The sequence below is a fragment of the Triticum urartu genome, chromosome 2A (genome assembly GCF_056163025.1).
Source record: "Triticum urartu cultivar PI428250 chromosome 2A, HENAU_Tu73, whole genome shotgun sequence".
Taxonomy (NCBI): domain Eukaryota; kingdom Viridiplantae; phylum Streptophyta; class Magnoliopsida; order Poales; family Poaceae; genus Triticum; species Triticum urartu.
In genome coordinates, this window is record NC_141874.1 from 744,720,888 (window position 1) to 744,791,018 (window position 70,131).

The 70,131-nt window shown below is 47.4% G+C and overlaps 7 protein-coding genes and 1 long non-coding RNA gene across 8 annotated transcripts; 5 read left to right on the forward strand and 3 right to left on the reverse strand.

Moving 5' to 3' along the window:
• Window positions 1-6,479: 6,479 nt before the first annotated feature.
• Window positions 6,480-8,627, reverse strand: LOC125540288 (2-methylpropanoate--CoA ligase CCL4). Its single transcript, XM_048703893.2, has 2 exons — window positions 8,312-8,627; window positions 6,480-8,189 (listed from the first exon to the last, which is right to left on the reverse strand). Exons 1-2 carry the CDS (start codon window positions 8,507-8,509, stop codon window positions 6,711-6,713), a joined length of 1,677 nt encoding a protein of 558 aa, XP_048559850.1. The 5' UTR covers window positions 8,510-8,627; the 3' UTR covers window positions 6,480-6,710.
• A 1,742-nt stretch (window positions 8,628-10,369) lies between these two features.
• LOC125534487 (uncharacterized) lies at window positions 10,370-10,838 on the reverse strand. The gene has a single exon (XM_048697699.2). The coding sequence runs from the start codon at window positions 10,779-10,781 to the stop codon at window positions 10,440-10,442; it is 342 nt and encodes a 113-aa protein (XP_048553656.2). The 5' UTR covers window positions 10,782-10,838; the 3' UTR covers window positions 10,370-10,439.
• Window positions 10,839-11,677: 839 nt separating this feature from the next.
• On the forward strand, window positions 11,678-15,988 carry LOC147987584 (uncharacterized). Its single transcript, XR_015615301.1, has 3 exons — window positions 11,678-12,379; window positions 12,559-12,604; window positions 15,574-15,988. It is a non-coding gene; the product is annotated as an uncharacterized LOC147987584 (long non-coding RNA).
• Window positions 15,989-20,643: 4,655 nt separating this feature from the next.
• Window positions 20,644-21,950, forward strand: LOC147987585 (uncharacterized). The gene is made up of 3 exons (XM_087542439.1): window positions 20,644-20,797; window positions 20,897-21,111; window positions 21,258-21,950. Exons 1-3 carry the CDS (start codon window positions 20,644-20,646, stop codon window positions 21,948-21,950), a joined length of 1,062 nt encoding a protein of 353 aa, XP_087398565.1.
• Window positions 21,951-24,418: 2,468 nt separating this feature from the next.
• Window positions 24,419-25,926, reverse strand: LOC147987586 (uncharacterized). Its single transcript, XM_087540378.1, has 3 exons — window positions 25,846-25,926; window positions 25,596-25,742; window positions 24,419-25,099 (listed from the first exon to the last, which is right to left on the reverse strand). The coding sequence occupies exons 1-3, from the start codon at window positions 25,924-25,926 to the stop codon at window positions 24,419-24,421; spliced, it is 909 nt and encodes a 302-aa protein (XP_087396504.1).
• A 2,175-nt stretch (window positions 25,927-28,101) lies between these two features.
• Window positions 28,102-30,164, forward strand: LOC125534488 (palmitoyl-acyl carrier protein thioesterase, chloroplastic). Its single transcript, XM_048697700.2, has 4 exons — window positions 28,102-28,573; window positions 28,672-29,088; window positions 29,273-29,341; window positions 29,779-30,164. Exons 1-4 carry the CDS (start codon window positions 28,151-28,153, stop codon window positions 30,085-30,087), a joined length of 1,218 nt encoding a protein of 405 aa, XP_048553657.1. The 5' UTR covers window positions 28,102-28,150; the 3' UTR covers window positions 30,088-30,164.
• Window positions 30,165-46,761: 16,597 nt separating this feature from the next.
• Window positions 46,762-47,774, forward strand: LOC147987587 (uncharacterized). Its single transcript, XM_087542440.1, has 4 exons — window positions 46,762-47,151; window positions 47,239-47,334; window positions 47,422-47,547; window positions 47,643-47,774. The coding sequence occupies exons 1-4, from the start codon at window positions 46,762-46,764 to the stop codon at window positions 47,772-47,774; spliced, it is 744 nt and encodes a 247-aa protein (XP_087398566.1).
• Window positions 47,775-52,951: 5,177 nt separating this feature from the next.
• On the forward strand, window positions 52,952-55,736 carry LOC147987588 (uncharacterized). The gene has a single exon (XM_087540380.1). It carries the CDS (start codon window positions 53,047-53,049, stop codon window positions 55,603-55,605), a length of 2,559 nt encoding a protein of 852 aa, XP_087396506.1. The 5' UTR covers window positions 52,952-53,046; the 3' UTR covers window positions 55,606-55,736.
• Window positions 55,737-70,131: the final 14,395 nt, after the last annotated feature.

Sequence of the window (70,131 nt, forward strand, 5' to 3'; positions counted from 1 at the left end):
CCACGCGCATCGTCACCTCGTCCTTTGCCAGTGCCCGCTTATTCCGTAGTCCCTGTTTCGAGTTGCAAATATTAGCAATAGAACCAGTATCAAATACCCAGGTGCTACTGCGAGCTCTAGTAAGGTACACATCAATAACATGTATATCACATATACCTTTGTTCACCTTGCCATCCTTCTTATCCGCCAAATACTTGGGGCAGTTCCGCTTCCAGTGACCAGTCTTCTTGCAGTAGAAGCACTCAGTTTCAGGCTTAGGTCCAGACTTGGGTTTCTTCTCCTGAGCAGCAACTTGTTTGCTGTTCTTCTTGAAGTTCCCCTTCTTCTTCCCTTTGCCCTTTTTCTTGAAACTAGTAGTCTTGTTGACCATCAACACTTGATGCTCCTTCTTGATTTCTACCTCCGCAGCTTTCAGCATTGCGAAGAGCTCGGGAATAGTCTTGTTCATCCCTTGCATATTATAGTTCATCACGAAGCTCTTGTAGCTTGGTGGCAGTGATTGGAGAATTCTGTCAATGACGCAATCATCCGGAAGATTAACTCCCAATTGGATCAAGTGATTATTATACCCAGACATTTTGAGTATATGCTCACTGACAGAACTGTTCTCCTCCATATTGTAGCTATAGAACTTATTGGAGACTTCATATCTCTCAATCCGGGCATTTGCTTGAAATATTAACTTCAACTCCTGGAACATCTCATATGCTCCATGACGTTCAAAACGTCGCTGAAGTCCCGATTCTAAGCCGTAAAGCATGGCACACTGAACTATCGAGTAGTCATCAGCTTTGCTCTGTCAGACGTTCATAACATCTGGTGTTGCTCCAGCAGCAGGCCTGGCACCCAGCGGTGCTTCCAGGACGTAATTTTTCTGAGCAGCAATGAGGATAATCCTCAAGTTACGGACCCAGTCCGTGTAATTGCTACCATCATATTTCAACTTTGCTTTCTCAAGGAACGCATTAAAATTCAACGGAACAACAGCACAAGCCATCTATCTACAATCAACAGAAACAAAGCAAGATACTATCAGGGACTAAGTTCATGATAACTTTAAGTTCGATTAATCATATTACTTAAGAACTCCCACTTAGATAGACATCCCTCTAATCTTCTAAGTGATTACGTGATCCAAATCAACTAAACCATAACCGATCATCACGTGAGATGGAGTAGTTTTCAATGGTAAACATCGTTATGTTGATCATATCTACTATATGATTCATGCTCGACCTTTCGGTCTCCGTGTTCCGAGGCCATATCTGCATATGCTAGGCTCGTCAAGTTTAACCTGAGTATTCTGCATGTGCAAAACTGGCTTGCACCCGTTGTAGATGGACGTAGAGCTTATCACACCCGATCATCACGTGGTGTCTGGGCACGACGAACTTTGGCAACGGTGCATACTCAGGGAGAACACTTCTTGATAATTTAGTGAGAGATCATCTTATAATGCTACCGTCAATCAAAGCAAGATAAGATGCATAAAAGGATAAACATCACATGCAATCAATATAAGTGATATGATATGGCCATCATCATCTTGTGCTTGTGATCTCCATCTCCGAAGCACCGTCGTGACCACCATCGTCACCGGCGTGACACCTTGATCTCCATCGTAGCATCGTTGTCGTCTCGCCAAGTTTATGCTTCCACGACTATCACTACCGCTTAGTAATAAAGTAAAGCATTACATCGCGATTTCATTTCATACAATAAAACGACAACCATAAGGCTCCTGCCAGTTGCCGATAACTCGGTTACAAAACATGATCATCTCATAAATAAAATTCAGCATCATGTCTTGACCATATCACATCACAACATGCCCTGCAAAAACAAGTTAGACGTCCTCTAATTTGTTGTTGCAAGTTTTACGTGGCTGCTACGGGCTTAAGCAAGAACCAATCTCACCTACGCATCAAAACCACAACGATAGTTTGTCAAATAGACTCCGTTTTAACCTTCGCAAGGACCGGGCGTAGCCATACTTGGTTCAACTAAAGTTGGAGAGACAGTCGCCCGCAAGCCACCTGTGTGCAAAGCACGTCGGGGGAACCGGTCTCGCGTAAGCGTACGCGTAAGGTTGGTCCGGGTCGTCTCGTCCAACAATGCCGCCGAACCAAAGTATGACATGCTGGTAGGCAGTATGACTTATATCGCCCACAACTCACTTGTGTTCTACTCGTGCATATAACATCAATATAAATAACCTAGGCTCGGATGCCACTGTTGGGTTTCGTAGTAATTTCAAAAAAATTCCTACGCACACGCAAGATCATGGTGATGCATAGCAACGAGAGGGGAGAGTGTTGTCTATGTACCCATAGCAGACCGACTGCGGAAGCGTTGACACAACATAGAGGAAGTAGTCGTACGTCTTCGCGATCCAACCGATCAAGCACCGAAACTACGGCACCTCCGAGTTCGAGCACACGTTCAGCTCGATGACGATCCCCGGACTCTGATCCAGCAAAGTGTCGGGGAAGAGTTCCGTCAGCACGATGGCGTGGTGACGATCTTGATGCACTACAGCAGCAGGGCTTCGCCTAAACTCCGCTACAGTATTATCGAGGAATATGGTGGCTGGGGGCACCGCACACGGCTAAGGAATAGATCACGTGGATCAACTTGTGTGTTCTAGGGTGCCTCTACCTCAGTATATAAAGGACTAGAGGAGGGAGGGCTGGCCGGCCATAGGAGGCGCGCCAGGAGAGTCCTACTCCCTCTGGGAGTAGGATTCCCCCCCCCCATCCTAGTTGGAATAGGATTCGCGGAGGGGGAAAAGAGGAGGAGGGGGCCGACCACCTCTCCTAGTCCTAATAGGACTAGGGGAAGGGGGAGGCGTGCAGCCCATCTAGGGCAGCCCCTTCTCTTTTCCACTAAGGCCCACTATGGCCCATATAGCTCCCGGGGGGTTCCGGTAACCCTCCCGGTACTCCGGTAAAATCCCGATTTCACCCGGAACACTTCCGATATCCAAACATAGGCTTCCAATATGTCAATCTTTACGTCTCGACCATTTCGAGACTCCTAGTTATGTCTGTGATCACATCCGGGACTCCGAACAACCTTCGGTACATCAAAATGCATAAACTCATAATATAACTGTCATCGTAACCTTAAGCGTGCGGACCCTACGGGTTCGAGAACAATGTAGACATGACCGAGACACGTCTCCGGTTAATAACCAATAGCGGGACCTGGATGCCCATATTGGCTCCTACATATTCTACGAAGATCTTAATCGGTCAGACCGCATAACAACATACGTTGTTCCCTTTGTCATCGGTATGTTACTTGCCCGAGATTCGATCATCGGTATCCAATACCTAGTTCAATCTCGTTACCGGCAAGTCTCTTTACTCGTTCTGTAATACATCATCTCGCAACTAACTCATTAGTTGCAATGCTTGCAAGGCTTATGTGATGTGCATTACCGAGAGGGCCCAGAGATACCTCTCCGACAATCGGAGTGACAAATCCTAATCTCGAAATACGCCAACCCAACATCTACCTTTGGAGACACCTGTAATGCTCCTTTATAATCACCCAGTTACGTTGTGACGTTTGGTAGCACCCAAAGTGTTCCTCTGGCAAACGGGAGTTGCATAATCTCATAGTTATAAGAACATGTATAAGTCATGAAGAAAGCAATAGCAACATACTAAACGATCGGGTGCTAAGCTAATGGAATGGGTCATGTCAATCAGATCATTCAACTAATGATGTGACCTCGTTAATCAAATAACAACTCATTGTTCATGGTTAGGAAACATAACCATCTTTGATTAACGAGCTAGTCAAGTAGAGGCATACTAGTGACACTTTGTTTGTCTATGTATTCACACATGTATTATGTTTCCGGTTAATACAATTCTAGCATGAATAATAAACATTTATCATGATTATAAGGAAATAAATAATAACTTTATTATTGCCTCTAGGGCATATTTCCTTCATATTAGCCCTATGATAAATGTGTCATGTGTGCATATCTAAATTTTCAATTGGCTACTAGTGATGGATGAAATTGTATATTCAGGAGGAGGGTGGTTGGGGGGGAGAGGAAGTTGGCCGACTACGGCCCGTACGAGGGGGCGTTTAGTGACGATTCTGAATATAAGGTAAGCCTATCCCTTGTTCATTTAGTTCCTTTGACATGGTGTATATGAATCTATAATGTATTAATGCAATTCATTCATGTGTGCAGTATGATTCTGGAGATGATGTGTACAAGGGCAACGTCGCGTGCTTCACAGTCATGGAGGAGGAGAAGATCAAGGCCAAGGGAGTTGCCTCCTTCTACAACCGCAAGTTCAAGAAGTGGCACTGCCCCTACTGCACCACCAAGCCAAAGCCAAGGGCTGGCCGCTTGGACCACCCTTTGTCTCATGCTGAGAATGTAGCGATTCGCGGGGAGGACTACGTGATCAGGGGGCAGCATGCCGCCCTCGCGAAGGCCCTGACTCCGGCATGATGTGATCGATGATGTGATGCTGTGAACTGAATCTTTAAGTTTAAGTTTATCTGTTGGGTTACTTTTGGTTTGTTGAACCGAATCTCGTTAGTTATGGTTTGTTGAACTGAATCTCGTTGGTTATGCTAGTAATCTGGTTGCTATCTTTATTTGTCTGTCCTTAAATTTGCCTGTGGTATATTTGTCTATCCTGAATCTATGGTTAGTTATGTTTGGATGTTGTGAACTATGATTTTAGATGCTGCAATGATCACACATGTTGTGTAGGAAATCAAATGCATGCTCCAAATGAGATCATGTAAACCTTGGCAAACATGTACAGTACAAATTCAAGAAAATGCAAAAACAAGTAAAACCTTGGCAAACTATCTATGTTTGTAGGAGATCATGTTTGCAAAATGTGCTCCAAATGAGCTCCAGGGCTAGGGTAAACAACCCATTTGTAATCAAGTTTTTTTGGACCTACTCTAAATGAGCCAAATGTTTTTTTATTAACACATATTCACTTCCCATAGTGTAGATTCGAAGTCTCACTATTTTTTGAATTCATCTTCATATTTTTACATTTCTTTTGAAAACATGTGCTTTAATATAAGAACTATTAAAGCATATGTTTACATGCAAAAAGGAAGAAAAAAGAAATATTTACATTCATAAGAAATGACACAAGTTTCGAACAAAAATGAATAAACAGAGTGCACGGAACGGTTCAACAACTATTCAATCGGTTCATTTGCAATGCATTCGCATTCACCAGTCTGTTCCATCGATTCTGATGATTCCTATTCCGCGCCTGAGTCGCTGGATAGCACACATGCGCACACCCTCTTGTACGCTCGTGCCACTTATATGTGTCGACCCATTGGTGGTTTGGCTCCCATTGCTTTTACATTTCAATTAAAAGAAAGATTCTCATGATTTTGTTAAGGTTATAGATTTTTTTTGTTTTTTCTTCCATTTTATGTTTTTAATAGTTATCTTATGGCTTCTTGTTTTTTATTTTAACTTTGTGTATCATTTTTTCAAATTTACGGTTAATTTTTTAACTCAAGAACAATTTTCAATTTGTGAACATTTGAAAATCCACAAGAAATTTTTGAATTCATGAACATTTTTTGAGGTCACCAACATTTATGAATTTGCCAAAAGTTTTGCAAATATGCAACCATTTTTCATATTCGTGATAAAAGTGTGCACCCAAGTCTCTTGACCATTTTGAAAATTCACACATTTTTAGAATTTGCAGACATTTATTTTTTTACTTTTGTGAACATTTATAAAATTTGTGAATATTTTTGAATTGTAAACCTTTTCAAATTGCGAAGAAAAATTCATATTTTCAATTTTTTTGAACACAAAATCATTTTTTCAAAATTCACGAACTTTGTTTTCATTTCAACAAAAAAAATAATTCATAAGTTATTTTTTGAATTCGTGAATATTTTCCTAAAATCATGAACATTTCAAATATAAGTGGCTGAGAGAATGTAAATCTGAATATGAAAAGCGGAAGGATGCAAGCAGACATCGCCGCGTTGGGGTCTCTGACGTCATTCAATAACTTTTGGTTTTTACTTTGCAACACGAGATGGAATCATACAGAACACTGGGAGGATTATATTTTTATCATCTAAATAAAAATTAGATAGCAGCTCATGTTCAATGCTTGCAGATGATATTTTTTTTACTTTTCGAGACGGAGTCAAAATTTTCAGGCTCGGTGACATGAGCAAATTAGAAAGACACGATGAAAGTATAGCATAAGCGAAATCCAACTGAACCCCAAGCAGAGATGAAGAGAAAGGCGCACAAGCACAGATTCACCTTTCTCCCCGTTTCTTCCACTCAAGTCTCTAACCAATGATGATTTCAGCGTAAGAAATCACTTTTCCACGGCACAACCACAACGAATTTGCCGAAAGATTACCGAAACGACGGCGGCCTACCCTGGAATGAATTCTCGGTCCAGTGCCTATCAGCTGATTGATTAAACAAGTTTATCACAAGGGTGCCCTCATTTCACACATAACCAGCAGGGAGACATGCATCATGCACATAATAGAATCTTGCGGCTGCAGCAGACAGGCTTGCTGAATGCTGATCAGGCCGCTGCAGATCAAGCGAAGCAAGACGACACATCCCTGAATTTCTACAGCAATTTAAAAGGGCACCCGATCCAGGCCAAGGAGTAGCATGACCACGACACTATCTAGGAGTAGTTATACTTCTACATCTTGCTGGTGGTGGTGCTGACGCCCCTGCGGGTCGGGCCCATCTCCTTGGCGAGGTTCCGGAGCACGTACTTCTGGATCTTGCCGGTGGACGTCTTGGGCAGCTCGGCGCGGAACACCACGGTCTTGGGCACCATGTACCCGGGCATGCGCTCCCGGCTCCACGCGATCACCTCCGCCGCGGTCACCGCGTCGGCCGCGCCCTCCTTGAGGCTCACGAACGCGCACGGCGTCTCCCCCCAGAACTCGTCCGGCCGCGCCACCACCGCCGCCTCGTTCACCGCCGGGTGGCCGTAGAGCAAGGATTCGACCTCCACGCTGCTGATGTTCTCGCCGCCGCTGATGATCACGTCCTTGGACCGGTCGCGGATCTCCAGGTACCCGTCCGGGTGCATCACGCCCACGTCCCCCGTGTAGAACCACCCGTCGTCCCGGATCGCCGCCCGGGTGGCGTCCTCGTCCTTGAAGTAGCCCATGGTGACGCACCCGCCGCGGAGCACGATCTCGCCCATCGTGGACCCGTCCCGGGGCACGCTGCGGCCGGTCTCGCCGTCCACGATGTCCACCTCGGCCATGCCGGGCGTGCGCACGCCCTGCCTCGCCTTGAGCCGCGCGCGCTCCGACGCGGGAAGCTTGTTCCACTCGCCCTTCCACGCGCACAGCAGCACCAGCCCCGCCGTCTCGGTCAGCCCGTACCCGTGGCTGACGTCGAACCCGATGGCCTCCGTGCGGCCCAGCACCGCGGCCGGCGGAGGCGCGCCGGCCGTGAGGATCTGCACCTTCCCCGGCAGCGGCCTCCGCACGCCCTCGGGCGCGTTGGCCAGCATGTTGAGCACGACGGGTGCCCCGCAGAGGTGCGTGACCCCGCGGCGGGCGATGGTGTCGTAGACCTCGGCGGCGTCCACGCGTCGGAGGCACACGTTGGTGCCACCAACGACGGCCATCCCCCACGGGAAGCTCCAGCCGTTGGCGTGGAACATGGGCAGCGTCCACAGGTACGTCGGCTGCTCCGGCACGGACCAGGAGACGAGCGAGTCCACGGTGACCACGAAGATGCCGCGGTGGCAGTGCACGACCCCCTTGGGCGCCGACGTGGTGCCGGAGGTGTAGTTGAGGATCATCGGGTCCCACTCGCTGGCCGGCCAGACCCACTTGAACTCCGGGTCGCCCATCTCGAGCAGCCTCTCGTACGTCAGGGCCGCGGCGGGCGCGGGAGAGAAGTCCTTCTCCTGGGGGTCCTCGACGAGCACGACCCGCGGGGCCGGGTGGCCCGGCGGGAGGAGCCGGAGCGCCTCGTCGAGCACGGGCAGCAGCGCCGGGTCGACGAGGATGAGCCTGGACCCCGAGTGACGGAGCAGGACCGACACGGTGCGCGCGTCGAGGCGCGTGTTGATGCTGTTGAGCACGGCGCCGCTCATGGGCACGCCGAAGTGCGCCTCGTACATCGCCGGCACGTTCGGAAGCAGCACGGACACCTGCCAAATCAATTCGCACGATCCATCGATCAGAAGACAGAAACCCAAATCAATTCGCAATCGACGACGGAGGCGATCAAGATTCAAGAATTAAGTTAGGGGACGGACGGATGGGTGCTTACGACGTCGCGGCGGGAGACGCCGAGGGAGGCGAGCGCGGAGGCGAGGCGGAGGCAGCGGCGGTGGGTCTGCGACCAGGTGAAGACGGTGCCGCCGTAGACGACGGAGGGGCAGTCGCCGTACACGGTGGCGGCGCGCTCCAGGAAGCCGAGCGGCGTGAGCGGGCACGAGTTGGCCGGGTTCGCGCCGAGCTTCTCCATGGCGGCCGGATCGGGGAGGCTAGCCTAGCTTCAGTGGCCTGCGACCGCGGGCGCCTATCTCGTGGTTGTTGGGGAGGCAGGACAGAGCAGAGCAAGTGACACGAGGCTTGGCCTCTGCCACGGCATAAGAAGGGGAGGCAGCGCGCTACAGGAGCCGCCCGATGGGGAACCGACGGCCGTGCTGGGGTCAAGAGGCGCCGGTCATTTCCAGCGGGGCCATGATATCTAGAACAGTATGACTTTTTTGAGAAACGTGGCTTGGTCAACGTGCATACGGTCGCGATAGGATAGTTGGAGGTGAGAGCTGAGTGACAGGCAGTTTGATTGGTGGTTGGGTTATCAAAAAAAAAGTTTTTGATTAGTGGTTGGTTGCTTGGATAATCCAACTTGGATTCCACTTGCTTGGTCGTCTCATTTCGGCCGAGATGCCAAACCGGGCTTGCCTTGTTTTTTCTCCCCTCCCGGCAGACATTTCAACATTTCATATGGGCTTGAAATCTCTATTGACTCACTGCCCATTCTGACTTCGATATGTTTAGTGACCATTCCATGATAGTCTATCCGTTTCACAATGTAGTTTGCCCGCAATTCCCGAGATTCAACTTTGATCGTAAATTTAACCAACGAGACCTGCTGCGGCAGGGACAAAAATTATATCACTAAATTCATATCAAAAATACGAATCCTGTGGTATAATTTTTGCTCCCGCCGCAGTCGGTCTCGATAGTTCAATTTATAGACAAAATTAAATCCCGGAAAGCGCGGACGCACTACATTGTGAAATGAAGGGGTTAGTTTGTATTGGTAGATCTTTGTAGGTGTAACATTTATTGATAGATTTATGATAGCGTGGGCTTAAGATGGGGAGCCGGAAATATTTGGCATTCTTTTTCCACATAAAGAGAGATTTAGGAGCACCTCCCTTTTGGAAAATTCCATGTAATGTGTTCATGGAAAGCAGGACCCAATTAGGTCTTTTTCTCTTGCTCTGTTTGACATGACGATAATAATGATGACAACCATGATCAACCCAAACTATGCCCCCACTCCCCACCCACCTTGCATGCGTCGTAAGGCGCCATGAGGCGAGGGGAGCCAGCTAGATGCGACGATGACACTTACACGAAAACCGTACCCATCTCTTTGTTCCGACGACAATGCCAACAAGCTCATCAAGCTTCTCGACAAAGGCGTTGACTGTAAATTGTAATGTTACTGGTATTTCAATCTTTCTTTTTTTGCGGGGGACATTTAATTTCAATCTATTTGCTATGAGAGGAATAAAAAAGATAAGTCACATACAAACAAAAGATGGTGGTGCACCTATAAAGTGTGTTTCGTGCAAGACGCGATCTGTTGCAAACGAGGTACTCCCTCCCATCCGAATTAATTGACGCAACCTCTATACAACATTATATAGAGCTTGTACAGAGGCCGCGTCAATTAATTTAGAGGGAGTGGTGTTTTTTTTCTTAGCTCGGTAATATGACACTTGACATCTTTCCATTGAAAAAGTTTTGATCGACGAATCAACCTGTGATTGAATGGTTAGAGGAATTGTGGTATCCCCAGCTCACTAGGGTTTAAGTCCTGGTGCTCACATTTATTACTGAATTTATTTCAGGATTCCAGCGTCATTCAGAGGTGCTTAGAGCATCTCCAATAAATGGTCCAAAATTTGACGGTCTAAAACCGGAGATGTAAAATTTGGACCGTCAAAAAAATGCGTTTTGGAGCTCCGAAAAAAGCTCAACTCCAACAGATGGTCCAAATTGATGGTCCAAAAGAGCAACTCCAATAGATGGTCTAAAATAAAGATGTAAATTTTTTAAAACGACAAACTACTAGTCCATTCAACAGTTCAAACATCAAATTCAACATAGTTTCATACATGAACTTCAACTACTACTTATTCAAACTACTAGATAAACTACTCCTCACCGTCGGAGTTGCGGAACTGCGCCCAGAACTCCTCCTTCTCCGGGTTGTCGCACCCCTCCTCCTCCTCTTCCGAGAAGTCTGCCCAGTCCTCCTCGGAAGAGGACTCGATGGGGATCACCGTCGAGGGACCGACCTCGTCCTCCTTCTTCTGCTCCGCCTCACGCTTCCAGTAGTACTCCAGCTCGGCCTGGACGTACTCCGGATGCTCCTGAGCAAACCTCGCCATCGCCTCCTCGTCGGTCTCGCCGGCACTGACGACAACCGACGGCTTCTTCGTCATCTTGTTCTTCGTCGGGATCTCCTTCATCTTGATGCCCTGCGGCACAAGCATCTCCACTTCCGCCCGACTCTCGATCTCTGGGGAGTTGGGGGTGCTTCCGAGGCCTCTCGGCACGCCACACCGCCACGTCGTAGGTACGCACGGCCTCGTGGGCGGAGGGGTACGTGCCGATCCACCAATGCCTCCCGGCGTCGGAGAACTCCACTCTGAAGTTACCAGAGGGGTTCCGCCTCACGCCGAAGAAGCCCGACTTGCCCTTCGACGTCTTCTTCGACGCCATCGGAGAGCGGTGAGAGCGGTGGAGCGGCGGTGGCGTGCGGCCGGGGCGGTGGCGGCCGGAGCTGGGCGGGGCGGAGCTGCGGGGCGGCGGCAGATGGGCGGGAGGTCGCGGGCGGGCGGACGGAAAGGAAAGAAACTGGCGGTTGGGCGTTCGCGGGCGGCGGCAGACGGGCGGGAGGTCGCGGGCGGGCGGAAAGGAAAGGAAAGGAACTGGCGGTTGGGCGTTCGCGGGCGGTGGCTGGTTTTGGACCAGATGCACCTCGTGATGTAAATTTGCACCGTGAGGTGTTGTATTTTACATCACGAGGAGGCCGCGATCTTTTTTTTTAATATGAATCGTCTGTTAAATCTGCGTTTTTGGCCTCAGACGGTCCAGAAGTTAGTACTTTTACATTTGGACCATATATTGGAGATGCTAGGGATAGGGTGTGCGTGTACGCGTTCTTGTGTCTGCTCTGTGTTAAAAAAAATTAGAAAAAGTTGTGATCGTGTGCATGTGATGCTGCGGAGCCCCCCAAAGATTTGCCTTTCTTCTTGCCCGTAAAAGGAGATTTAGAAGCACCTTCCTCTAGCTAAATGCTCAATCCCATGTGCTGCTACGTTCATGGAAAGTAGACCCCAACTAAAGTCTGTTTCTCTCGCTCCTTTTCGACAGATGAGATGACGATGATGATTCTGGTGCCAGTCAGCTCTACTCATCCACTTAGCATCAACGAAACACGTACTAGTGGCCACGATCGACGTGCCATGCCTATCGGGATTAAGGGACCGCTGGATGCGACGCCATCCCGAGTGCCGCTTTCACAGTTCCGTGTAGTCTCTCTTTCTCAAAAGAAGAAACGACAACGACAAATGTACATACATACGTACTGTACATACATGCATAGCTCGTGCTAATCTCGGCTCGTTTCACCTCCCGTGCTTATCTGCCGTCTCTACAGATAACGGCCGGAGGAGAAGCTCGATCGCGTCCAACTTCCGGCCACACGCACGTCGTCCCAGCTGATATCACCTGTGTAGGCCGGAGGCGTAGATAAAATCCACGGGGTCAGCATCGCGCCGTATATATCATCGCGCAGCCAGCGCGAGCGTCCTGGTCCTCGCGGTTCAGACTGACAGCGATCGGGAGCTGTATGTGTTCTCGGCCGTCCGATGTGAGTTGTACCACGTTCAGCCCGGACAGCGATATTCACCTACTATTCAGCCTCTACCGCTACACCACAGACAGCAGCATGTCTGCAAATTGGCCTCTGCGTCTGTAGCTTGCAACGGAGCTCTCTCACGGGCCAGGTGTATGTGACCGGAACATCTCTCTGGTCGTTATCCGGTCATGTTCTACAGGACACAAGCTTTTCGCCGCAATTTGCAAGGTCGGAAGAATTAAATTTTTGAGGCATAGCTTTGTCAACGCATATCTAAGTCTTCCAGCAAAAAAACAAACAAACGAATATCTAGAAGCTTGATGAATAATTGGATTCCACTTCCTTGATCGTGCCATTTCCGTTGAGATGCCAAGCTGAACTTGCTTTTTTCCTTCCTTCCCTGGCAGACGTTTTGACATTTGAAGATGGACTGGCATTTCACTCGGACGACTGGTATGTAAATAGCCAGCATGATTTGTTATTAGTACAAATAGTTTGATATAATATGAATTGGTGTAACTCTACAGTACCATATACGTAGGAAATGACTTGGTATGTATTATGTTTGACACGTTTTCTGCTACGTAGTATATGGTACAGTAGAGTTATAAACACCAATTTATATTATCAAATAGCGGGTATTTTGTGAGTAGAGCGTTTTGGAGCTCGGCCTCCATGGAGGCCGAATTTTGGAAAATTCAAATTTGAACTTCTCACGTTTAAAAAATCTGAAAAAAGTACAAGTATACAAGGATGTGATGTGTATGCGTGTAAAATTTCAGGATGAAATACCTTGAAATGCATGCAATCTGTGCAAGAAAAAAAACAAATACATTAATAGTACATCTACTAAAAAAATCACCGATTTGTTTTTGTGTAGCACTCGTTGTTATGCCTAAAAATTTACACACTTGTGCATTATGTCTCAATTATATGTGTATTTTGTTAAAACAAATTGAAACGTGTAAATATGAATTTTGATCATTTCAAATTCGTCCTTGATAGAGGCCGAGCTCCATTCAACAATTTCGGTATTTTGTTTGTTTTTATGCATCCTGTTAGGTTCTAAAAAAAAAGGTCTTCAAAATAATTTGTTAGTATCGAGTAGCCCCAGATATTCATACTGAACTTTAGTTTGGCCCAACGAGGATGAAACAATTGGCTATCAATATGATTAGTAGTGCATTAGTTGAACCATATTCGCAATTTATTTACATAGTAGAACAAATCAAAGAACTAATTGGATCATGTATGGTATGACACAATACTTGAAATTGGCCGTTCAACTATATTCTAGACTTGGGAGGGGATATTTTCCAATAAAGTACTTGGGTGTGCCTATGGATGAGAAGAGGTTAAAGAACAGTGACTGGGATCCATCTATTTGTAAGATGGAAAATATAATGCGGTGATGGCTTGGTAGATTCCTAAATATTGATGGTAGAACTACTCTGGTGAATACATATTTCTCTAGTTTGCCCCTGCTCATACTTTCCTTTCTATGATCTCCTTAAAGGGATAAAAAATATGATAGGCCTAGAGCTAGATTTTATGGTGTGGAGAGAAAGAAAAGCATAAGTATTATCTGGTTGCTTGGCCTACGGTGTGCCAACCAAAGGAATTAGGAGGTTCGGGGGAGCTGGATTTAGAATCAATGAATATTGCTTTGTTGGCTAATTGGCTTTGGAAGCTGTTCAGTGAGCAGGGAGTGTGGCAAAAACTTTTGTGGGACAAATATATTCATGGATCAACGTTGGGTTAGGTGCAAGTAAAGTAAAGCATGGACATTCTCATTTTTGGCAAGAGTTGCTTAAAATAAAAGAACTCTTCTTGTCTTGTTGCAAATTTTGTGTTGGAAATGGGGGAAAATTGTATTCTAGGAAGATAGAGGACCTTTCCTAGATTGTATAATATATCATTAGATCAAAACATCACAGTCCATGATGCTCTAGCCGATAAAGTCTCATAGAATTCAGAAGAGCCTTGGTGGGAGAAAAAGCAGAGCAATGGTCTAAGCTGGCTGATCTATGTGTGCATGCCTCTCTGTCTGACACTGAAGATAAACTTTTCCGGCTACTTGCTAGTTCAGGTGCTTATAGTGTTAAATCCTTTTATTTGACTATGCAGGTGGGGAGCAAAGCTCCCAACAGATTCCTCTGGGAAGTCAAAATTCCACTTAGAATTAGAACCTTTATCTGGTTAGTATTGAAATAAAACATTTTGACTAGAGATGTGTTGTTGCATGGAGGGGGGAGATGTGAACCTGAATGTCTTTTCTATGGTAAAATTGAAGCTATTAATCATCTCTTTTTCCCAGTGTCCCTTAGTTAGATACGTTTGGAACATACTACCTCCGTTCCTAAATATTTGTCTTTTTAGAGATTTTAAATGAACTATCACTTACGGATGTATATAGATATATTTTGAGAGAAGTGCACATTTCAACCCCGAACTCTTGTCCTGGTCTAATTTACAACCCCGAACTCCAATACCGTCTAAATTACAACCCCTAACTCTCAAAACCGGCTAGGATTCAACCCTCCCCTCTTTGTTGACCGGTTTTGACCGGTCAACGGGTCCCGTCAGCATGGCACATCAGCATTATTTTTAAAAAGCTGTAAAATAAAAAAATCCAGGAAAAGAAATAAAAAAAAAAATCAAATTTCCGGGAAAAAATCAGGGAAAATAAATAAAATCGAATTTCTGAAAAACAAAAATATCGATATTTCCATGAAAAATCGAAAAATAGTTAAAATAAAAAAATCCAAGGAAAAAAATTCAAATTCCCAAGAAAATTATATAAAAACTGTAAAATAGAAAAAAATCTAGAAAAAGTAATTTCCAAAAAAGTTCAATTTTTTGATTTTTTCCCCCGAAAATCACGGAAAAAGTTTCCGAATTTTTTTCGCAAACTTTTTTTTCGGAAATTTGGTTTTTTTCCTGATTTTTTCTCGATCTTACAGATTTTTATTTATATTTTTCTTGAAATTTTGAATTTTTTTCCGACGTGGCATGCTGATTGGACCTGTTGACTGGTCAAAACTGGTCAGCCCTGGTCAAAACCGGTGAACAAGGAGGGGAGGGTTGAATTCTGACCTGTTTTGAGAGTTGAGGGTTGTAATTTAGATGGTATTGAAGTTCGGGGTTGTAAATTAGACTAGGGCAAGAGTTTGGGGATGAAAAATGCACTTCTCTCATATATTTTAGAGTGTAGATTCACTCGTTTTGCTTCGTATGTAGTCATTTATTAAAATCTCTAGAAAAACAAATATTTAGAAATGGAGGCTAAAGAATATGGGTTCTATGAAAAAGGAACTCTTTTCGGTAGGAATTGCTACTATTATCTGGAGTATTTGAAAAGCTCGCACTTTGGCTTGTTTTCAAAAAAGGTGGCCCTCTGAGCAAGTTACTATTCTTTTCAGGTTTCGAACTGGATTAACGATTGGAATATCTTGTACGGGAAGTAGGACGCAAAATTAGACCTGCAGCGGTGCGCAAAGCTCCTGCAACAAGTCGCGGTTGAAAACTTTGAAGCAAAACGTAGCTAGGCTTCATGAATCCCCAGACAAGAAGATTGCTGATCGAGAGAAAGTCTTCTAGAAGAGAAAATGTTTGCTTTGTTGCTTTTGGAGTGGGTGCAGAATACTAGTATTTTCTCTTCTTTCGAACTTCGAAGAGTTGTTTAGCTGAGCTGGTGGTAGCTAGGTTGTGAGCGTTTCTTAGTATCGAGTCTATGCGGTCCTTGGTGGTGGTGTGTTTTTCCAAACACAGTACAAATGTAAGCGCTTATATTAAGCACATACACTCGTTGTTATAAACACACACATGCACACTTTACCTCTATGAGCACCTTCGAAAGACTAAGCTGCCATGTCATTTTAAGATATTACTAAGTCAAATGCGACACCAGCATTTGAACCCTGGTGGGTTGGGATACCACTGTCCTCCTAACCATCCAACTACAGGTTGGTTCACTGATGGTGGTGTGTTTTGGTTGTATACCGCTAGTTTCGTTAATGAAATCGTGCGAGTCACCCTTTTATTAAAAAATCCTATATTCTAGATCTCCCATTAAAAAAGTTATATTCGAGGTGTTGCGTGTGGGTTCTAGAAATATGTAAGGAATAATTGTGTCTGTATTTGTTTTCTTTATGGGGGAAATACTTGTATTACTCAATAATCAGGTCCTTACAATCATTTTCAACTATTTCCAGAACTTCTGGAGGACCAGAGCCAATCCACGTCAAGGTTCGACCCTCGACTCTACCAAAAGTAGCCAAACTATCACTAGCCTTATTCTGCAAACGCGAAACATGAGTAATACAAGTATGTCAAAGACTCAAGAGATATCTAATCTCATTAGCGAGAGAAGCATAAACCGAGCGGTCAGGATTTGAACAAGTGATGATAGATACCGCCGTGAGAGAATCCATCTCAATAGCAATTGGAAGAGCTGTCCGTTGAAGGGCCGAAGATAGTCCCTCCATACAAGCACATAGCTCCGCTTCTAACGTATCCCTGCAAGAATACAAAGCTCTGCACGACGAAAAGATAATATCTCCATTTGAATTCCGCAAGATCATGCCTGCACCAGCCATATCACTTGAGATAAAAGACCCATCTGTGTTAAGTTTCAGCCATCCTTGCTCCGGTTTCAGCCACCTGAGCGCCGGCCCAGTCTCTTTAACAGGACTTATGACAGATTCAGGTGAGATCGCCACCTTCCCTTTACCTGGGTCCATGTGTGTGTTCAGCTTGATGGCTATTAAAGACTCCAAATAACTCTGCAAAAAAGGGATGGAAGCTTCCATAGGCGGAGCAGGTTTGAAGTGAATAATCTCATTCCGAACGCACCAACTCCTCGAGAACGTTATCAATACCATGCAACGTTCAAGTTCGCTTAGTGGCGCTAGGACATGCAATAGCCATTCTTTGCCATTGTGTATCATCAAATCAGCACATGGCAAATGCCAGATTTTGGCCATAGCAAGATATAAGTCTCGGCCAAATTGACAGCGCATAAAGGGATGAAGCTGTCTTCCTCCTCCACACCGCAGACAGGACATCTACTTGTTAACAGATGGACTGCCAACCTGGAGAAATAAGCATAAAATGCGTCTGTATGTCTTGTGAAGTTTTTCACACCGGTTTTTAACTTAAATAAAAAAAAGAAATACCATTCCAAGAGAAGAAATGAGTACGTACTCCCCTCGTGGAGTACAAAAATATAGGGATCTAACCGGTCTTATATTTCTTTACATATTGACTACTTTTTTTGAGGTTACCAAGGAAGTACTTAGGATCAATCAAACACACTTACACACATGTGGCATGTCCATCGAAAGCGTGTACGTGCATGACGCTCGAGCTGCTACTTTCAGGGTTCCTTGTAGTTACCGTGCACTAAACACGCGTGTCTCGACATCAGTTTTGCTCTATTCCGTTGACAAATATAAAATATTGTAAATATTTTAATATAAACTACAAACAAACGGAGAAGAGTGAAGAAATATAGAAAAACATGTCTACATATGCCTGATTCACCAGCAGGCAGGATTTTTTTCACGCCCCCACCCCGCTCCTGGGACGCGCTCCGCGCACGTGTCCGGAAGCCTTAAATCCACCACCACCGCAAGGGCCCCCCTCGGCTCCTCCTTCCCCTTGTCGCCGCCGGTGGGCGGTCGCGGGGCATCTCCCTTCCTCCTCTGTTCGAGATTCCGGTAGCGCAGGTGACACTGCTCCTCCTCCTCCCATTCCCCGTCCGTTTGTGTGCGGCGGCAGCTCCGGCGTAGTTCAAGGCGGGACGTGGGTTGCGGTTGCGCCGGTCATGGGTGTCTCCTCGGACCAAAGCTGGTCACTTTCACTGCTCTTGGGGATGTTTGTATGTCGGGCGGCGTCCTGGGTGGCGGGAGGTGCGGTGTTCTTGGGCGGAACATACGTCTCAGGTGCGGGCGAGCAGCCATGGCCAAGCGAGTGCTCCTAAATGGAGTTAATTGCACAGAAGTACCACAATTCGGGCATCACATGCAGATTGGTACCATGATTACTAATTTTTGCGTGTCAGTACCAACATTGGTCTAAGTTTTTTCAAATTAGGCTAAAACGCGTATTTATACGTATTGACGCCCGATCCGATAGCTCGGGCCCACCCGTCAGGTGCCACGCTGGCCAATCGGCGTGTGCCCTCGCGCTGACTAGGACGAGCTGGTGCGCTGCTGCTCTCCAACCTGGTCCGGTCGCACCAGCTCCAGCCCGGCCGCACCATTCCCCTCCCCTCCTCCTCCTCGCTCGTTTCCTCCGTCGCCGCCGCCCGCGTCCCGACTGCCGGCCGCTGCACCGCCCCGCCGACGCCATGGTTTTGGAGGACGAAAGCAGCGACGAATGCGAGGGCGTCCACGGCGGCGGTGAGATGCCGTTCTGGCCTCCTAGCGGAACGGCTGGTGTCGACTGGGATGGCGGCGACGACTCCAGCTCCGCGTACTCGACCGACGACGAGGAGTCGATGTTACTCACCATGGAGCAGCGGTTGTGGTTGGCGCATCAGTGGGTGGCGAACCCTAGCAGCAGCCATGAGTTGACGCATGGACTTGGCGGCGTGCTGTAAGTACCCTTGTCCTCTTCCTCCTCTGATTTATCCAATTGGGCATTTTTAGGGTTTGTTCATCTTCTGCTTTATCCAGTTGGGGATTAGGTTTTATCCAATTGAAGTGACTAGTATAGGACAATTAAACTAACCTAGTAACATAGTGTATTGCACTCTCAAATTAGTTCAATGACAGTAAAAATTTGGGATTATTGTGGCTCTCCAAATTGTTCTGTACTGTCTGGTACTGTTACTTTAAATTGTTTTGTACTGTACTGTTGCTCTCCAAATTTTGCTATTGTGCTCAATTAGTAAATAATAGACTTACAGGTTACTTTAAATTGCACTGTACTGTACTGTTGCTCTGCAAATTAAGAGTAATTATAATGAATACATGAAATTTAATTTGTTCTGTAGTTTGGATGAAGACATTTGGGAAGTAAGGATCCATTTTGATGCAAGAGAGCCATTGGAGATGAAGCTGTGTGGTTCAGATATTACTTATCTGAATTTGGTTGCAGTGATGGAAACCCAAGGATTTAATGCATATGATTGTTTGTTTCACATTGAAAATCCATCTTTAGGAGAGAAAGGGCTGGATTTGGTAGACAGTCATGCAGAATTACAGATGATAAAGAGGAAGATCTAGGACAAATTGGTGCTTAATTTGCTAGTCAGGGCTTGTCCACCCCCTGATACTGATTTTGAGAGGCAGCATTTAGAAAAGCCAGACTTGTCCACTGTGGTGTACCAAGAGCCTATTGTTTATGATCTTAGTGAGCCTCCTATCTTAGTTGTTGATAAGGAAGGAGTAGTCTTTGACAGTCAATGTATCACACATCACCCTGCTGGTCCTGCTGGTGTTTGCACACAAGAAAGCAAAAATGCAACAGACAAGTTAAAAGCAGTTTTGGAAGAAGAAGAAGAGGGATATCAAGGATTTGAGGCTTATGAGGACAGTGATGCCTCTGATGAGGATGGTCAAATTGGAAGTGACCCTAATTACATGGTTGATGATGAAGATGTAGAGGTGGAAGAGGGAAAGAGACAGAGAGAGCTAGAAGCACAAGAGGAAGAATCATATGATGATCAATCAGAAGAGGAAGAAATGCTGCATTATGAGGGTGACACTGAAGTTGAGGACCCATTTGAGGTAGAACAAGATAGGACTTTTGAACAAGAAGAAGAAACTATAGTTGAACCTGTAAAGAAGAAGCAGAAGCTGCTAGTTAGAAGAGGCCCAACCACTAGGTCACATTGTAGTGAGCTACCAGAGGTTGAACCTGATTTCAGACCATCATCAGATGAAGAAGAGAAGGGGTTGTTGAGGGAGAGTGATGATGATGGTTTTGAGCCACTCTCTTTTGTCCTACCAAATAAAAGGAAGAGTAGGGCAAAGAAAAGGCCTGCTAGGAAGTGGTATAATGAGAAATTGGAGCAACCACATGAGCAACTGTGTATGAAGTTATGTTTTAGGGATCAGCATCAATTCAGAGATGCTTTGTTGAATTTGCACATCACCCAGGCCAGGAATTTCAGGTATCACAGGAATTCAGATCAGAGGATAATTGTTGAGTGTACAGATAAACAATGCCACTTCTTAATGGTGGCATCAGTTATAAAAGGGGAGAAAACCTTTGTAATTAAGAAGATGAGACTAGAACACACTTGCCCTAGTACCACAGAGACCACCAGGGTTAGTGCTAAGTGGCTAGCATAGAAATATGAGCATCTCTTTAGATCTGATATAACTACTGGTATTCAGACTATAATTGATGCATGCAATGAAAAATATGGTGTAGATGTGCCCAAGTGCATGGCATATAGGGCAAAGAACATAGCTATTGAAGCTGTGTTAGGAGATCACAAGAAGCAATATCCTAGGCTTAAAGACTATGCTCAGACTGTCATGGACACAAACCCTGGGAGCAGAGTAATAGTCACTACTGTTACTCCAACACCAACTGCAAGAATACCCCACCCAGACCCAAGATTCCATGCCATGTTCTTTTGCATGAATGGAGCAAGGGAGGGGTTTCTCAATGGGTGTAGGCCATTCATTGGTTAGTTCCTAAACCTTGTGCACCATTTACATATTGTAGAGCATTACATTTTGTTTCTCACTTGAATGTATTTAATGTTTGGAAATGTTGATTATGCAGGTGTTGATGGGTGCTTCATTAAGCTCACTACAGGTGCTCAACTCCTTGCTGCCACTGGTAGAGATGGCAACAACAACATATATCCACTGGCATTTTGCATAGTTGGACAAGAGGACAAAGCTAGTTGGTGTTGGTTTCTACACCAACTGAAAATTTGCCTAGGGGGAGAAGTGGGCAAGTTTGGACCTTATACTATAATGTCAGATAGACAAAAGGTATGTGTTTTGCAGAAGTGTTTACATTAGCTTAGAGTTTCATTATGTTTTGCACAAGTGTTTATAGTAGATTAGAATGCATATTTAATTCATTGGTGCATATTTCTTTAGGATGTAGCTTAGACTTGTTATATTGTTTGTGTCAGGGGTTACTGTATGCAGTGAATGCTGTGTTTCCAAATTGCAACCAAAGGTTCTGCCTTAGACATATATATGCAAATTTCCAAAATGCTGGGTTTAGGGGTGAAGATCTTAAGAAGTGCATGGATAATGCTAGCTATGCCTACAATGAACACAAATTTAATATTGCAATGAATGATCTTAGAGCTGAAAGTGAGGAAGCTTGGGAGTGGCTTACTGCAATACCAAAAAAGACATGGGCAAGGCATGCATTTGACACAAACTGCAAGACTGACTTGGTAGTGAACAACTTGTCTGAGGTGTTCAACAAGTACATTCTAGATGTTAGGAGAAAACCTATAAGAACAATGTGTGATGGGATAAAAGATAAGCAGATGGTGAGGTGGCACATGAAGAGAGAGAGTGTTAAGGAAGCAAGATGGGAGATAACACCTCATTACAGTGAGAAGCTAGAGGCTGAGAAGGAGAGGGCCAGATACTGCAAGCCAATACAGGCAGGGGTCAACTTATGGCAAGTTACAAGTGGGCAACAAAGACATGCTGTCAACCTGGAACTTCAGACATGTGGATGCAGGAAGTGGGACCTTAGTGGCATACCTTGCAACCATGCCATCTCTGCAATAAACAAGGCTAAAAGGAAACCAGAGGATTATGTCAGCAAATTCTTCAAGAAAGATTTTTATGCTGCAGCTTATTAACCAATGATCTTTCCTGTGCCTGGTGAGCATGATTGGACAAGGACCCCTGGTCCAGACATAGAACCACCTGCATTCAAAATCAAGAGAGGAAGAAGGAAAGAAAAGAGGATCAAGGGCAAATTTGAAGTACCAAAGCCAAAAGAAACTTCAAGAATGGGGACCATAACATGTGGCAATTGTGGTCTCCAAGGGCATAGGTACGCAAACTGTCTTAAACAGTTGACGCCTGAGCTAGCTTTGAGGAAGAATAAGCATGTGGTAATAATTTTTCACCTTGAAATATACTAATGTTTTCTTTCTTGTACATTTCTTTCTAGCATTACTAATTGTTTCCTTTTCTTTGCAAGGCTACTCCAAGTACCTCACAGCCAAGAGCTGCTGGTCCTTCTACTGCACCAACAGCAAGACAGCCAAGACCTGCTGCTTCTGCTCCTACACCACCATCATCTGGAAGAAGAGGAGCTGGCAGAGGAGCTGGTGTTACTTCTACTACAACACCACCATCTGGAAGAGGAAGGGGAGCTGGCAGAGGAGCTGGTGCTACTTCTACTACACCACCACCATCTGGAAGAGGAGCTGGCAGAGGCAGAGGAAGAGCTGGAAGAGGTGCTCCCAGGCAATATGCTGGCATTCCTACTGATGGCACACACACTGGATGGATGTCCTACTTCAATGCTAGCATGGGAGGAGGAGGAGCCATGTAATGTGAAATACTGTGGTGTTATTTTGGTTGAACTTGATGCTTGAGGTGGAGTACTGGTGGAGTACTCTAGTAATGTTGAACTTGATGCTTGTAATGTTGAACTTGAGGTGGAGTACTGGATATGTAGAACTTGCTACTGGATATGTGGTTGAACTTTAGGTGATTATCTGAATGTTGAACTTTAGGTGGTTATCTGAATGTTCACCTTTAGGTGGTTTTCTGAATGTTGAACTTTAGGTGGTTTTCTGAATGTTGAACTTTAGGCAGTTACTTGTGACAAATTAGTACCAATACTGCTGCTATCTGTTGCATGTCAGCATGGTGAAATTGCCCACATTCTGGAGTGAGCTCATTGGGGATCTGCGTGATGAAGTATGGAGGCTTAATGAAGCACGGTGACTCGGGGTCGACGGAGCCACCTAAGCCTAACCATTAGGGTTTACGGTGATTCGGGGTCGACGGAGCCACCTAAGCCTAACCATTAGGGTTTACGGTGACTCGGGGTCGACGGAGCCACTAAGCCTAACCATTAGGGTTTACGGTGATTCGGGGTCGACGGAGCCACCTAAGCCTAACCATTAGGGTTTACGGTGACTCGGGGTCGAGGAAGCCACCTAAGCCTAACCATTAGGGTTTACGGTGACTCGGGGTCGAGGAAGCCACCTAAGCCTAACCATTAGGGTTTACGGTGACTCGGGGTCGAGGAAGCCACCTAAGCCTAACCATTAGGGTTTACGGTGACTCGGGGTCGAGGAAGCCACCTAAGCCTAACCATTAGGGTTTACGGTGACTCGGGGTCGACGGAGCCACCTAAGCCTAACCATTAGGGTTTACGGTGATTCGGGGTCGACGGAGCCACCTAAGCCTAACCATTAGGGTTTACGGTGACTCGGGGACGGAGCCACCTAAGCCTAACCATTAGGGTTTACGGTGACTCAGGGTCGACGGAGCCACCTAAGCCTAACCATTAGGGTTTACGGTGACTCGGGGTCGATGAAGCCACCTAAGCCTAACCATTAGGGTTTACGGTGACTCGGGGTCGACGGAGCCACCTAAGACTAACCATTAGGGTTTACGGTGACTCGGGGTCGACAGAGCCACCTAAACCTAACCATTAGGGTTTACGGTGACTCAGGGTCGACGGAGCCACCTAAACCTAAACATTAGGGTTTACGGTGACTCGGGGTCGATGGAGCCACCTAAACCTAACCATTAGGGTTTATGGTGACTCGGGGTCGACGGAGCCACCTAAACCTAACCATTAGGGTTTATGGTGACTCGGGGTCGACGGAGCCACCTAAGCCTAACCATTAGGGTTTACGGTGACTCGGGGTCGACAGAGCCACCTAAACATAGGCTTCCAATGCATGATATAACATAACCATCTAATAATCCAGTGCTAACATAACCATCAAATAGTCTTCCAATGCTAACATAATCATCAAAACCTAGTGCATGAGAAATCATAATCTGAAGTCTAGCAAACATAACATAGAATATCTGATCCAGCAAACATAACACACATAACACACAATACTTACTACAGTTCAACATATTATAAAGTACACAACCATTGTTCACAATACATAGTGGAGTTTAGATGCATAGTTCATCCTTTTCTCACAAAAGGATGAAAAGCATATCTACTACATACATACACAACCATAGTTCATCTTAGAGAAGTTCACATTTAGTAGAGCCATACACTACACAACCATCATGCCCAAAAGGTCAGCATTGCCCACTACTCTCGTATTCATTTTCTTCACTTCTCTAAGATGGCCTGGATCCCCTTGATCTTCTCCTTCAGCTTCTCCTCTGCCTTAATCAACCCAGCAATCTGAAGCTCTAGCTTCCCCTTCTCTTCACCATGCTTTTCCTTTCCCTTAAGCAAATCAGCAACCTGAAACTTCAACTCTAGCTTATCTTGGGTGAGCTTCTCCTCAGACTTTGTGAGCTCTGCATTCTTCAACTCCAAGTTCATCTTAGCTTCAGTAAGCAATTGCTTATCAGTAATATGCTTCAACTTCAGGTTCTGGATGACTGTAGCTTGAGCTCTTGTCAGGTTCAGTAGCACATCATAATTCTGCTTAAACTTCTCAAACTCTGCATCTTTCTTTGCCATCTTTGCATTCATATCAGCCACCAGTTCACTTCTGCATTCATGCTGATATGTAATGGCAGACTGCAGATGTCTGAAATCCACCACCCTATCCTCCTGGAAGCTCATAAGCTGATGCACATCTTGGACTAGCTTGTCATAGTTGGCCTCCAGGTTGTTCTTCTCTTCTGTCAGATGGTGGATAGTGAAAGAACTTTCAAGATTGTCATTCACCCTAGCACTTTTTGCATCTTCAACCATTGCCCATAGCTTCAACAATGCATTCTGCATTGTTGGGGGCCACTGGTGATCAACCCATTCAACAAAGCCACAATTGCTACCTTGCTGCAAAAACAACAACAACAACAAAACAGTTCATACATCAAGTAATTACACAAAATCACTGCAGTTGCCAAAAAGAATGTCTAAATTTAGCATCAGACCACTACATTTAACAAGAGGAGCAGCCACTTGAGTAGCTGACTGACTAGTTTAGTTACTGTACTATTCATATCAAGGAGTGTTCAAATATTTGTAAGCTACTCTACTACCACTATTAACATAAATTACTATGTTAGCACCAGACCACTACATTTAACAAGAGGAGCAGCCACTTGAGTAAGAAAAAATGTACTCATGCTTGACCTAAATTTCTATTAACATAAATTACTATGCCATTGTACTCCAGCAAAATATACTCATGCTTGACCTAAATAAGCTACTCTAACCACTATGAACCAAAATGTTGATAGCAAGCAGAGTACTCCAGCAAACAGAGTTCAATATGGCACTGACCAAGTAAGAAAAAAAATCAGTATGCCTACAATCTTACAATCCATACCGGCTGTGCACATGCTAAAAACCTCCTGCCTGTGTCTGTTCCTTCAAAGGCAACAAGCCTCTCAGATGCCATGCCGTGCTTCTCACATGGAGACATCACATCCAGCTCAAGCCCCTTGTAATCTGGATCTTCAATGCTGAAAGGGACCTGCAGAAGCTCGCAGAAAGACAATGGCCAAATCAAAACCTAGCGATATCAACCAAATCAAGAAATCCCAAATCTGAAACCCTAACCCTAACCCTGTACTGACCTCGCTGAGACTGTCTGTGGAGAAAGACTGCATGTACGGGAGGCTAGAATGGTCGTCGCTGCTTTCGTCCTCCAAAACCATGGCGTCGGCGGGGCGGTGCGGCGGCCGGCAGTCGGGACGCGGGCGACGACGACGGAGGAAACGAGCGAGGAGGAAGAGGGGAGGGGAATGGTGCGGCCGGGCTGGAGCTGGTGCGACCGGACCAGGTTGGAGAGCAGCAGCGCACCGGCTCGTCCTAGTCAGCGCGCGGGCACACGCCGATTGGCCAGCGTGGCACCTGACGGGTGGGCCCGAGCTGTCGGATCGGGCGTCAATACGTATAAATACGCGTTTTAGCCTAATTTGCAAAAACTTAGACCAATGTTGGTACTGACACGCAAAAATTAGCAATCATGGTACCAATCTGCATGTGATGCCCGAATTGTGGTACTTCTGTGCAATTAACTCTCCTAAATGGCGCCTTATGCGCCAGATGTAGAAGGAGTGCTCACGCGCCGCTCACTCGTGAGCCTGCCCAATAAACAGGGCAAGCAACTCGCTCGGTTCCCTACTTCGCTTGGTTCACTCGTTCCTTGGTTCGCTTAGGGCCCGTTCGGAACTCCTCTGGCTTCCAGACTCTAGAGAATCGCGTGAGAAGCCAGCCGAACAGCTCAGCTCCTGGAATCCAGCTTCTGGAGAACGATCAGACCTGCATGCAAATTTGTGGAGCTGCTATCGCCCAGCTTCGTGAAAAGGAGAAGCGGGAGTTGCTCCAAATTACGTGTGAATGCCCTTCTGAAGTGCCATCGAACCGTTTTTCTCTCGCTACAGCTGGGCACGAACCGTTTTCTCTCGCTACAGCGGACCAAGTAGCTACCGAACGCTCGCTAGCTCCCCCGAGAAGCCAGCTAGCACTAGCTCCGCGAGAAGCTGGCTCGTTCGGGAAGCTGGAGAGCTTCCGAACGGGCCCTTAGTTCTCAGTTGACCAGTCAACGTTGACCAATGGCATGGTTGACTGATGACTTTGTAGAAACAAAAAAACAAAAAAGGAAAATTTTCATGAGTTTTAAGAATACATAAAAATAGAAAAGTTCATGAATTTGAAAAAAGTTAATAAAAATTTAAAAACATTCATGAATACGAAATTTTTCATAAATCTGGAAAAAAGTTTAAGCATTTGTAAAAGTTCACCATTTTCTTAAAAAAAGTTTCACAAAATTTGATGAATTTTTGCTATTTTTTAAATCACGCATTTGAAAAAAAAGAAATACACACAAAACTGGAAATAAAAAACCCGCACAAAACATAACAAAAACCGGTCCAGAAACCAATAAAATGACCTGAAGCTTCCCAAAACCGAAAACCGGGACGAGCTTCGCCTACAACTGCCTTAGACCAGCCCATTGAGATCGGCTTCAGGCGTCACGTATAGTGCGATAAAAAAGAGTTCAATGAGGCGAGCCCAAGGTTGAACAGGGGTTTGTGCCAGGTTGCGAGAACACTTGTAACTGGTGGTTAAGGCGCTGAATATGATTTGGCACAACCGTGATATGACAAAACGGCGTGATGACGCACACGCACACGCTAACAAAACAAAACTTCTTCTTGCATGAACCTTCTAGGCTAGAAGGTTCATGCAAGAAGAAGTTCTAGCCCTGATTGTGTGGTGGACAATCTCACATATAGATGATGATTAGTAAAACCGTGAAAGTTTATGCAAGCTACAAAGAGTGAAGCCTAATACACGATTCTAAGAGTGAAGCGCGGTGTGGTATCAGTAATAAGATTTTTCTTTAACATAGCCAGTAGGACTTTCTAGACCAATGAATATACGTGAGCCTTCCCACGCATGATTTAATTGTTCATACCATTGGATTGTATTCTATTGTAAAAGAATCTAAGGTGTCCCTTTATACTCTTGTGATGGAAAAATCAAGGCACCTTGCAACAACACGGAGGCGTCAAAGTATATGAGCGCCGTACCAAAACTTTAGTTTTTACAACTCCAAAAACAAGTGCAACAGGAGGGAATGAGCACGCCATTCTTGTCCGGATTAATTTCGCTTCAATATATAATTCCTGTCGTCAGCGAAGTATGCGGAGTTTGCAGCATTGCTTGTAGCGAAGCAGGTACAAGAGGACAGTTTAGTTTCTTGTTCCTTGTCCTCGGGAGCGAATACTACCAAACCCACTGTGAGATCCGCCGTTGCGCCACTATAAGAAACCCACTGCTGCAATGATCGATCTCCATGTTCAATTAACTATTTACACCATCACACGAACAAGGAAGGAGGTTAGTGAGGTGCAACTCTCTGCTCACATCTGCATGGCTAACACAAGCTTGTCGTCGGGTGCTATCTACTCCTCGCGCGTGCTCAGATACTACCACTCGCGCATGCTCGTCAGATGCTCCTCGTCGGAGAGGGGAGGGCAGCAGCGGAGCAACGCGGCCGTGAGGGTCAACGGGGCTGCGCACCGCGCCACGCTGCAGGTCGGGGCGGCGCTGGAGACGTCCATCAACGAAACGCTGGCGGAGCTCAGCGCCCCGCTGCTGGCGCCGGCACCGGCGACGGACGGACGGGAGCGCAGCCGGCAGAACATCCCGACGGAGAAGCAGGCCGAGGATCCCTTCCGGCAGGCGCAGATCGTGGAGGGCGGCGTGCGGTACCAGCAGACGGTGGTGGTGCGCTCCTACGAGGTCGGCCCTGACAGAACGGCCACACTCGAGACCATACTCAATCTTCTCCAGGTACGGACGTGCTCTATCTATCTTGTTTAGCTAGGCTCATTTCTGACTCACGTCGTCGAGGGCACATAACTTATGCATGCATGCACGTACACAAGCAGGAGACAGCATTGAACCACGTGTGGATGTCGGGTCTGCTTGGCGACGGCTTTGGCGCGACGCACGGCATGATCAAGAGCAACCTCATCTGGGTCGTGTCCAGGATGCACGTCCAAGTCGATCACTACCCATTATGGGGTGATGTGCTGGAGATTGACACGTGGGTTGGCTCGTCGGGGAAGAACGGGATGCGGCGGGACTGGCTCATCCGCGGCCGCGGCTCCGGCAACATCTACGTCCGGGCAACCAGTACATGGGTGATGATGAACAAGAACACCAGGAGGCTGTCCAAGATGCCCGAGGAGGTCAGGGGTGAGATCTCGCCGTGGTTCATCGACCGCCACGCCATCCGCGAGGAGGCCACCGAGAAGATCATCAAGCTCGACAGCAACGCCAAGCACGTCGACTCTGACTTGAAGGTAATAAGCTTCATTCGTTTGATTTGATGCACACCTTTCCTGACGTTCCTAGGCTTAATTAACTTGTTTATTCGGTTAACTTGTCTGACGTTCCTAGGCACTTTTTTAAGATCGTTCTGTCTGCAGTTGTCCTGCTTTGTTGCCTTGTTTCTCACATCTATCTACGACTGGATATTTTTTGCAGCCGAAACGAAGCGATCTGGACATGAACCAGCACGTCAATAATGTCAAATATGTACGCTGGATGCTTGAGGTAATAATAATATACGTACCGCGCAACTTTTCTCCAGCAGGGAGCATATATAACCCTTGTATTCATCGTTGTACAACTTTCAGTCCTAACTATTACCCACTTCGTCCGAATAAGTTTGTCCCTCAAATGGATGTATCTAACACGAAGTTAGTGATAGATACATCCAAAATTGAGACAAGCTTTTTCGGACAGAGGGAGTACTGAATTATTTAACATTTATTAGTCAAATTTATATGCAAGTTTGACCCTAAATTTATAGTCAAATTTAATATTTTATTATTTAATAAACTCAGATAGACGGAGTAGTTGGGTTGGGAGAGCTCCTGGCGGAAGAATAAAAAAACACAACTAAACACAACTCTCTGAACTTTGTATTAAATCAGCGATAATTAATATGGATCAGAGAGAATGGTAATTTATTTGTTGATCGTGTGCAGACTATCCCCGATCAGTTCCTGCAGCATCACCAGCTTAGCAGCATCATACTGGAGTACAGGAAGGAGTGTGGGAGCTCGGATGTGGTGCAGTCTATTTGCCAGCCAGACGAGGACTCGGTCTCTCCAAGCGAGAACGTTAGCATGGTGAGGGGACCCTCACTCTTGCCAGAAGTCATCAATGGCCACCACAGCTTGGCTGGTGCACTACAGCAATGGCCAACAAAGTACACGCACCTTCTGCAACTGAAAGCAGGTGATGTGCATGAGGAGATTGTTAGGGGTAGAACCACATGGAAGAAGAAGTTATAACAATCTCCAAGACAATGATATTGATTATTTTCCATTTGGAGACAAATGATTGTCGGCGACAGCGATGGGGATGGTTTGTTTCCAACCGTCGGATGTTCGTAGTAGTGCTGGTACCATGTTGAACCGAACAATAAGGTTAGTAGTGTCGTGTTAGACGATACAATGAGGTTCAGTTTGTACAATGCATCATTATTTATGTGTGTTTGCTAAATCTCAGCAGTGTGTGTGTGTGATGAAAGTTCTGTGCATGTTGTAAATCTCTATGATCACTGCAATCCTAGCTGTGGAAGTCACGTGGGGATCCGAACCACGTCTGCCTTAAGCTTCAACACTAATTTCTTTTAGCAATTTTCAGCGTTCGCACGGTTTTTCTCTTATACTCTAATGCTAGACCCTAATGCTAGACCTCCACGCCTATGAAAGTCCATCGTGGATGCCCACTCATATGGAGGAAAAGTTCAGTATTCTGCTCAGTCGCTTTCCCTCCTGTCAGCCATGCAGTCAACATGACTCCTTTGATTAAAGGAATTTCATAGGATTTTTCAAGTTTAGAATCGTTAGTATTTTTTCCCTATGTTTGTCATTTGATTCACAGGATTGAATCCTGTAGGATTTTTTCCTATGGAATCAAGTGTACTGCATTTTTATTAGAAAACTAGCATCCATTGTAACTTCTTTTTACAATTCCTTTGATTTTCCTATGATTCAAATGGACATGCCACTTAAGTCTTGTATTTTTCCTATTCACGCGTTTAGAAAAGAGAGAAGTGCATTTTTCAACCCCGAACTCTTGTCCTAATCTAATTTACAACCCCGAACTTCAATACCATCTAAATTACAACCCTCAACTCTCAAAACAGGTCAGAATTCAACCCTCCCCTCCTTGTTCACCGGTTTTGACCAGGGGTGACCAGTTTTGACCAGTCAACAGGTCCAATCAGCATGCCACGTCGGAAAAAAATTCAAAATTTCAAGAAAAATATAAATAAAAATCTGTAAGATCGAGAAAAAATAAGGAAAAAAACCAAATTTCCGAAAAAAAGTTTGCAAAAAAAATTCGGAAACTTTTTCCGTGATTTTCAGAGGAAAAAAATCAAAAAATTGAACTTTTTTGGAAATTACTTTTTCTAGATCTTTTTCTATTTTACAGTTTTTATATAATTTTCTTGGGAATTTGAATTTTTTTCCTTGGATTTTTTTATTTTAACTATTTTTTGATTTTTCATGGAAATATCGATATTTTTGTTTTTCAGAAATTTGATTTTATTTATTTTCCCTGATTTTTTCCCGGAAATTTGATTTTTTTATTTCTTTTCCTGGATTTTTTTTATTTTACAGCTTTTTAAAAATAATGCTGATGTGCCATGCTGACGGGACCCGTTGACCGGTCAAAACCGGTCAACAAAGAGGGGAGGGTTGAATCCTAGCCGGTTTTGAGAGTTAGGGGTTGTAATTTAGACGGTATTGGAGTTCGGGGTTGTAAATTAGACCAGGACAAGAGTTCGGAGTTGAAATATGCACTTCTCTCTTTAGAAAATCATGCAAATAAGGGCCCAAAGGAAATTCCATGGGAAGGAGAGACAATCTTTTTTTTCCTTTGCGACTGCGGCTGAGCCTTCTTGTCCAGCTTCAACAATGGTGCACCCCTCCGTCACCATGGTCACCGCCCTCTCCTGTGGCAACATGTCCACTCCATCGTCGCCTTGGCCGTCGTTCCGATCTTGGGCAACCCTCCTCCGAACGTGTGCCCCTGCGGCAACGGCTCGACAAGCACTAGTTGTCGGTGTGTGTCGCCGAGTAGAGCTCGAAGTGGAAGTCCACCACGCGTGGGTCGCAGTAAGGCCTCACCATCGATGGTTGCATCCTACGACTCGTCCTCCAGCACCAAAGTCGACTTCACCGTCAAGATATGTGGCCAAGGGAGGGGGTTTCCTGCTCATCCTCTCCTCGAGCTGGTCAACCTCCTGGGCTCCATCGACGTGGCCGACGGTGAGGTACTTCCTCGCTAAAAATAGCTACATTTTTTCAATTTGGTGATGTTCCTAAGATGTTTGGCCCCTTGGCCCATCATTTTTGGTGCATGTATTGTCACTCTGTGGAACGCTGTAATGCCAGTGTTGAACAGCAAAGCTTGGTCAAATATCTTTTAAAGAGGAGTCATGCTAAACAATGATAACCTCGCTCGATGCAAAAAAAGTGTAGCTTTTGTACTCAAGACAAGACAATTAAGCACCTCTTCTATTAATGCAAGTTTGCGTACTCTACGTGGCGAGTCATCCAAATAGCGTCAAATTTGTATCCACACAAAAGAGTTGTCAATATTTATGGTCATTGGCTTGATGAAATAGCAAATAAGTTTAGTACCCTAATGTGGGTGGTAGTGTCTGCTTTAGCTATGTAGAAATTATTGTGTTTTTAATGGAAAAATATCTCCTCTTTTTAGATTATTCATCATTGTATGCACTGTCTTTGTATGTGTCTACGATACATCGAATGAAGTACCAACTGTTGTTCAAGATAGAGTGTCTGTAGTTGGAGTGGATGGCCAGAGAGGATCTTACCCAATATGGATGGTAGAATAATCTCTGGATCAGTCGACCTCCTCTGTCGACATATGCATCATTTCAGTTTCATATGGCTTTACTTTGTTAAACGCTTAATACTACATTTTGAATTAATAAAACCGTTATTTATCAAAGGAAAATTATAATACTCTAGGATTGAAGTGTAAAAGATAGTTAGTGTGGATTAAGTTTATTTCTGGGATTACTACTCAGTCGTTGCCCGCTCGATTAAACCACGTGGTGAGGTAACCATTGATCGCCCCACGGTCTGGCACATCAAGGCCCCGCATGTGATGTTTGAATTAGTCGTGCTTGTCTTAAACCAAACATAAAAGCGAACAATTCAACGCTCTCAACTTGCGAACTCGGATTTTTACCGAATTTAAAAGAAAAAATATGAAAGGTGAACAAAGAAAAAAATTGTCACGCCATTTCCTAATTGTTCCATATCTTAGCACTCAGCCTGTCTTGTACTCAGCAACGACAATCTTGGTTGCAGGCAGGTCACCTTCCTGAATGTACACGACGTTGAGCTTCTCGCCAGCGTCAAATTCATGAATATTTTCCTAATTTTGGAACATCTTTTTATTGGTGAACAATTTGTTGAATTAATGAACATTTTTTAAAAATTTATGAATATTTGTTTGTGGACATTTTTTTGAATTGATGACATTTTTAAAATATGCAAACATTTTTACATTTCGTAGAATATTTTTGGAATTCGTTAACATTTTTCAAATTGGCAAACATTTTAAATTCATTAATGGTTTTTAAAAATCATGAACACTTTTTAAAACTCATGAACATATTTTCAAATCTATGTTTTTTTAATCCACAAACATTTTTTTAATTTACGAAATTTTTCAATTTATGATTTTTTGTAACAAAATAAAACATGCTGAACACACTACCGGAACAGGGCTCGATGTCGACGGCCAAAAGTATGCTGACGGCCACCGTCGGCCTATTCTAGACTATGCCGACAGCTGGCCCCAGGCCGTTGGCGTACAACGGCCGTCGGGCTATCCCAGTATACGCCGACGGCCCCCGTCGGCAACGAACGGCCGTCGGCATAGACCAATCTATGCCTACACCTGCCGTCGGCATATATCAGCTGTCGGCAAAGCTGCGGGCCCGGCGACCACGCCCGTGACAGGCGGCTAACGACGTCAGATCTATGCCGCCGGCAGGGACGGGCGGCCGTCAGCATAGATACGAACGCCACGTCATCGATCCAAAGCGCACCGACCAAGGCCTATGCCGACGGCTGCCGTCGGCATAGATGACACGTCATCGATCCGCACCTCGTCGGCCATTTGCCCCGGCCGCAACTATGCCGTCGACATATATATATATATATATTTGCTTTTTTTCATAGCTATATTTTATGTTTTCTTACATATTATTATTTGACTAACTTACATATAGCATGTGTTAATATAAGCATACATACATTATTTTTGGTTCTATGCGGAGGGGTGTGACCCCCACTCACGGACGGCGCTGCCGCCGGCCGGCACCTGGAGTGGGGAACAGCCGCATCCGGTCTATAGGAAGGGGACTTTGCTCCCAAGTGATTATATATATCGGATGACCTACCACAACCGGGTGGTGTTGTGGCATGTCCGAAGAGAAGGCACGGATCACCGGGACGTGGCCCCCCTCATGGACAGCGCCGCCACCGGCACCTGGAGGGGGGAAACGGACGTGTCGGGTCTACACGGAGTGGATGTAGCTGTGGGTTTGGCCCGGATGTTGCTCCCAGGTGTCCCTCTGTGCTGACCTGACACAACCGGGTGGAGAGGTCCACTGTTCAAAGCCCGTACATGGAAAGTCAAAGGGCTAGATCTCGTGGTCAACCGCTCCAGGGTTAGGCGGGACAGGGGCCTTGGGGGGGGGGGGGTAGCAATGCCACCGGAGCGTCGCACCGGCCCCTCATACGTGCGGGGTGGTGTCGTGGCATGTCCGAAGAGGCGGCACGCGTCTCCGGGACGTGGCCCCCCTCACGGACGGCGCCGCCGCCGGCACCTGGAGGGGGGAAACAGACGCGTCGGGTCTACACGGAGGGGATGTAGCTGTGGGTTTGGCCCGTATGTTGCTCCCAGGTGTGCCTTTGTGCTGACCTGACACAACCGCGTGGAGAGGCCCACTGTTCAAAGCCCATCCGTGGGAAGTCAAAGGGCTAGATATCGTGGTCAACCGCTCCAGGGTTAGGCGGGACGGGGGCCCTGGGGGGTAGCAATGACACCGGAGCGTCGCACCGGCCCCTCATACATGCGGGGTGGTGCGTTGGTAGGTCCGAAGAGGCGGCACGCGTCTCCGGGGTTTGGCCATCCTCACGAACGGCGCCACCGCCGGCACCTAGAGGGGGGAAATGGACGTGTCGGGTCTACACGGAGGGGATCTTGCTGTGGGTCTGGGCCGGATGTTGCTCCAAAGTGTTCCTATGGGCTGACCTAACACAACCGGGTGGAGAGGTCCACTGGTCAAAGCCTGTCTGTGCAAAGTCAAAGCCCGACCGCCGCCGACACCTGGAGGGGGGAAACGGACGCGTCGGGTCTACACGGAGGGGATGTAGCTGTCGGTTTGGCCCGGATATTGCTTCCAGGTGTCCCTCTGAGCTGACCTGACACAACCGGGTGGAGAGGTCCACTGTTCAAAGCCCGTACGTGGAAAGTCAAACAGCTAGATCTCGTGGTCAACCGCTCCAGGGTTAGGCGGGACGGGGGTCCTAGGGGTAGCAATGCCACCAGAGCGTCGCACCGGCCCCTCATACATGCGGCATGGTGTTGTGGCATGTCCGAAGAGGCGGCACGCGTCTCCTGGACATGGCCCCCTCACGGACGGCGCCGCCGCCGGCACCTAGAGGGGGGTAACGGATGCGTCGGGTATACACGGAGGGGATGTAGCTATGGGTTTGGCCCGGATGTTGCTCCCAGGTGTCCCTTTATGCTTACCTGACACAACCGTGTGGAGAGGTCCACTGTTCAAAGCCCGTCCGTGGGAAGTCAAAGGGCTAGATATCATGGTCAACCGCTCCAGGGTTAGGCGGGACGGGGGCCCTGGGGGTAGCAATGCCACGGGAGCATCACACCGACCCCTCATACATGCGGGGTGGTGCGGTGACAGGTCCGAAGAGGCGGCACACGTCTTTGGGGTTTGGCCTTCCTCACAAACGGCGCCACCGCCGGCACCTGGAGGGGGGAAACGGACGCGTCGGGTCTACACGGAGGGGATCTTGCTGTGGGTCTAGCCCGGATGTTGCTCCAAAGTGTTCCTATGGGCTGACCTAACACAACCGGGTGGAGAGGTCCACTGGTCAAAGCTCGTCCGTGCAAAGTCAAAGCCCGACCGCCGCCGGCACCTGGAGGGGGGAAACGGACACGTCGGGTCTACACGGAGGGGATGTAGCTGTCGGTTTGTCCCGGATGTTGCTTCCAGGTGTCCCTCTGAGCTGACCTGACACAACCGGGTGGAGAGGTCCACTGTTCAAAGCCCGTACGTGGAAAGTCAAACAGCTAGATCTCGTGGTCAACCGCTCCAGGGTTAGGCGGGACGGGGGCCCTAGGGGTAGCAATGCCACCGGAGCGTCGCACCGGCCCCTCATACATGCGGCATGGTGTTGTGGCATGTCCGAAGAGGCGGCACGCGTCTCCTGGACATGGCCCCCTCACGGACGGCGCCGCCGCCGGCACCTAGAGGGGGGTAACGGATGCGTCGGGTCTACACGGAGGGGATGTAGCTGTCGGTTTGTCCCGGATGTTGCTTCCAGGTGTCCCTCTGAGCTGACCTGACACAACCGGGTGGAGAGGTCCACTGTTCAAAGCCCGTACGTGGAAAGTCAAAGGGCTAGATCTCGTGGTCAACCGCTCCAAGGTTAGGCGGGACGGGGGCCCTGGGGGTAGCAATGCCACCGGAGCGTCGCACCGGCCCCTCATACATGCGGGGTGGTGTTGTGGCATGTCCGAAGAGGCGACACGCGTCTCCGGGACGTGGCACCCCTCACGGACGGCGCCGCCGCCGGCACCTGGAGGGGGGAAATGGACGCGTCGGGTCTACACGGAGGGGATGTAGTTGTGGGTTTGGCCCGGATGTTGCTCCCAGGTGTCCCTTTGTGCTGACCTGACACAACCGCATTGAGAGGTCCACTGTTCAAAGCCCGTCCGTGGGAAGTCAAAGGGCTAGATATCGCGGTCAACCGCTCCAGGGTTAGGCGGGATGGGGGCCCTGGGGGGGGGGGGGTAGCAATGCCACCGGAGCATCGCACCGGCCCCTCATACATGCGGGGTGGTGCGGTGGCATGTCCGAAGAGGCGGCACGCGTCTCCGGGGTTTGGCCTCCCTCACGAACGGCGCCACCGCCGGCACCTGGAGGGGGGAAACGGACGCGTCGGGTCTACACGGAGGGGATCTGGCCGTGGGTCTGGCCCGGATGTTGCTCCAAAGTGTTCCTATGGGCTGACCTAACACAACCGGGTGGAGAGGTCCACTGGTCAATGCCCGTCCATGCGAAGTCAAAGCCCGCCCGCCGCCGGCACGTGGAGGGGGGAAACGGAGCCGTCGGGTCTACACGGAGGGGATGTAGCTGTGGTTTGGCCCGGATGTTACTTTCAGGTGTCCCTCTGAGCTGACCTGACACAACCGGGTGGAGAGGTCCACTGTTCAAAGCCCATTCGTGGAAAGTCAAAGGGCTAGATCTCGTGGTCAACCGCTCCAGGGTTAGGCCGGACGGGGGCCCTGGGGGTAGCAATGCCACCGGAGCGTCACACCGGCCCCTCATACATGCGGGGTGGTGTTGTGGCATGTTCGAAGAGGCGGCACGCTTCTTCGGGGCATGGCCCCCCTAACGGACGGCGCCGCCGCTGGCACCTGGAGGGGGAAAACGGACGCATCGGGTCTACACAGAGGGGATGTAGCTGTCGGTTTGGCCCGGATGTTGCTTCCAGGTGTCCCTCTGAGCTGACCTGACACGACCGGGTGGAGAGATCCACTGTTCAAAGCCCGTCTGTGGAAAGTCAAAGGGCTAGATCTCGTGGTCAACCACTCCAGGGTTAGGCGGGACGGGGGCCCTGGGGAGTAGCAATGGCACCGGAGCATCGCACCGGTCCCTCATACGTGCGGGGTGGTGTTGTGGCATGTTCGAAGAGGCGGCACGCGTCTCCGGGACGTGGCCCCCCTCACGGACGGCGCCGCCACCGGCACCTGGAGGGGGGAAACGGACATGTCGGGTCTACACGGAGGGGATGTAGCTGTGGGTTTGGCCCGGATTTTGCTCCCAGGTATCCCTTTGTGCTGACCTGACACAACCGCGTGGAGAGGTCCACTGTTCAAAGCCCGTCCGTGGGAAGTCAAAGGTCTAGATATCATGGTCAACCGCTCCAAGGTTAGGCGGGACGGGGGCCCTGGGGGTAGCAATGCCACCGGAGCGTCGCACCGGCCCCTCATACATGCGGGGTGGTGTGGTGGCATGTCCGAATAGGCGGCACGCGTCTCCGGGGTTTGGCCCCGCTCACGGACGGCGCCACCGCCGGCACCTGGAGGGGGAAACGCACACGTCGTGTCTACACGGAGGGGATCTTGCTGTGGGTCTGGCCCGGATGTTGCTCCAAAGTGTTCCTATGGGCTGACCTAACACAACTGGATGGAGAGGTCCACTGGTCAATGCCCGTCCGTGCAAAGTCAAAGCCCGCCCGCCGCCGGCACGTGGAGGGGGGATACAGACCCGTCGGGTCTACACGGAGGGGATGTAGCTGTGGTTTGGCCCGGATGTTGCTTCCAGGTGTCCCTCTGAGCTAACCTGACACAACCGGGTGGAGAGGTCCACTGTTCAAAGCCCGTCCGTGGAAAGTTAAAGGGCTAGATCTCGTGGTCAACCGCTCCAGGGTTAGGCCGGACGGGGGCCCTGGGGGTTAGCAATGCCGCCGGAGCGTTGCACCGGCTCCTCATACATGAGGGGTGGTGTTGTGGCATGTTCGAAGAGGCGGCACGCGTCTCCGGGGTGTGGCCCCCCTAACGGACGGCGCCGCCGCCGGCACCTGGAGGGGGGAAATGGACGCATCGGGTCTACACAGAGGGGATGTAGCTGTTGGTTTTGGCCCGGATGTTGCTTCCAGGTGTCCCTCTGAGCTGACCTGACACAACCGGGTGGAGAGATCCACTGTTCAAAGCCCGTGCGTGGAAAGTCAAAGGGCTATATCTCGTGGTCAACCGCTCCAGGGTTAGGCGGGACGGGGGCCCTGGGGGTAGCAATGCCATCGGAGCGTCGCACCGGCCCCTCATACATGCGGGGTGGTGTTGTGGCATGTCCGAAGAGGCGGCACGCGTCTCCGGGACGTGGCCCCCCTCACGGACGGCGCCGCCGCCGGCACCTGGAGGGGGAAAACGGACATGTCGGGTCTACACGGAGGGGATGTAGCTGTGGGTTTGGCCCGAATGTTGCTCCCAGGTGTTCCTTTGTGCTGACCTGACACAACCGCGTGGAGAGGTCCACTGTTCAAAGCCCGCCCGTGGGAAGTCAAAGGGTTAGATATCATGGTCAACCGCTTCAGGGTTAGGCGGGACGGGGGCCCTGGGGGTAGCAATGCCACCGGAGCGTCGCACCGGCCCCTCATACATGCGGGGTGGTGTGGTGGCATGTCCGAAGAGGCGGCGCGCGTCTCCGGGGTGACGGCGCCACCGCCGGCACCTGGAGGGGGGAAACAGACACGTCGGGTCTACACGAAGGGGATCTTGCTGTGGGTCTGGCCCGGATGTTGCTCCAAAGGTGGAGAAGTCCACTGGTCAAAGCCCGTCCGTGCAAAGTCAAAGCCCGCCCGCCGCCGGCACGTGGAGGGGGGAAACGGACGCGTCGGGTCTACATGGAGGGGATGTAGCTGTGGTTTGGCCCGGATGTTGCTCCCAGGTGTCCCCGCATGAAGCATCTCCCTCCGACGGACTTGGATCCGCCGCCGCCCCCACCCCCACCCCCCCGTCGACGACCCCCCTCCCCCTTCAGTCACCTGACCTACTAAGCTCCAGATCGAGCACGCGAGGCGGCGGCCATGCACTCCCAGACTCGCGACCAGGCCACGGCCTCGGCGGATGAAGCTGCTCGAGTTCGGCGCCTCCCCTCCCCACTCCATGGCCTCGGCGGATGAAGCTGTTAAAACATAAAAAACATGAAAAAGGAAAAATATAACTATAAAAAACATCAAAAAATTTATATGAAATAGAAAAACATAAAGAAAAAAAATTATAAACTATTAAAAATATTAAAAAAAATAAAAATATAACTATGCCTACGGCTAAGCCGTCGGCATAGTTGCCCTTATCCATCCGCGGTCGCCCCTCCACCACTCATTCCTCCTCGACCCTAGAGCCTGTGCCGCGCCGCCGCCAGAGACCGACCCGCACCGCCACCGCTCCCCGTCGCCCGCTTCGCTCCCCGCCGCCCGCCCGCCGCCGCTCCACCCGCGCCACTCCCCTTCCCTCGCCCCTCCCCCTCCCCGCCTACATTCCCCGGCCCTTCTCGCGCCACCGCCACCACGCCGTCGCCACCTCGTCTCCGCGCCGCCGCGACCACCCCCCTCTCCGCCCCCTCACCCCACCACCACCCCCGTCCCCCCCGCCACCTCTTGCCGGCGCCGTCCACACCCATCCCCGACCCCGCGCCCTCCCTGTCTCCTGCCCCGACCCCGTGCTAGGGGGCGCCGGAGCTAGGAGGCGCCCCTCCACCGATGCCCTGCTGCGCCCCAGCCGGCCCCGTCCACCCTTCCCTGGCGGCTGCCCCCCGGCCTCCCTGCTGCCTGCTGCACCGGCGGCCAAGGTGAGCTTTTTTTCAATTTTTTTGCATTTTGTTACTGTTTTTTTGCATAGATGGATATATATGTGATGAATGGATATATGCATGTACAGATTGATGGTGAAGTTTGTGATAGATGGATGCATTGATGGATATTGGTCAAGTTTGTGAATTTGGACACTTAGTTTAAAATATGGATAGATGATATTGGTCAAGTTTTTGAATATGTGCAGGTATAGATTGACGGATATTGGTCAAGTTTTGCATTTTGTAAACACTTAGTTTAAAATATGTATGAATTGATGGATATTAGTAAGTTTTGTGTTTGGTCAAGTTAGTGTTAGATGGAAGTAATTCGAGGCACTTGGTTTTTAAAATACTTAATGAAGCTTTTTTTTTTACAATTTGACATGTTGTTTCATGTTCATTCATAATGTTGTGTCAATGCTTAATGTGAGGTGATGACCTAATTTTTTTCACTCGGTGTAATTAACAGGATTTGTGGCGTTCCATCTTCGTGGAGTGATCGTCGACGTTGGAGGTGTTGGTCCACGATCGTCCCTCTCCTTTGATCGACTACATCGGAGGGTGAGCAACAATTCCATGACCTCGTCCACTTTTTTTTCCATGTCACTAGATTAAATTTTCACATCAAGTCGCGTAACCTAGGTCTCCCGTCCGAAAGGGTTGCATCGATAAATATGCATTCAATTGCATATTTATCACCGCAGCTCTTTCGGATTGTCCAGCGCTTTCCACGGACAGCCTGAGGATGTGTAGATTGGGTACGTTGTTCATGCTCTACCCCGTTCCGAGACAGGATTTCGGCGGCGCCTCCCTGTTGTCTCCGGATGCACATTCTCTCGGCATTTTGCCGAGACATGTATTTGGAGAACAGCGGGGAGGTGCTGCCGAAATTTTGTCTTTGAACGGGGTAGAGCATGGACAACGTACTCAATCTACACATTCTCGGGTGGGATTAGGACCCATCTTTACCTATTAGAGATGTAGGTGGATTAAATGTCGTTTCTCGTCAACCTTGTAAAAAATAAAATATTGATGTGAGTAATTTAAATGAATCCTTAATTTTGTTGTGTGGCTTCCAATAAAGCAGATATGGCAGATAACCAGTGGATGTATAGTGGGTTTTTCCATCGAAATCAAGTAACAATAGAGTGGGTCGAGAAAACTGATGTGTTTTTGAAAGAGATATTCCGTAGTCCAATGAGGATGGTGCCAGAATGCCTGTGTGCCAAATGTAAGAGACGTATCCGCAGAGATAAGAGTGAGATGACTAAGCACCTTCGCACGCATGGATTTATGCCCAACTTTAATATGCCGATAAACTTTGCCCAGCGGGACCGTGGTAGAGAGGATGTGATACGACAATGCGTCGCTGGTTATGAGGATGATGGGGTTAGAGACATGCTAGATGATGTCTTTGCTGCACAGCCGACCCCTCCGTCACATTCAGCCAATGAACCGGAGGAGCCGGAGGAAACCGCAAAGGCCTTCCTGGAAATCTTGGCCTCGTCAAAGAAACCTCTCTATGAGGGTGCCAAGCTGTCTGTGCTGGATGCCATCTTGCAACCGATGGCAGTCAAGGCTGAGTACGGCTGTAGCCGAGGTTGCTTCGAAGCATTTCTGGGAGTATGGGCTAACAGCCTGCCTGAGGGCCATGAATTGCCGAAAACCATGTACGCTACGAAGAAAATCATGAAGGTGCTCTCCATGGACTATGAGAAAATACATGTTTGTCCAAAGAATTGCCTTTTGTTTAGGCATGAGTATGCGGATGACAAGTATTGTAGGAAGTGCGGTTCCTCTCGGTATATTGAGGTGGTCGATAAGCATGGTCAGAAGCAGCAGCTAAAAATCCCTGTGAAAGTTCTTCAGTATCTTGATTTTATAAAAAGACTGCAGTGCCTTTTCGTCACCGAGGAGTCTGCCAAAATGATGAAGTGGCACAAGGAAGGGAAAAGGTACAATCCAAAAAAAAATTGTACATCCATCAGAAGGTGAAGCATGGAAGTCATTCGATATAGAGTACCCGGAGGAAGCAGCCGAGGCTGGGAATGTCACAATTGCTATAACAGGTGATGGGTTCAATCCATATGGTATGTCGTCTAATCCATACAGCTGCTGGCCCGTATTTGTTATTCCACTCAATCTCCCTCGCGGTGCCATAATGCAACGCAAGACCATGTTCCTGTCGCTTATAATTCCGGGGCCTGAATATCCGGGGAAGAATTTGAATGTGTTTATGCAGCCGTTGGTGGATGATTTGCACCATTCTTGGTACTTTCCGAGGTTGACATACGACCGGCATCTGCAGAAAAATTTCTTGATGAAAGTTTGGCTACAATATTGCATGCATGACTTTCCCGGCTATGCCCTATTCTACGGATGGTGTACAAGTGGAAAGATGCCTTGCCCAGTGTGCATGCATGCCTTGATTTTCATTTGGCTGAAGAAGGGTGGCAAGTATGTTGCCTTTGACCTGCATCGACAGTTCCTCCCTCCAGACCATCCTGATAGGGAAGACAAGAAGAACTTCACAAAAGGCAAAGTTGTCCATGAAGTAAACGAGATTCCAACTTTTTCTGGCACGGATGTGCTTGCTCAGCTGAAAGCTCTTAAGCCTGTCGGTGAAGGGAAAGGCAAAGGCAAAGCCACAGGCGAAGACGAGGGCGAGGGCAAAGGAAAAGGTAAAGGGAAAAAATGTTTTGAAGGATATGGTGAGACGCACAACTGGACTCACATTACCCCCTTCACGCAGCTTCCCTATTTTAAGGACCTCAAACTTCCATACAACATCGACGTGATGCACACCGAAAAGAATGTCGCAGAGTCCCTTTTTCACATGATCCTCAACATTCCTGATAAGACAAAGGATAATGTTAATGCTAGAGTCGATCAACAGAATATTTGTGATAGACCACGTCTACACATGCAGCCTCCCACAGGCAGTCGAAAATCTTGGTTCAAGCCAGATGCTGACTTCGTACTTAAAAAGGATCATAAGATGGAGGCATTCAAGTGGCTGAAACACGTCGTGAAGTCCACTGATGGTTATGTGTCGAATATAAGTAAGGGGGTCAATCTTTCAACGGGCAGAGTGACCTGGCTCAAGAGTCATGACTATCATGTATGGATTGAGCGGATTATGCCGGTGATGGTTCGGGGCTATGTTCCCGAGCATGTCTGGCGTGTGCTTGCGGAGTTAAGTCATTTCTTCCGCACGCTTTGTGCTAAAGAAGTATGTCCTGAGAAGATAAAAGAAATGCATAAGAATGCGCCAGAGTTGATATGCAAGCTAGAGAAGATCTTCCCGCCAGGCTTCTTTACTCCGATGACACATCTCATTTTGCACCTCGTGAACGAGGTATTGTTGGGGGGCCTGTGTAGAATCGTTGGCAGTACGGCCCTGAGAGACAGAACAAGCATCTGAGACAGAAATGTGGAAACAAAGCTAAGATTGAAGCTTCCATAGCTGAGGCAGTTATCCTAGAGGAGGTGGCAGACCTCAGGACAGCCTACTATCCGGACCATGTTCCCACGTTGCACAATAAGGTGTCTCGATACAATACAGAAGAACCCAAGTATAAACCCAAGTTGCCTCTATTCATCAGGCAAGGTGGCAGGGCTGGATGCTCGACACCTTATCTCATGCCACGAGATGAGTGGGAGGATGTCATGTTCTATATCTTGCACAACATCAAGGAAGTTAAGGATGAGTGGATGAGGTAATACCTTTGCACCATTCTTTTAGTCAATTCGTTATGTTCACTTTGCCTAGTTCTTATACCGCTTTTCTTATTGTAGTCGATTCGTTGAAGAAGAGTGGACGGGAATGCTGCCTCCGACTGAAGCGGAGGCACTTGCTCTTCTCCGAAAGGGTGCTGATGGAAGGAAAATTTTCATTGCGTGGTTCATGGAGAAAGTAATTTTTCACACTTCACTATTACCTATTTAAATTAAACTCATGCACCCTATAATTTCAATTAAACTCATGCACCCTATAATTTCAATTAAACTTGTAGGGAAATGATCCGACCGAATCAATGGATGAAGAATTGAGATGGGTTTCCATGGGTTTTGACCCTGCCGTCATGACATGCTAAAAGTATGATGTGAATGGGTATCGCTTCCATACAGAGGAGCACCAGAATAGTCGGCCTGATCCCAAAACCATAAATACCGGAGTCTTCACTGAAGGAGATAATAAAGTAGATTACTACAGAAGGGTAGGAAAAATATACGAGCTTACATTCAAACGTGGTCGCGAACACCTAAGTCTCACTGTGTTCAAATGCCGATGGTTCGACCCCAAAAAGGGTCTGAGACATACGCCTTCTGTTGGTTTAGTTGAAGTTAAACCATCAACCGTCTATGTTGGAGCTGATCTCTTTATCGCTGCTACCCAGGCCACACAAGTATATTATCTGCCTTACCCATGCCAGAAAGAGTACCTAAAGGGTTGGGAAGTTGTGTTCAAGGTGTCGCCACATGGTAAGCTACCGGACCCGAATGATGATGATTACTACAACATAAACCCCATGACGTACGAGGGAGTGTTCTATCAAGAGGAACATGATGACGTGGTCGGAAACAACGAGGATGATGACTTGGGTTATGTTGACCTGGACCCAAACGACGACGATGCACGGATTGATGGTGAGGCAGTTGTGAATCAAAGAGACATAATTATGCTAGAAAGTTAAATGAAGACGCTGACGATGAGGAAGAGCCTCCACCTCCGTCAGACAACGACGAAGATATGCGTGATAGTGATGATGAGACCGGTCCACAAATAGATTACAATAGTGATGATTCATATGGGTTCTAGAAAATGTAAATTCTTTTAATGATCATTACAATAGTATGCTTAATGTGCTCTTCTGTTATTAATGTTTTTCCTGTATGCTTGTTTATTTGATATCCTTACTAATTGTTTATTCTCTTCTCAATGTAGGTTTGCTAATCATGGGCAAGTCCAGCGGCGCCAGTTTCCTCAGTAAATTCAAAGGACTTACTCGGAGTGGACGAGCCTAGAAGGTTCCCTCCCGACTACGCGAGGATGACACCTCACAGGGAGGTGGAGGGGTCGGGAGAGGAGACCCTAGAGGAGGAGGCGGTGGGGGGAGAGGCAGCCAGGGCAAAAAGCTCCGGGCCCTGTCCGAAATAGGAGGGTCTTCTTCGATGCCCTCCTATACAGAGGCACCTTCTGAGTCTGAGGAGGAGGAGTATGTTCCTGATGGTGAGGAGGAGGAGGGCGAGGAGGAGGAGGCCGAGGAGGAGGAGGTCGAGGAGGAGGGTGAGGAGGAGGGTGAGGAGGGTGGTGGAGGGGAGGTTGATCCCGAGTTGTGGGGTGACTTGCCACCTGGTGCTCCGCAGGGGTGGCTGCGTGGTAATGCCAGACTACCTACACCACCTTCTATCGAGGCGCACAAGTGGCTCATTGAACCTGCGGGGACAGAGTAAGTGCCTCTCAATCATATTTTCAACACATGACAACATTTTCTTATTATACACATGGCAATCCTTTGATTCTTTTGCAGAAACTGGATCCTTCACGGAAAGGGCCGTAAACCGAACGGCCTTATCACTGTCCTGTTGAAGGAGTTTTGGCCTGGCCTATTCTGCCCGCGGCCAGACAGGGACCCGCAGCTACGGGTTTTGGCCACAAGCTGGGCCCACTACGAGGCTTGCAGCAACGCGGAGTACGGGATGGCCGCTAAGGCCGTGATCACCAAATTTTGGGTAAGTTCTCTTCTGAATCACTTGTCTTCAGTTTCGTTCATAGTTTATCATTGAATCACTCAACTCATGCCTTGTTTGCTTTTGGTTTATGCATGATTGCAGCAACTCTATAGAGTTCTTGATGAGCACAAGGCCAGAGCCGGCGTAGTCTTGCTTGCGGCTGCAAAGAAGAAAGCTCGTCAGTTGCAGTACCAGGTGCGCTGGGTTGCCGTCTCGCAGTACTACCACATCTACCTGCAACAAAAGATGACCAAAACTCAAGCGCAGAAGCAATGACTTACCTTGAACAGGGAGCAGTTCATGATGGTAACTATTACTTGCTCACATCTCATGCTTCCAAAATTTGCATAGGTTGTTCCTCGTTGGTGCTATGGAAGGCATGACGGATGGGCGAGTTTGGTGGATAGGTGGCTCGGCGACGATGCAGAGTTTGCCGCCAAGAGCATCAAGGCCCGGGCTAACCGTGGAAAAGACGGGACACACGGCCAAGGAAACAGGAACCATTGGGGCTTCAAGGCCATGAAGGTATATCTATATGCATGATGCATTTTTGTTCTTCTTTACCGTCATGTTCTTATGTATGTCTAACTTCTGTTTGACGTTGCAGGAGGACAAGTTGAAGAGGCCGCTCTCAGACATTGAGTCGTGGAAGCTGGCCCGCGAGCGGAGTCATCCCAAGGAGGGCGAGAGCCAGTACTACGGCAAGACCGAGGAGCACCTGGAGTCTTACACTCAACACTATCAGAAGTTGCATCCGGATGTTCCTGTTCCTGAGGTCGCCCAGTCTCAGACCGACGACACGGCGGTGGTGGCCATCCAGGGGAAGTCACATGGCCGGTATCCATGTTTCGATGGCTTGATCACTCCTTCGATCTTGTACACACGGCTTCGGTCTACCAACCCAAACCAGTTAGAGAGTACGGGGCATTCACAGACTCCCTTAGCCCGCCAGCATGCTGTAAGTACTTCCCCTTTATCTTTTTCTCTCTAGCATTCTCAGTTTATTTTCAGCATTGCTCACTTAGAGACAACCTAAATTATGTAGGCATATAAGGCCTTTGCCGAGCATAGGAATCTCGAGGTGCGAGAGTACTTGCAACAAGTGAAGGCAAATGATGATTACAACCGTCAGATGATGACGGTTAGTTTTGCCCTCTTAAAACCAAGCTAAATTTTTGCACTTTCATTCCTTCTGACCTTCTAGTTTGCTTGTTTAACTAACATCCAGGCTATGTTGGCATCTTGGAGTAACCGCACGGATCCACCACAAATGGGACCCCCACCACCACCTGCGGGAGAACCCCCACACGTGCCCACGTTCGATGAATGGGTGGCACTAGGCAGTGATAGTCCGGTTAGTACATTTGCCTAACTACTGACAAACTAGTTCTCATTCATTCAACACTATCATATCATATTTACCGTTAGAATCTTCTCTCAAACATGTAGGGGACCGGTGGCTCGACTCCTGCTCCGTCGACCCCAGTCACTCCGATCTTCCAGAGTGATGGTGGTCGCGGTGGCGGTTTTGGCGGAGGTGGTCTTGGTGGTGGTGGTTTTGGCGGAGGTGGTCTTGTTTGATGTTGATGATGATTCCGTGCATGTGGTCGTCGTGCCATGCCTTTCATGTTCCTACTTTTATTATGTTCCATGTCATGCACTAGTTTTATGTTCATGAACTTTCGTCGGTGATGATCTTTAGATGATGATGATGAACTTGAGTATGTTTAGATGCTGATGATGGACTTGAGTATGTTTAGATGATGAACCGTCATATTTCTGCATAATTCTATATTATTTTGCTCTGAAATGTTGTCAAATGAATTGAAAAAGAGAAAACAGAGAGAAAAAAACTATGCCTACGGCAAAGCCGTCGGCATATATAAGCCCAGGAGATACCAGGAGGCACCACGTGGCAGACATATGCCGACGGCAAAACTATGCCTACGGCAAAGCCGTCGGCATAGATTCCGTCTATGCCTACGGCAGCCGTAGGCATAGACCTGCCACCAGGAGGCGCCACGGGATGCCACGTGGCACAGATATGCCGACGGCACGATTCGTCGGCGCTTTTGACGGCGCCGTCCGTTGCCGTCAGACGAAAAAAAGTGCCTGCGGCTAAACTATGCCGACGGCTGTTGCCAGGCCGTCGGCATATGCCCCTATGCCGACGGCTATACTACGCCGACGGTCTGACATGATCTACGTCGACGGGTCTATGCCAACGGCAGCCGTAGGCATAGATCTATGCCGACGGCCCTGGGCCGTAGGCATAGACCGCGAGTCCGGTAGTGACATGCACTCGCTCGCGGGGACGAGGGTCCTGTCGCTCGCTATGTGATGGGTCACCCGCTCCACGGCTCCATGTGAGACGCCTGTAATACGTATCGCTAGAGGCGATACATATCACCACGCGGAGCTGTCTTTGTGTGTGTGTTGATCGACGCTAACAGGCCATTCCGAACTTGGGATGCAACCTAACGTGCCCTGGACTCCGATGGATGGATTGAGATTCCATATATCGTCCCGCGTCATGTGTGCGAATACGTGAACGAAGAGCAACGCATAAAGAGAAGATGCCTCCTGTCCTGCCCACAGGCAAAGGCAGCCAGCTCCCACAAAGCCTAAGGGCCAAAGACGTTGAGCAACTGGAAAGAATCTGAGGTGTTGCGCGCATACCAAAACCATTCTCGATCGTCGGTCTGCATCATCATCTTGATCTGTCCAACACCATGATACAAAACTAAGGTCTAGAACATCTGCATCATCTTGGTCCGTAGGCCCTTCTCAAGGAGGAGGAAGGCTCGCTGATTGGGAGGACCAAGTCAGCGCGCGACAGGGCGGAAACAAGGTATGCAACTTTCAGGGAAACTATAATTTGTTGCTTGTAGCAATCGTAACTACGTACTGTACCTTATAGTACCTGTCATGAAAGCGGAGAGGCAAAACACAATGCTTTGGATACAGCCACTATTTTCTGTTGCCTTGCCCTGCCATCAATCAACTATGTAGAAGCACTACTACTTTTGTTTGGAACTGAAGAAATCACAAGCCATGATCTAGTTTTCATATCATCTGCCCTTTTGGAGCAGTGTCCAAATTATGTAGAGATTAACCAATAAACTCAACCAGAATTGGCGGATCTCTACGGGCATCTGCTCTAGTATATGTATACTTCCTCTGTCCCAAAATAAGCGTGGTGCCTTTAGTTCAAATTTGTATGGCTAGATTTTAACTGATCAATACATGTACAACTAGTTGTATGTAGCAGAGTATGCTAATCTACACACATGCATGGTTGGATACGCAAAAAAGATCACAGGACAACTACATTTCTAATTTCTAGTCTAATTCAAGTGCAAAACATAAGAAGAGATAATAATGTTCAAAACCTAATCTACTACTCCCTCCGATCCAAAATAAGTGTCGTTTGAACTAAAACATGAAACTTATTTTGGATCTGAGGGAGTAGTAAATTAAGCTCAAGGCCATACTTCCTACTTTCATGGTAGTAAAACCTTGAAAGGTTCAGACCGATATGAGACATATAAAAGTGTTCACAAATTCGAATATTTATGAGAAGAACATGAACACTTGACTGTTTATTCTATTTACTTTAAGCGTCTGATCCACATGGTTATATGTTGATCACATTCATTATTGATTATTCTTTCAAAAATGCTAGGAATTACCATGTAAATGTACCATAACCAATAAACTTTTGACTTGATCTATCTATAATTATAGAATATAAAGAGGTACACTAGCCAGATAATCCCTTGTCGCCGATCTAAGCCATATGTCCTGAATCCACCTTGTGCGTCCTCGATCATGTCGATGCTAGCCCCGGTGTGCTCCAGATCTGTGGCGTGAGGCGATGTGTGTGCGGCAACATGAGGCGATGAATGTGCAATGACTTGAGGTAGCGGCGTAGGTTCTGAAGCAGCAGCGACATTAAGAATAATTTTTGATGGTATTATCCTACCATACCGGAGATTCCTCCTCCTAGGTATGATGGCCGGAAGGTGTTTTGTTGACACATGCAAGGACAGGTGAGCAAGAGGAGGCTTGTAGTGGTGTTTTCTGATAAAGATCTGCCACCGGTGGCCACCTGGGAGAAAAGTGTGGGACTGCCGAAGCGTCCTGAATTGCGGATTTGGGAGGTGCTGGTGACCTTCCCCCCTCATCAATGGCTTCATCGTGTGTGTGAGGACAAGCTTTCATCGTTTGGCACCTATTGGCGAGCTACTCTTATCGCGGCTCGATTGCCTGCTTGTGCGGCATGGCCATCCCTTGCATGGAATATCATGTCATGACCGTGCCTGTATGTAGCTGGTGGAATCACGGAAAGTGGAGGCGATAACCCATGAGGACTTCGATTCGGTGGCGCTTCTCGAGTATATCCGATCTTGAATTCTAGGGTGAAAACCCTAGGTCTGACCCTAGTTGGTCATACATGGCAATGCTGGCGCTTTGCGTCGTTACCTTGTTGAGTGCTTTGCCTGGGTTTTTTTTTGACCTAATCTTAAGGGTGAAAGCCCACAATCTAGCCTCAGATAGTTGGATCCAATGTCATTCCCTTCCTGGAGGTGTTGTTTTTGGAGAAGCTTACTCGTAGGCAATGTGTAATCATGATATGGTTGGTGTCGACCATCGTTGTTGCATCTCGTTGATCGCTTCGGGTTTTTCCTCGCCTAGGCACAACTTTGGTCTTGTATAACTTTGTTATTTGTCGGCATGATGCTTTTCGTGTGTGCATTATGTTGGATATGTGCATCCTAGCCAGGGAGAAGCCAAGTGGTTGCTCAATATGTTTGCATGCCTTTGATGAAAAACGTCCTTTGTCAGAAAGAAAGAAAAAAAGATAAACGGCGAAAAAAAATCGGTTGTTGGTATGGAAACCATCACTTTAATTTATTGTTGTTTGTCTATCACAACAATTAGATATAAGCTAATTTTAATATAAATGAGAAAAGACAAACAAATGGGTCGTTTATTCTGCTTACATTAACAGTCTGGTCCACATGATTCTATGCTCATCACACTGATTATTCTTTTTAAAAAGCTAGAAATTACTAAGTAAACCACAATGTAGGAATTTTGATTTGATCTACCTATTGTATTCTAACAGAACAATATAGATAATTAAAGAGGCACACTAGCCAGCAAAGGGGCAACATATTTGGTGGTTGATCTGGTCTATGTATTATATACTAAAAGATTAATCCAGAGAAAATAAAGAGATACACTAGTGGAAATGGGCCAAAAAAATTAGTCGTTGGTAAGGTGAACGGTCATTTATTTGTATATCAAATAATTAGACATACACAAATCTAAATATTAATAAGAAAACACACACACACACACACACACACACACACACACACTTTTTGTTTATTTAAATGTATGGACCACGTGGTTATATGCTCATCATATTGAAATCGCCATGTAAATAGACCATAACGTAGGAATGTTTGACTTGATCCTTCTGGTTATATACTAATTTTGTACGGTAAACCATCACTTTTTCTTATTGTTGGTCGTATGTCACAACAATTAGATATACACACATTTTAATATCAATGAGAGAAACACAAACATCAGGTTCTTTATTCTGCTTACTTTAAGTGTGGTCCATGTGGTTATATGCTCATCACATTGATTATCTTTTAAAAAGTACTCCCTCCATTTCAAAATATATGGTATATAGTTTTTTCAGAAGTCAAACTGCATGCTTGACCAAGTTTTTTGAAAAAAATATCACTATCTACAATGCAAAATTTGTATCATTGATCCATCATGAAAAGTATTTTCATATTTGATATTTTATTTATTAAGCATTGCATATGTTGAAATTTTACTCTATACTCTTGGTCAAACATACAAACAAATGTTTGACTTTCACCTTATTTCCAAATAAAGAACAACATAGAGAATTTTGATTATATCTACCTACTATATACTAAAAGAACAACTTGGATTGACCAGCCTGGACTTTTTTGACCCCCACATAGGACTAGGTGGGATCCCGGATTCCCGGGTATGCTTAATTATGACCACAACAAGATCAACAATTGAAGTAATTAAGGACTAGATTTTTCTTCTTTTTCTTTTGCGAGTGAAGGTCTAGATTTTCATGAAGATGATGTCGCTAAAATCTGTAGGGATTCAATCATATGTGTAGTCCTGCTCAAGGTGCGTAGCCTCCTTTACATAAGCGCTTGATAGCATGTCCTCGTCCAATTTTATCTACACGCCGAGTCTTATCTGAAACCTTCCAAGAGTAGGTGTTCCGTTGTATACACGTAAGTTTATATCTTCTAAAACACGTGAAGGCCCGCAACTACCTATAGTATCTTTTTTTTTAACACAAGCGTAGACGTAAACGCTCATACATATTCATATACACCCATCCTATAAAGGCACGCGCATGCACATCCTACCAAAGACTAAGCCGACACATCATTTTAAGATTGACAAAGTCGTCAGAGACGTCTTCATAGTCAAGGGAAACGTCTCATCCCACTGAACACACATCGCCGAAAGGCCTAAAATAAATCCTGGAACATGCGATCACCAGTGTCAAGTCTAAGACCTGGTGGATTGTTTTCACCAAAAGGAACCGAATAACCATCTGCACTATCTGGTAGTCATGGAACATACCCATGATTTAGTATATATATGACAGGCTGATTGTTCAGAATGCATTTAGAAAAATAAATAAAGATTCTACGTCTAACTATGTACTCACAAGCTTTCCTTTCATCTGGAAATTAAAAGATCTCATAAATGCCAATAAAAAGTAATCTGATAAGCACCAGAGCAATAATTCAGAAGCAAGTGAAGTCTGATCATGGCTTGTATTTTCAAGGGTGATCATTGCATCATGGGTAATGTGGAGCAACATTTGGAAAATGCAACGCCAACAACCTTGTTGCATTATCAGTTGAGTGATATGTGGAGGAGTCCTAGGGGTACAGTACTTCGTATCGAGGGATTGGCACTGGTGGCAATTACGTGCTCCTTCTTCCTTGTTGCCTTTGGGTCCTGTCGCCGCTGGTCCAATAGTTGGATTATCCAAAAGGGTTTCTTGGCTGCACAAGTGTTATCTTTGTCCCTTGGGACTTATAGCATTGGCCTAATGCAGTCTTCGCTGGTGAAGAGCGAGATGTATCCTATATGGGCTGTGTCCTTACTCACATTGTTCGGCTGCGTCGACCCAATCACCACCTACATCGGCCTTGAATACAAGGGCCCACTCTTGAAGATTATATTTCAGCTTTGCCTCTACTGTGGATATGTCCTGCTGATGAGTGTCTCAACCATCTCCGGTGTTGTTGGTAAATTAGCCATTGGTGTGTTATCTGTCATCACCTTCATCAAGGGCTTTCATATGTCATTGGCGCTTGTCCAGCCAAGCAGAGCGCGGGACAAGTTAGCAGAGTTTCACGGTACAGCCCCCATAAAAGTAGTAAGAAAGTTTAATGGTACAGAAATCGGTACTTTAGCAGGTGACAGTGGGGAACTTCAGGTCCATTTACCAGTTTACCACGTAATACAGATAAAAGAGAGACGTGGAAGGAAAGAGTATATTACTACTAGCATGGCTGATATACATTCAAGCTGCAAAGAAATGATGGGTAATAAGCTACAGTTGAAAGAGGTCACTGCCAACGGCATTGAAGATGTGTGCCTTGGCTACTCTTTGTCTCATTTGTTACAACGGCGTTTCCTTGGGTTGGACACCCCTAGGGAAATGGAGTTAAAAATTGAGGAATTTGAACATTTTGCAGGGATTGGTCGGGCCATCGACTATAAAAGGATCTTGAACGCGATTGAGGTTGAGTTGGCTTTTCTGTACGAGGTCTTTTTCACCAGCAATGAGTTCCTTCACTACCATGAAGCAAGAGACTGTAGTTTCTGGGCATTCGCTTCATTCGTTGGGATATGTTTTGTTGGGGTAGCGACTGCCATTCCTGGGGCAATGTCAAGCCACCACCATATTACAGGCTCTAACAGTCCTGGTGCTAGCACTATTGTTGTTAATACCAGAACAGCTGACCTCACCATCACTCTTGTCATATTGGTGTCTCTGGCTCTGCTGCAATTGGTGCAGTTGATGCGGTGCTGGACGTCAAATTGGGCGCTAGTTGCCTTTGCCTGCGAGTACGCCCGGGAAGAAAATGAGTACGCCATGAAGCAATACAAGCAAGCGCGGGAGCAAGCAGCGGCAACCGCAGATCCAGAAAGCTGGGGGCAAATCAGCTCCAACTCTCAAGAGAAGCAAATCAGCTGGTGGGTGAGATTGAAAGCATTCGTGGTTACCAGGATGAATTGGTTTGACAAGTACCTCTGGCAAGATAAGCTCGGGCAATATTCATTAGTTGATGAGGCAACCAGCCGCAAGAGAAAATGCGGACTATGTACATCGGATGGCTGGCTTGCAGTACCCTGTGGTGACTTGGTTCTGTGGTTTTGCTGGACATGGCCTGGCTTGCGTCAGATGTTTGGATTGCAGTACATTGGACAGGTGATCCGGGAATTGTGGGCCTGCGATACCAGCACAACCGTCAGGCTGCACCACGATGTGAAGGCATCCATCGCCGATTTCCTGGGCAAGATCAAGAGCAGAAGAATAGGGGTGGAGTGGTCATCCTTGTTTGTGGCCAATGGACTAGACTTATCCTGCCTTCCCTATACCACTATCCCTCTCCAGCTGCGTGGTGTTACCAAGTCGGACGCCTATGCATTCTCGCACCGTGTCATTGTTTGGCATATCGCGACTTGCTGCTGCGAGGAAGCAGAGCCGCAGGAAGGAAGCACCGGAGGAGGCGGCTGCGGCGGCAGTAGTGACGACACTAGAGAGAGGAATCGGCGCGTGGCAATGGCACTGTCCAGGTATTGCGCCTATCTGGTGGTGTCTGCGCCGGAGTTGCTCCCTGGGCCATCCATGGAAACAAAGCGCGCGCACAAGGACGTTATGTTCAATTTAACTCACTTCGGGTTTAAGTCACTACGGGGAGTGGTGCGACTGGATCCATTTCAAGGACGCTATGTTCCACGTGAAGACGACGCCCTTGAGATGGGTGTGTATTGGGGCATGCGGCTTCTCAACGAATGTCCTCCGCCTCCGGGATGCACGCCGCGCCGCCGCTCTGATGACCATTGGGAGATGCTGGCCCTCCTATGGGTCCAGACGTTGCTCTACGCCGCGCCGTATGGCGACATGCAGAGGCACATGCAGCATCTCTCGCAGGGTGGCGAGTTCATCACCCATCTCTGGGCCCTGCTCTACCACATCGGGATCGACAGGTGGGATGGGGAACCAGCCCAAGCTGCCGCAGGGGAGACGAGGGAAGGTGCACAAGCCCAAGGAGATACGAGCGAAGCAGAAATTGAAGTCCTCAATTAGCTTCTTGGATGGATGAGCCAGGGGGCCTCTGGATTACGTACTCTACTCGGCTGCTTTTCTTCTCACTACTTCTTTCTTAAACTTTTTTAATCGTAGAGTATGTATTTATGCATCTTTACTGTGTGTATTGATCCAAAACACATCTTGATTGCTTCAGCATATATATGTATATGTACCATTACCAATAATTAATGTACTTACTTGATAATATATGCAACCTTTGTTTTCTTCAGTTTATTTACTGAAAATGAAAATGCATGCACGTATAATATTGTTTCTTCTCAATACAGTACTATTATGAAACTAGGTAATTGCCCGTGCGTGACTACGGGTGACTTCGTAAATTTCAAGATAATATACAGGCTCAGTCTTTTGAAGGTGCTGATAGGGGTAGGATGTGCATGTGTGCGTTCATAGGGATGAGTGTATGCGTGTGTATATGAGCGCTTGCGTCTGCACCATGTTAAAAAAATATTTGCCCGTGCGTTGCTACGGGTGCAAAAATACTTTGGTTGTTACACACTAATTGTCCAACGTGTACCTTCAGAATCCGCACGCATAAATCATGCTTCAATTTTTCAGGACAATATTGTAGACTTTTTTTCTTTTTTTTTCTCAAATATGCACGAGCGTGCATATTATATATTAAAGAAAAAAAAGGCAAAGATTGTCTCCATCATAGTTTACAAGAGTTCCGTTACACTTTACCCTTCCCTATGCGCCCATCTTTCTAAACTACCAAAGAAGGGTTCAACGTCCTCTTTGAACTTGCCGGCTATCGGCCATATCCTCCCTTCAGACTTCACCCTATCAAGAAGCACATCCATCGAAGGGGATGCTCCGTCAAACACAATAACGTTGCGATGTTTCCACAACTCCCAGGTAATGAGGATGAAGATGGTATGTCGATCCTTGCGTCGCAGGTTGTTTGGACCTTGCTTATCCCGAAGCCAAACGCCAAGTGTGTCTTGCGTCGTCGGCGTCCAATCCATCTTGCCCAACGCCTCACAAATCACAGTCCATATCGATCGAGCGAACACACATGTTAGTAGCACATGATTAATCGTTTCCTCCTCTTGGTCACAAAGAGGGCATGCATCCTGATGTGGTAACCCTCTCCGTGTAAGCCTGCCTGAGGTCCAGCACCGATTTCTTAGTGCTAGCCAAGTGAAGAACTTGCAATTAGAGGGCGCCCGAGATGCCCAGGTCAGCTCCGCCATGGGTTCCACCCTTCGGCCCCAAAACCTTGCCGCATAAGCTGACCTCACCGAGTAGCATCCGTTTGTCTCCCAGGACCATGATACCATATCCGGCACATCCATCTCTGGCTCCCACGTGCACTGCATAGCCATAGCGATAAGAATTCCCTCAAAGCTTGCTCCCCAAGCCCCGGGCCGACATCCCGAGCCCAAGAGCCATCCTCGATGGCCGGTGCCACATGTCTCATCTGTCTGACTCGCCGAGGGATCATGCCATATATAGTTGGTGCTATCTCCTGCACCCTCATCCCATTGATCCAACGGCCCTCCCAGAAAAGGGTGTTTAGCCCACAATGCGCCTCACTCCTAGTTGCTGCCTGGAACAGAAGTTTCGCTTCCGCTGGAACATTAATTGTGAGGTCTGCTCGAGTCCACCCATTGAAGCCATGGCCACCTAGCCTGCATTGCCACATTCAACCATCTAAGGTTTGGTATTCCCAGTCCCCCAGCCCATTTTGGTGCACATACTGAATCCCATGCGACTGCACAATTGCCACCATTCGCATTAGCCCGCTTGCACTAGAGGAACCCTCTGCACACTTTGTTCATTGCAACAATAGTTTTCATCGGAAGATCCAAGGCCATCATGGCATGAATGGGCATGGCACATAGCACCGATTGGACCAAGGTCAACCGTCCACTCTTCGGCATCAGAGCCGCCTTCCACTTAGGGAGACAATTCGCCATTTGATCCACCAAGTATTCCAGCTGTGCCGGAGACTGCTTCCGTGATGCCAACGGCATGCCCAGGTATTTGATAGGAAAGGACCCTCTCGGGCATCCTAGCACACCACTTGCCATATTAATTTCCTGATCCGTGCACCTTATCAGGAGGGCCGCTGATTTTTCCATATTGATCTGCAAGCCTGATGCCTCCCCCAAAACCTCAAAGATACGCTTTGAAGCCTCAAGCTCCCCTGGCTTGGGTTTGATGAAAACCACCACATCATCCGCGAATATGGACAATCGTTGCCGCTCCAGGAGCCCTCTTTGTGTGGCCCGCTCAAACAGCCTTTGCAAAGGCTCCATAGTGAGAATAAATAGCACCAGTGATATCGGTTCGCCTTGCCTGAGCCCCTTGCAATTGTAGATAGTGTCCCCGGGGTCTCCATTAACCATGATCTTGGTGGTAGAAGTTGCAAGAATACCACATATCCATGATCTCCACCTAGATCCGAAACCAAGTTGTTGCATCACTTCGATCAGGAACGGCCATTGAACGGAGTCGAATGCCTTCAAAATGTCTAGCTTGAGTAGCACCGCGGGGTTGCGCAAGGCATTCAACCTTCGAGCTATACTTTGGACCAACATGAAGTTGTCATGTAAGGATCTGCCCTTCACGAAAGCACTCAGATGGTTCCCACAAGCTTCGATAATTGCCACACTAATCTGCATGCAAGTACCTTCTCAAAGATTTTAATAGCTCCATGCACGAGGTTAATTGGCCTAAAGTCAGCTACATCCAGGGAACCGTCCTTCTTGGGCAGCAGAGTGACGAGAGATTTGTTGATCACGGCCAAACCTCGGACGTCCCAATTGAAGAAACAAGACAAGGCCTTCATGAGATCATCTTTTATGACATTCCAGCATGTGGCATAAAAACGGCCAGTAAATCCATCCGGCCCGGGCGCCTTGTCCGGAGGCATCCCTTTGACGACGCCTTCCACCTCCTCATAGGTGAATGGCTCTTCTAGCTGCGATAAATCCAGCTGCGGCAAATTCAACTCATTTAGGCTTATAGTGTAGCTCCGAGACTCCGTGGTACCAAACGTCGCGCCATAATAGGCATCCACCGCGGACGCCTCTTCCTGCCCGGAATATATGCATCCGTTATGTTTGACCAAACGGAGAACATTCTTGCGCTGCCTATGACTCGCCTGCTGATGAAAGAGCCTTGTGCTGCCATCTCCTTCACGCAACTGCAACAAACGCGAGATCTGTCTTGCTATGGTTCTCTCAAGAGAGGACAACCCTAGTAACTTCTTCTTTAAGCAACTCCTCAAGCCTCTTTCCGCGTCCGACAGTGGCCTAGTTTCCATAGCGATATTCAGTTGCTTTATTACCTCCAGGGCAATGGAAATTTGGAGTTTAACATTGCCAATCCAGCGAGTGCTCCACCGTTGAAGACTGATTGCCATAGCTCGCAGCTTGTTATGGAGCGTGAGGTACACATTGGACGCCTCGGGCATCGAATCCCAAGCCACTTGCACTGTGTCCATAAAACTCTCCGCCTTGGTCCAGAACGCTTCAAACCCTGAATCTTTTCCTCGTACCGATCTCCACATTCATATCCAAGATAAGTGGGCAGTGGTCTGAGATCACCGTCCCTAGAGCGGAAAGGAAGCAAGATGGGAATGCCTCATCCCACTCATTGGAGACAAAAACATGGTCAATTCTCTCCAGCGTTGCATTCCACCTCTCGTTGGACCAGGTATAATGCCTCCCATTGAGGTATAATTCCTTGAGCTCCAATTTGTTCAACTTTGCTCTAAATCTCCCCAACATCCTTCGGTTGACCAACTCATTGCTCTTGTCCTCTTGCGGAGCCATGAGGTTGAAATCCCCAGCTACCAACCACGGCCCCGCGTGCAGGTCCTGAATGTCCACCAAGTCTTCCATGAACTCAATCTTGTCGGCCTCATCTTGCGGCCCATAGACACACATAAGCCACCATGCCTGCTTGTCCTCCGGGCACTTAACCAGCACGGTCAGCGTATGATTAGTGTAATGTGGGTTTGATAGATGGGTGATAGAGTCATCCCAAGCCACCAAGACCCACCACGAGTACCCACCGCCGGTAAATAGAGAAAGTTTTCATATTTATTTCCAAGGCATTGCCGAACAATGTTCACCGATACAACTTGAAGCTTAGTCTCCTGAAGACAAATGATTGCCGGATTGGCCGTCGTCACCACCTGGTAGTCCATATTCTTCCTCCATTCCCTATTTGTCTCCACAACCCAAACATGCCACCTTTAAAAGTGCATCAGGCACCCCCGCAAAAGAACACAAAATACAACCTACACGTAAGCAATGATGTAAACAAATGTAAATTTATGATCGCTGCAAGAAAATCACTCTGAAAATAACTTGAATGGAATATTGTGGCGACCCTAAGGTGTTGAACTATAGAATGCAAGTTACAACTGCTCATCCACCTACTTTTTTTACATGAGCATTACTTATATGGATTACAAAAGAAATATTCTTGTAGAAAATGGTCTGCTGGGAACTGCTACTAAACTTCAGACATCTTTACTACACCATGAATCTTGCACAAAGAAATACTGCAGGACATAGAACAAGCACACCATCTTGTAATTCTTTAGTTGCTGAGGTGCATGCATGATTAGCCAGCATATATAAAGTCTGCAGGCCATCGAATGTAATGAATTGTGCTCAATGGTGAAGAATCTTGCAGCAAAGTGTTTCCTTCTCATACTAAGTGACCTATCGAATCCAATGTTGGTGGGTCCGCTCGACTAAGGTGTGCTATGTCAATTACAAAATATACTTGTTTTATCCATGGCAATCAGTAAAGGTAAACTGAATTTTTTTCAGGTAAAAGGTGAGCTTATTTTCAAATATAAGTTAATCTAAAGATATGTCGTGTTCTCAACTTCTCCCTTATGGCTCCTTTCTCTTTCTTCCCTTCGCTCCGTTGTGTCCCTTCTTGAAAATCACAATGAGTAGCAAGAAAAAAAATAGTACATTGGAGAAGCTTATCTTGAGAGAAAATTTATACAAGTCAAAATTTAGTAGCTTGAGGAAAACTTGCAATCGATATAAAAGACTAGTTTCGGCATAAGAACAATAGAAATTATAAATTTTCTTAAAAAAGCTAACGAAAACACCTTTATTGTATCTCAATGCCCGATGCAAGTCTAAAAGAGTGGCAACAAATAGAAAAGAGGTTGATCGCTTCATGAACTGAAAGCTCTTAATTAAGGCAATATATCCTTTCTCCATATCATAATAATTCCAGCGCTCATCTCCTAAATTCTCAAGCAGGCATTTTCTCCTAAAAAATTTTTGGTGAAGAATTTCATACTACATGTGAATTAGAGAATAGATGAAAGTATCATATGAGAATTACACATGTTGTGTTTTTAGTCGACAAACCCAACTCTAGATAGTTTATGCCTGCAGCAGCTTCTTCGATGACCAGGAGTAGGCTAAAACATTTACCTTCCTTTGATGTACATATATCAAAGACCCCAGGGCTAAATTTCCTTGTAAAATTTGTACACAGACATAAGCAAAAAAACACATGTGAGAGCAAAGAGAGATAATAGAGAGAGGACAGAAAAACAGAATGCAAAGGACTGTTTGCAGGGGCATGAAAAGGCTAATAATCCTGCTGTGACATATCTCAAATAGGTTTGCTGGTGCATCCGTACAAGCCCTAAATAAAGCACAATGCTTACAATTTTGAGCATACAACCAAATTACAACAATTCAGTATCATTATCATAATATAGTTGTTGTTGGTTCAATCAGCAATTCAGTACATTATGTATTATTGAAGGTGGTAGTACATACAAATTTCCTTTGTAAAATTCTGAATAACTGCACTAATTCAGTTGCACTATTCGACGTCCATTGGTTCTGCAAACAGGGTAGTATTTCTTGCATGCAACAACAGATGGTCGCCATGAACTCCTGGACTGTTCTAAAAGCCTTTTTGTGCTTTTTTTTTGCGGGGTAAAGCCTTTTTGTGCTTCCTCTACAGAACTCAACGGGGCAACAACAATTAAAATAAAAAGGCACAGAAAAATAAGGAAAATCATGTCCGCTGGCCACGGAAGATTAAGATTTTTGCTAGCCCGCGGAGAAAAAGGGAGATGTGATGGGGCTGCTGGCAGAGGTCATGGTCGGAGTGATGAGGTTAGGTTTGAGGGAGGTGGCGTGGCCTGATGCAGTGCTCACACGCGCTACTTAAGGGCTCACAACGCACACTGACTTGGACACTGGCAGCCATGGCCTGGCCTCTGTCAAGAGGAAGTCACAAAGTTGTTGCTCGTGCTGTAGGCAGCCGTGGTTCAATCAGGGGATGACTGAAAGGAGAGCTGCGATCTCGATCTGGCCAGTCTCGGTGGTGCTCGGCAGATCCCGTGCGTCACGTCGGGGGAGAGAGCAGGCACCGGTGGACTACTTGGGTGCCCCTTACCTTGTCGCGGTTGTGGATCCCTTCAGGTCGGGGTCTCCGTCATCGATTTAGGAAGGATCGCAGGTTGGGGCTGGATGACTGCGCCCCGTGCCGGGAGTTGGTGGTGCTGGTGGTGTTTGGTGGGGGTCGCCACAGCGAAGCGATATGAATGGCGTAGGGGCGAGGCCGCGGATAGGGAGAAGGCCGACCCACCCTGTAGCACACGAGATCGGAAGAGGAGTGGGAGGGTGATGCCGGACCGGTGGCGACGACCATGGGAAGGGTAGCGCCAGGGGAACGGATTGGTGTGAGACCGTGGGTTCAGGAGCGACAGCCGTGGATTCAGTTTGAGTTTTTTTTCCAGTGGAAAACCAACGTGGGAGGACGCGATCGGGTGGGAGGAGGGATCGATGAAAGGCGGCTGCTAGGGATCAGCCGGATGATTTCTCTAGAAAATTATTCACCTTGCCAGTCGTTCGATTAGACGCATCTGGCCCGTTCGATCAGACCAACTCGGGCCCCACGTCCTCCTCCTTTCATCTTTGCATCCACGGGGCCATCGACTGTTGCGACACCCGCCTCTTCAGCAACGACGGCGATGGGAAAGAAAATCAGTGACTGCAGCACCGATGCACCTACCATCACAACTACGCCGACGAGCTCACGCAGCTCCCTGAGCTGTTGACGACTGCTGCATCGCAGCACCGCGAGCCACCGGGGCTGCTCCATGGCAACACAGGGCTCACCGCCGCCGCGCGAAGCTGCATTGCAACTCCGGCGAGAGCTTCATTGCAACACTGACGAGCTTCAACGGCCTCCCCGGCGCTTCACTTCAACTCCGGCGGTGCTTCACTGCAGCTCCGGTGGCGCTTCATTGCAGCCTAGGGATCGTAGCAGAAATTTAAAATTTTCTACACATCACCAAGATCAATCTATGGAGTAATCTAGCAACGAGGGGAAGGAGAGTGCATCTACATACCCTTGTAGATCGATAAGCGGAAGCGTTCAAGTGAACGGGGTTGATGGCGTCGTACTCGTCGTGATCCAAATCACCGATGATCCTAGCGCCGAACGGACGGCACCTCCGCGTTCAACACACATACGGAACAGAGACGTCTCCCACGCCTTTATCCAGCAAGGAGGAAGGAGAGGTTGAGGAAGAGAGTCCAACAGCAGCACGACGGCGTGGTGGTGATGGAGTGGCAGTTCTCCGGCAGGGCTTCGCCAAGCTCACGCGTCGGAGGAGAGGTATTGGAGGGGAGGGGTTGCGCCAGGTTTAAGGGTATGGCCGCCCTCCCACCCCTCCACTATTTATAGGTGGGGAGAGAGGGGGCCGCCCCCCTAGATCCCATCTAGGGTTGGGGGCGGCGGCCAAAGGGGGGAGGAGTGCCTCCCAAGTCAAGTGGAGGCCCTCCCCCTTAGGGTTTCCCCTCTCCCATGCGCATGGGCCTTGGGGGGGCTGGTGCCCTTGGCCCATTAAGGTTAGGGCGCCCCCCTACAGCCCATGCTGCTGTATTGGACGTGGTGAAACATTTTCCGGACCTCCGGACCCCTCCGGAATCCTCCGGAACCTTCCGGAAGCTTCCCGGTACAATACCAGAAAAAACCAAACTTTTCCCGGAACCCGAACAACAACTTTCCATATATAAATCTTTACCTCCGGACCATTCCGAAACTCCTCGTGACGTCCGAGATCTCATCCGGGACTCCGAACAACATTCGGCAATCACATACAAGTCTTCCTAATAAGCCTAGCGTCATCGAACCTTAAGTGTGTAGACCCTACGGGTTCAGGAACCATGCAGACATGACCGAGACAACTCTCCGGCCGATAACCAACAGCGGGATCTGGATACCCATGTTGGCTCCCACATGTTCCACGATGATCTCATCGGATGAACCACGATGTCGAGGATTCAATCAATCCCGTATTCAATTCCCTTTGTCCAGCGGTATTGTACTTGCCCGAGATTCGATCGTCGGTATCCCGATACCTTGTTCAATCTTGTTACCGGCAAGTCTCTTTACTCGTTCCGTAACACATCATCCCGTGATCAACTCCTTGGTCACATTGTGCACATTATGATGATGTCCTACCGAGTGGGCCCAGAGATACCTCTCTGTTTACACGGAGTGACAAATCCCAGTCTCGATTCGTGCCAACCCAACAGACACTTTCGGAGATACCTGTAGTGTACCTTTATAGCCACCCAGTTACGTTGTGACGTTTGGTACACCCAAAGCACTCCTACGGTATCCGGGAGTTGCACAATCCCATGGTCTAAGGAAATGATACTTGATATTAGAAAAGCTTTAGCATACGAACTACACGATCTTGTGCTAGGCTTAGGATTGGGTCTTGTCCATCACATCATTCTCCTAATGATGTGATCCCGTTATCAACGACATCCAATGTCCTGTTGGGGAACATTGCAGAAAACAAAAATTTTCCTACGGTTTCACCAAGATCCATCTATGAGTTCATCTAGCAACGAGTGATCGGATTGCATCTACATACCTTTGTAGATCACGCGCGGAAGCGTTCAAAGAACGGGGATGAGGAAGTCGTACTCGACGTGATCCAAATCACCGGAGATCCTAGCGCCGAACGGACGGCACCTCCATGTTCAACACACGTACGGTCAGCGTGACGTCTCCTCCTTCTTGATCCAGCAAGGGGGGAGGAGAGGTTGATGAAGATCCAGCAGCACGACGGCGTGGTGGTGGATGCAGCAGTCACCGCAGCAGGGCTTCGCCGTTCTTCTGCGAGAGGGAGAGGTGTAGCAGGGGAGAGGGAGGCGCCAAGAGTCAAGGGTGCGGCTGCCCCTCCCCCCCTTTATATAGGCTCCCCAAGGGGGGCGCCGGCCCTAGGAGATGGGATCTCCTAGGGGGGCGGCGGCCAAGGGTGGAGTGGCCCCCAAGGCAAGTGGGGCGCCCCCCCACCCTAGGGTTTCCAACCCTAGGCGCAGGGGGTGGGCCAAGGGGGCGCACCAGCCCACTATGGGCTGGTTCCCCTCCCCACTTCAGCCCATGGGGCCCTCCGGGATGGATGGTCCCACCCGGTGGACCCCCGGGACCCATCCGGTGGTCCCAGTACAATACCGGTGACCCCCGAAACTCTCCCGATGGCCGAAACTGCACTTCCTATATATAATTCTTCACCTCCGAACCATTCCGGAACTCCTCGTGACGTCCGGGATCTCATCCGGGACTCCGAACAATTTTCGGGTTACTGCATATTCATATCTCTACAACCCTAGCGTCACCGAACCTTAAGTGTGTAAACCCTACGGGTTTGGGAGACATGTAGACATGACCGAGATGGCTCTCCGGTCAATAACCAACAGCGGGATGTGGATACCCATGTTGGCTCCCACATGCTCCTCGATGATCTCATCGGATGAACCACGATGTCGAGGATTCAAGCAACCACGTATAAAATTCCCTTTGTCAATCGGTACGTTACTTGCCCGAGATTCGATCGTCGGTATCCCAATACCTCATTCAATCTTGTTACCGGCAAGTCACTTTACTCGTACCGTAATGCATGATCCCGTGACCAGACACTTGGTCACTTTGAGCTCATTATGATGATGCATTACCGAGTGGGCCCAGAGATACCTCTCCGTCATACGGAGTGACAAATCTCAGTCTTGATCCGTGTCAACCCAACAGACACTTTCGGAGATACCCGTAGTATACCTTTATAGTCACCCAGTTACGTTGTGTCGTTTGGTACACCCAAAGCACTCCTACGGTATCCGGGAGTTACACGATCTCATGGTCTAAGGAAAAGATACTTGACATTGGAAAAACTCTAGCAAATGAACTATACGATCTTGTGCTATGTTTAGGATTGGGTCTTGTCCATCACATCATTCTCCTAATGATGTGATCTCGTTATCAATGACATCCAATGTCTATAGTTAGGAAACCATGACTACCTGTTGATCAACGAGCTTGTCAACTAGAGGCTTACTAGGGACATGTTGGTGTCTATGTATTCACACATGTATTACGATTTCCGGATAACACAATTATAGCATGAATAAAAGACAATTATCATGAACAAGGAAATATAATAATAATCCTTTTATTATTGCCTCTAGGGCATATTTCCAATAGTCTCCCACTTGCACTAGAGTCAATAATCTAGTTACATTGTGATGAATCGAACACCCATGGAATTCTGGTGTTGACCATGTTTTGCTCTAGGGAGAGGTTTAGTCAACGGATCTGCTACATTCAGGTCCATATGTACTTTACAAATATCTATGTCTCCATCTTGAACATTTTCACGAATGGAGTTGAAGCGACGCTTGATGTGCCTGGTCTTCTTGTGAAACCTGGGCTCCTTGGCAAGTGCAATAGCCCCAGTGTTGTCACAAAAGAGTTTGATTGGCCCCGACGCATTGGGTATGACTCCTAGGTTGGTGATGAACTCCTTCACCCAAATTGCTTCATGCGCTGCCTCTGAGGCTGCCATGTACTCCGCTTCACATGTAGATCCCGCCACGACGCTCTACTTGCAATTGCACCAACTTACTGCCCCACCATTCAAAATATACACGTATCCGGTTTGTGACTTAGAGTCATCCAGATCTGTGTCGAAGCTAGCGTCGATGTAACCCTTTACGACGAGCTCTTCGTCACCTCCATAAACAAGAAACATTTCCTTAGTCCTTTTCAGGTACTTCAGGATATTCTTGACCGCTGTCCAGTGTTCCTTGCCGGGATTACTTTGGTACCTACCTACCAAACTTACGGCAAGGTTTACATCAGGTCTGGTACACAGCATGGCATACATAATAGAACCTATGGCTGAGGCATAGGGGATGACACTCATCTCTTCTATATCTTCTGCCGTGGTCGGACATTGAGCTAAGCTCAATTTCACACCTTGCAACACAGGCAAGAACCCCTTCTTAGACTGATCCATATTGAACTTCTTCAATATCTTATCAAGGTATGTGCTTTGTGAAAGACCTATGAGGTGTCTTGATCTATCTCTATAGATCTTGATGCCTAATATATAAGCAGCTTCTCCAAGGTCCTTCATTGAAAAACTCTTATTCAAGTAGGCCTTAATGCTGTCCAAAAGCTCTATATCATTTCCCATCAAAAGTATGTCATCTACATATAATATGAGAAATGCTACAGAGCTCCCACTCACTTTCTTGTAAACGCAGGCTTCTCCATAAGTCTGCATAAACCCAAACGCTTTGATCATCTCATCAAAGCGAATGTTCCAACTCCGAGACGCTTGCACTAGCCCATAAATCGAGCGTTGGAGCTTGCACACCTTGTCAGCATTCTTAGGATCGACAAAACCTTCCGGCTGCATCATATACAATTCTTCCTTAAGGAAACCATTAAGGAATGCCGTTTTGACGTCCATTTGCCATATTTCATAATCATAGTATGTGGCAATTGCTAACATAATTCGGACGGACTTCAGCTTCGTTACGGGAGAGAAAGTCTCATCGTAGTCAACCCCTTGAACTTGCCGATAACCCTTAGCGACAAGTCGAGCTTTATAGATGGTAACATTACCATCCGCGTCCGTCTTCTTCTTAAAGATCCATTTGTTTTCTATCGCTCGCCGATCATCGGGCAAGTCTGTCAAAGTCCATACTTTGTTTTCATACATGGATCCTATCTCGGATTGCATGGCTTCAAGCCATTTGTTGGAATCTAGGCCCGCCATCGCTTCTTCGTAGTTCGAAGGTTCACCGTTGTCTAACAACATGATTTCCAAGATAGGGTTTCCGTACCACTCTGGTGCGGAACGTGTCCTTGTGGACCTGCGAAGTTCAGTAGAAACTTGATCTGAAGTTTCATGATCATCATCATTAACTTCCTCTCTAGTCGGTACAGGCACCTCAGGAACATTTTCTTGAGTTGCGCCATTTTCCGGTTCAAGAGGTAATACTTCATCAAGTTCTACTTTCCTCCCACTTACTTCTTTCGAGAGAAACTCCTTCTCTAGAAAGGATCCATTCTTGGCAACAAAGATCTTGCCTTCGGATCTGAGGTAGAAGGTATACCCAATAGTTTCTTTAGGGTATCCTATGAAGACGCATTTTCCGACTTGGGTTCGAGCTTTTCAGGTTGAAGTTTCTTGACATAAGCATCGCATCCCCAAACTTTTAGAAACGACAGCTTAGGCTTCTTCCCAAACCATAATTCATACGGTGTCGTATCAACGGATTTCGACGGAGCCCTATTTAAAGTGAATGCGGCAGTCTCTAAAGCATAGCCCCAAAATGATAGCGGTAAATCGGTAAGAGACATCATAGATCGCACCATATCTAATAGAGTGCGATTACGACGTTCGGACACACCATTACGCTGAGGTGTTCCAGGCGGCGTGAGTTGTGAAACTATTCCACATTTTCTTAAGTGTGTGCCAAATTCGTGACTCAAGTATTCTCCCCCACGATCTGATCGCAAGAACTTGATTTTCCTGTCACGTTGATTCTCAACCTCACTCTGAAATTCCTTGAACCTTTCAAAGGTCTCAGACTTGTGTTTCATTAAGTAGACATACCCATATCTACTCAAGTCATCAGTGAGGGTGAGAACATAACGATAACCACCACGAGCCTCAACACTCATTGGACTGCACACATCAGTATGTATGATTTCCAATAAGTTGGTTGCTCGCTCCATTGTTCCTGAGAACGGAGTCTTGGTCATTTTACCCATGAGGCATGGTTCGCACGTGTCAAATGATTCGTAATCAAGAGACTCTAAAAGTCCATCTGCATGGAGCTTCTTCATGCGTTTAACACCTATGTGACCAAGGCGGCAGTGCCACAAGTATGTGGGACTATCATTATCAACCTTACATCTTTTGGTACTTACACTATGAATATGTGTAGCATTACGCTCGAGATTCATTAAGAATAAACCATTCACCATCGGAGCATGACCATAAAACATATCTCTCATATAAATAGAACAACCATTATTCTTAGATTTAAATGAGTAGCCATCTCGTATTAAACGAGATCCTAATACAATGTTCATGCTCAAACTTGGCACTAAATAACAATTATTGAGGTTTAAAACTAATCCCGTAGGTAAATGTAGAGGTAGCGTGCCGACGGCGATCACATCGACCTTGGAACCATTCCCGACGCGCATCGTCACCTCGTCCTTCGCCAGTCTCCACTTATTTCGCAGCTCCTGCTTTGAGTTACAAATGTGAGCAACTGCACCGGTATCAAATACCCAGGAGCTACTACGAGTACTGGTAAGGTACACATCAATTACATGTATATCACATATACCTTTCGTTTTGCCGGCCTTCTTGTCCGCTAAGTATTTGGGGCAGTTCCGCTTCCAGTGACCACTCTCCTTGCAATAAAAGCACTCAGTCTCGGGCTTGGGTCCATTCTTTAGCTTCTTCCCGGTAGCTTGCTTGCCGGGCGCGGCAACTCCCTTGCCGTCCTTCTTGAAGTTCTTCTTACCCTTGGCTTTCTTGAACTTAGTGGTTTTATTCACCATCAACACTTGATGTTCCTTTTTGACTTCTACCTCTGCTGATTTCAGCATTGCAAATACTTCAGGAATGGTCTTTTCCATCCCCTGCATATTGAAGTTCATCACAAAGCTCTTGTAGCTCGGTGGAAGCGACTGAAGGATTCTGTCAATGACCGCGTCATCCGGGAGATTAACTCCCAGCTGAGTCAAGCGGTTATGCAACCCAGACATTTTGAGTATGTGCTCGCTGACAGAACTATTTTCCTCCATCTTACAGCTGAAGAACTTGTCGGAGACTTCATATCTCTCGACCCGGGCATGATCTTGAAAAACCATTTTCAGCTCTTCGAACATCTCATATGCTCCGTGTCTCTCAAAACGCTTTTGGAGCCCCGGTTCTAAGCTGTAAAGCATGCCACACTAAACGAGGGAGTAATCATCAGCACGTGTCTGCCAAGCGTTCATAACGTCTTGGTTCTGTGGGACGGGTGCATCACCTAGCGGTGCTTCTAGGACATAATCTTTCTTGGCAGCTATGAGGATGATCCTCAGGTTCTGGACCCAGTCCGTATAGTTGCTGCCATCGTCTTTCAGCTTGGTTTTCTCTAGGAACGCGTTGAAGTTGAGGAC

Coding starts and splice junctions, on each gene's coding strand:
- LOC125540288 (XM_048703893.2), bottom strand. CDS start 8,509: ATGGAGAAGCTCGGCGCGAACCCGGCCAACTCGTGCCCGCTCACGCCG. Junction 8,190..8,311: donor GCGTCTCCCGCCGCGACGTC/GTAAGCACCCAT, acceptor TTGATTTGGCAG/GTGTCCGTGCTGCTTCCGAA.
- LOC125534487 (XM_048697699.2), bottom strand. CDS start 10,781: ATGCTTGTGCCGCAGGGCATCAAGATGAAGGAGATCCCGACGAAGAAC.
- LOC147987585 (XM_087542439.1), top strand. CDS start 20,644: ATGGACACAAACCCTGGGAGCAGAGTAATAGTCACTACTGTTACTCCA. Junction 20,798..20,896: donor TGGGTGTAGGCCATTCATTG/GTTAGTTCCTAA, acceptor TTGATTATGCAG/GTGTTGATGGGTGCTTCATT. Junction 21,112..21,257: donor TAATGTCAGATAGACAAAAG/GTATGTGTTTTG, acceptor TGTTTGTGTCAG/GGGTTACTGTATGCAGTGAA.
- LOC147987586 (XM_087540378.1), bottom strand. CDS start 25,926: ATGGTTTTGGAGGACGAAAGCAGCGACGACCATTCTAGCCTCCCGTAC. Junction 25,743..25,845: donor CCACAGACAGTCTCAGCGAG/GTCAGTACAGGG, acceptor GAGCTTCTGCAG/GTCCCTTTCAGCATTGAAGA. Junction 25,100..25,595: donor TTTTAGCATGTGCACAGCCG/GTATGGATTGTA, acceptor TTGTTTTTGCAG/CAAGGTAGCAATTGTGGCTT.
- LOC125534488 (XM_048697700.2), top strand. CDS start 28,151: ATGGCTAACACAAGCTTGTCGTCGGGTGCTATCTACTCCTCGCGCGTG. Junction 29,089..29,272: donor ACGTCGACTCTGACTTGAAG/GTAATAAGCTTC, acceptor TATTTTTTGCAG/CCGAAACGAAGCGATCTGGA. Junction 29,342..29,778: donor ATGTACGCTGGATGCTTGAG/GTAATAATAATA, acceptor GATCGTGTGCAG/ACTATCCCCGATCAGTTCCT.
- LOC147987587 (XM_087542440.1), top strand. CDS start 46,762: ATGTTCTTATGTATGTCTAACTTCTGTTTGACGTTGCAGGAGGACAAG. Junction 47,335..47,421: donor ACAACCGTCAGATGATGACG/GTTAGTTTTGCC, acceptor ACTAACATCCAG/GCTATGTTGGCATCTTGGAG. Junction 47,548..47,642: donor CACTAGGCAGTGATAGTCCG/GTTAGTACATTT, acceptor TCAAACATGTAG/GGGACCGGTGGCTCGACTCC.
- LOC147987588 (XM_087540380.1), top strand. CDS start 53,047: ATGGCTTGTATTTTCAAGGGTGATCATTGCATCATGGGTAATGTGGAG.